This window comes from Rattus norvegicus, chromosome Y (assembly GCF_036323735.1).
Source record: "Rattus norvegicus strain BN/NHsdMcwi chromosome Y, GRCr8, whole genome shotgun sequence".
In the NCBI taxonomy this organism is placed as follows: domain Eukaryota; kingdom Metazoa; phylum Chordata; class Mammalia; order Rodentia; family Muridae; genus Rattus; species Rattus norvegicus.
In genome coordinates, this window is record NC_086040.1 from 13,159,846 (window position 1) to 13,222,568 (window position 62,723).

General features: G+C 37.8%; 1 long non-coding RNA gene and 1 pseudogene across 1 annotated transcript; one reads left to right on the forward strand and one right to left on the reverse strand.

The window, feature by feature from the left end:
- The first annotated feature begins 34,694 nt into the window (after nt 1–34,694).
- Nucleotides 34,695–44,268, forward strand: LOC134484491 (uncharacterized). Its single transcript, XR_010061959.1, has 2 exons — nt 34,695–34,803; nt 44,122–44,268. It is a non-coding gene; the product is annotated as an uncharacterized LOC134484491 (long non-coding RNA).
- A 617-nt stretch (nt 44,269–44,885) lies between these two features.
- On the reverse strand, nt 44,886–47,448 carry Glrx-ps10 (glutaredoxin, pseudogene 10; annotated as a pseudogene).
- Nucleotides 47,449–62,723: the final 15,275 nt, after the last annotated feature.

Consider the following 62,723-nt stretch of genomic DNA (forward strand, 5'->3'; position numbering starts at 1 on the left):
ATGCTACATTGTTTCTAAGAAGGGAGAACAAAATATTCATGGGAGGAAATACAATGATAAAGAGTTAAGCAGGGACTGAAGAAAGGGTCAGCCAGACACTGCCCCACGTGGGGATCCATCCAATATGCAGCCACCCAATCCAGACTTTATTGCTGATCCCCACAAACCCTTGCTGATAGAAGTCAGATGTGGATGTCTCCTGAGAGGCTCTAACAGATCCCTACTGATATAAAAGAGGATGGTTGCAGCTAAACATTGGATTAAACAAGGGGGTTTCAATGGAGGTTTTAGAGAATATACTTAATGAACTGAAGGGATTTGCAAAACCCCAGAAGAACAAAAATTTCAACCAACAAGATTCCACCAGAAATTCGGGGGATTAAACAACCCACTAGTGAGTACAGATTGAGGAACCCATGATACCAGCCACATGTGTGGTAGAAAAATGCACTGTCCAGCATGATTGGAAGGAAAAGCCCTTAATCCTGTGAAGACTTGTTTTTCCCCAGTTTAGTTTAATGCTAGGGCATTGAGGTTGAAGTGGGTGGGTGGGAATGGGAACATCCTCAAAGAAACTGGAGGGGGATTTATGGGAGAGGGAGAAAAGGAGATAACATTTGAACTGAAAATACAAAAAATACTCAAGAAAAATTATTAAATAAAAATGACATTTTGTCTCATTAAATTAATAGTAAAATATCATTTCCCATTTCTGATATTGGCACAAATATTAGAGTTTGGCATTAATTTCCTTTGGTCTCTTTTGCTGTCTATAGCCAATATGTCCCTTTTTATTATGACCTATTTAAACAAAACTGTATTTTACAATTTAAAGGAAAATGAATTGAAAAAATACTGACTTCATTTGTGATTCAATTTTACTATATTTCCCTTTACTAAAAGTTAAAAAAACTCCTTGAAGAAACACTGATGGATAATATCAAAATATGTTCATAGGAATGGTACTTCAAATGATTTTTGTTAATCGTGTCAATCAGGAAATGGTTCTATTATTTATGCATTATGGTAGTTGTTTATGGAAGAAACTGAATGTTCTTAGATTTTGTAATAATGTATATAAATCATTAATTCTTAATGTTTGTTGACAGAAGGAAGTTATCAATGAATACATATATATAAATATATATATATTTATACATATGTATATATATATATAATGTGGCACACGTTTTTAATATAAATAGACGAAATTAAATATATAATTTATGAATTAAAGCTGAGCAAAAGAATGATATATCATTAAGTCTACCTACAGTTGGTATTAAGGTATGATTCATGCATCCATGAATTTCTTTCTAGACATCTAATGAGATAAAATTAGTGTGGAAAAACCTAAAACTGCAATTAGCAGGTTTGATCTAGTATACATATATAAAAATTGCTCTTAAAAAATACACAGAAAATACTTTCAAGGTTATTTATACAGCATATACAAAAATTCACTACATCCATAAATTATCAATAACACTCAAGCATCTTTCTCTGGTCTTATTAGATTTGAATTATCAAATATACATATATGTATGTATGTATACACACACAGGCACACTCACACACACACACACAACATTTCTAAAAATTTAATACAAATTAGTAAATAATAGTCATTCAGAGAAAACTAATGAAAATGAATGACCTAATTTCAAGTATAATGTTCTCCCAAATGTATACTATCTAGCATATAAAACTTTGCCTTATAATTTTTACAAAAATACGTATGGGGTCAATATATATAATCAGATCCCACTTGGACTCATCACTCAGAATTTAAGTAGAAAATGAAAAGGCATGGGAAAAATATTAAATAACAAGATTTAGCTATACTTTTTCAAGTATACAAAAAAATCTGAGAAACAGTGAAATGACACAACATGTAAAATTGCTTTCGATTAAGCATTGATACCTAAGTTTAGTCTTCATAGTCTATATAATAGAGAGAATTAAATCTCACAAGTTGTTTCCTGGCTTAAATACAATTTTCTTGGCTTATGAATATACACATAACCAATCAATAAAATGAAAATGGATAGATGTTGTGTTACAAAAAGTAAAAGACATTTTGTTTATTTATTTGGTATAAATTTATTTTTGTAGCATTTCTTCCCATGTATCTTTTGGATATTTTATAAATCCTGACTTTGGTGTGGTTGTTGCTTAAATTTAACTGAACATGGCTGAATATGTCAATATAGTAGAAATGGATTCTTGGGGCAGAGAATACCTTTGTGTTAAACCTGGTTAAAATGAAATGGTGGTCACAGTGTGCACAAACAAATAGAAGGTAAGAAACTATGGCTTCAGGTAGAGGAGTCATTATAAGATTTCACTTTGTAGTATTGGAAGAATTGTTCTGTGATATCATGAGATTGTGCAGTCAGAAGGCCTTTTCTTTATTCCTCTAATGAAAGCAAACTTTTGTTGTTTTCAGTTCCCTCAGAGAGCTTGCTAGGTGACTAGATCAATCAGGAACTCGGGAAGAGGGACTTATATATGTAAAATACATTTTTGTTATTGGATTTCTTCTAGGTTCTTTAGCGAACTAACTTCATAAGATTTGGAATAAAATCAGACAAGAGCTTGTTAAAGATGTAGAAAATCAAAGGGTGTGGTGGCACAGGCCTTTAAACTTAGCACTGGAGAGCAGAAGCAGGCAGAACTCTATGTTCGAGGCAAGCTTTGTCTACAGAGAGAGAAAGAGAGAAAGAGAGAGAGAGAGAGAGAGAGAGAGAGAGAGAGAGAGAGAGAGAGACAGAGACAGAGAGACAGAGAGACAGAGAGAGACAGAGAGAGACAGAGAGAGACAGAGAGAGACAGAGAGAGACAGAGAGAGACAGAGAGAGAGAGAGTTTCTGGTACTGCCAGGGATATAAAAGAAACACTGTCTCAAAAATGTTCAATGATACGTTCTGTACTATACAAAGAAAAAAATTCTCATTTTAACTTAGTAAGATGTTAATAATTTGATCTTGGTTCTATTGCAGTGTGTTAGCTATAAAATAATGTGAAGGTACCGAAAATATATGAAAAGATGTTTTCCATCACTATTCCCCTTAAACTATAAGCTGAATTTGTGTTAAATAAACCTATGTAAATACAATTTGAAGGCTTTTCTGTGATTAGCTAGAGGGCTATTACATTGTGAATTAAAAATGGTGGATTTCAGGCCAATCTTGAATGGTCATCACTAAGGTGTAGAAGCATATTAAGCATACAAAACCAAATATAAATTTTGCACAATAAAGAACGAGAACCTTTAATTTGTTTTTCTCTAATGTAAACAGCTTCTTTTTGTTGGAGTGAAGATCAGATGATTTGAACTAATTTTTTGAGAAATACCACTTGCTCTCAGAACATAAGAAACAGAGAAACATACGCAATAACATATGCTAAGGAATAAAGAACTGGGAGAGAGTATTCTATGCAATATATAGAACAATAAATTTGACCTGTCTGTTACTGGTTAGCTGGGGACTTCGTTACGCATATCTATGTACTTAAAAATGTTTTCTTTTCCTTCTTAAGTTTGTATGGTTGCTCTGAAAACCCTTGGTTTGGTGTTAAGATCTTTGCATATTTAATCATAGTTTTGAAATATTAGTGTTATATTCAAAAGCCGTGCTTTGTACATACTTTTTAAGCAACAAAATAGAGAAGTGTCTTCTTGGGTTTTATGAAGAAAGTTACTATGTTAAATATGAATTCATTTTTCAGACATATAACTTCTCTTCCTGTACCATGCTAGTTGATGAAACCTAGGACATAGGAATGCATAGTAATCATCTTAGTAGAGCTTCAGGATTTTATTGTATTTTGATTGACATGTGCATTTCTGTTAAAATACTATCTCTTTTATAAGTCTCTTTATTTAACTGGAGATGTTTTCAATAACTCCTAGTCTGTTGTTTATTCATATAACCAGTCATTGGTGTTGTTATTGAATTTTATGACAGTAACTTCTTAATGTTCTTTATTTTGAAGGTAAAATATTTATATGTAACCAAAATATTTTGTAAAAAGATTAAATTTTTAGTGGAAATATCACTTAGTGATGTCCAATTTTATAAGCATTCTCTAAAGTATTGAATATTCTACATTTTTAATTACTATAAAAATAGTATGAATACCACATCCTTTTTAACTTTAACATTCACTGCTCTGGTTGATATAACCAAAAATATGTTAGTTATTTTTCTCTTTGAAAATTTGTCAGTAATTAATTTTGGCTTTTTTATCTGAGCTTTTTTTTTTTTTTTTTTTTTTTTTTTTTTTTTTTTTTTTGAGCTGGGGATAGAACCCAGGGCCTACCGCTGAGCTAAATCCCCAAGCCCTATCTGAGCTTTCACATCATTATTCACAAAGAAATCTATTGCTTTTTTATTGAGAAGAGTAAGGAATGTTTATTGATTCGTAGATACATAAGAATGTGAAAATATACACAATGGTATTTCATTCAGCCCTAGGAAAATTAAACTATGATGATTTCAGGAAAATAGATGTAAATAGAAAATATACCGAGTAAGATAAGAAAGACTCAGAATGGCAAATACCATGTGTTCTTTCTCATATATATCAAAGAATCTCTTTTTAATATACTTGTATTTATGTGAAGCTGCGGGTGGATTGAGTTCATTTAACTGGTATAGGTTGCAGAGATTAGAAAGTAGGGTTTTAAACAGTATGGTATGGAAGATATTCAACATATGGGATACGAGTGTAGAATCAAGAATAATGAAGAGAGACTAGTATAACTGGTGAGGGACATAGGGCAGGCGGAAAAAAGAACTGAGGAAGCGAGGATGTGGTTGAATGTCTACAAACATAACATAAGGCATCCTATTACTTTATGGGTTAGGTTAAAATAAATATTAAAATTTAAATCTAATACCATAATGTTTAATGCTATATACATGATGTTTGAGGAAAAATGCCAGCAAGTGATATCAAAATGAAAACAATATATTTATCTTATTTGATCTTAGTCCTATTGTCCATAATTATTTGGTAAAAACATCATTTGTCTGCCAAATTTATGTTATCACTTAAAAAATTGCCTGTGATATAATAATTCCTTACTATAGTAGAGAATTTTTATTATTAGATCAATTTTTATAATCTGTGATTTGATCTATATTTTAAGTTTCTTTTTACTTAAATTTGCTCCTCCTGACATTCACTCATACTAAATTATAATGTTCAATGTTAACATACTACTATAAAAATATGATTCAGCAAGGTTGTTGAAATTGCTCAATTAAAAGTTCATATTATCCATAAACTACAGGACATCCTCCACAAAGGTCATAGATACAAAGATGATAAACAAGAAGAATGACCCGAGTGCATATGATTGACTCTCATTTAGAATGGAGAATAAAATAGTCTAGGAGGCAGATTGAGGGAAGGAACTAGATAGGAGATGGAAGGAAGAGGAGAATGGATGTTGTGTGGGAAGGGACAAAAGATATGACACGATAGTCATGAGAATGAAAGGAAATCTAGAACTTTTAGAGATGAGGAGGTAGGGGAAATCTCCCGGATGAGAAAGAGACCTGGGATAAGGGAGGTACCCACGAATCAATGGGGGTAACCTAAGCTGTGACTTACATTGGTGTTATGGAACATTAAGAGGCCAACTCCTGTAGCCCTGATGGAGCACCAGTGGAGGGATAAAGACAAACATACACCCACAAAACTTTCTAGGCAAAATTTTTCAACCCTAAAGGAAATTCAAAACTGCATTTTCGGGTCCATGTTGTCCTTTGCTTTATTGATGGCTGGTAAATTTGTATAAAATAAGGTTTTGGGAGATTATAATTTGAAGTAGATATACAATATTTATATTGTTATATTAATGCTTTAGTTGGGGCCACTCTGTTCCCAATATCATTGCAAAAAATAAAATTGGAAAACAGAATTTTTGAGTACACATTCAGGAATATATATAAATTCCCCTTTCAAAAAATGTACGATAAGAAAATGTAATACAATATTCATTCAACTGAACGTATGGGGGGAAAATATTGGACTTTGGGAAAGGAGAATACCTAGGAACTTGAACTTTATGTCACAGAAATGGACCTGGGAATGGAATTATTATCCAGAAGAATCTCCTCCAGCCCATGTTCCTAGATCATTTTTACCGATGCCAAGCTCCTGAACAACATTCTCTATTCGGAACATGTAAGTACTAATGAAGCAAAGAGAAGTCTCTAGCTTTAGAGATATATAGTAAGTAAAGGTTTCCAGTATGTCACAGGAGACACTCTTGGAAAGGGCCCCCTCAAATCTGTTCATTGTAAGGAAAGCTGTTCAACAGTTAGACCATGGCAATTCTCGATGAAATCTTCATTAGTCCCTCCCTGAAAATTCTCTTGTATCCTGGAGAGCCCTACCTTTTCTGTGATGTCACAAGTGTCATGGTGACAGCAACTGCCTATTGGATATTCTTTGAGGACCTCTAGGTTTAACTCATTGACCCCTTATTCTGGCTAAACAGCCATTTGGGAGGGAGATAAAAGAGAAGGAAGCTGGCCTTCTGTCTTTGTATATAAAAAGGAAGAAATAAATGTTCCATGGGAAAGTTCAGTGAGACTTGGGTAGGGTTTGAGTTGGATTGCTGAACAGATAGCCTTGATCTGAGCCTTCCACACATGGGAATCAGGAGTTGAAATCCTCTCAGAATCATCTGGACTTCACTGCTTGCTGTGGTTCCTGGAAGTCACAGAGTTTATATAATCAATTTCTTCATTCCAAAAGCCAGTTGTTGGGAAAGTTGTTCTACTGAGAGCTCATGGCTTTTACTCTTTTTGTCCTGAAGAAAACGGTCTGAAGAAACAAAGGAAAGACAAGTATTGTCTCTTCAGCTAAGTGTAAATGCCTCCATGCTTTGGATATCTATAATGGAGTTTGTGTCTGACACTGATAATTGGGAGAGAAGAACTTCTAGTTGAGACTTCATCATCTCAGACTTTCCACTAGTATTACTCTGAATACCATTCCCTGAGAGTGACTCTTCAGATTTCTCTGTCAATGGGTTTGATTAGCTGGTAGGTTTCTTTTCTTTCTTTCATTTTTTTAATTTTTTATAAAATTGTATTGCTTTTTTAATTGGATATTTCTACATTTCCATTTCAAATATTAATTCCTTTCCCAGTTTCTTTTTCATAATTCTCCTATTCGATTTCGCTTTCCATCTTCTATAACCCACTTTACTGCCCCCTGACATTGCCTTGAACCTGGAGTCAAACCCAGGGAGTACCAAGGACTTCTCCTTCCATTGGTGACCAACAAGGCTATCCTTTGCCACATATGCAGTTGGAGCCATAGTTCTGCCCATGTACAGTCTTTAAATATTAGTTTAGTACCAGAAATCTCTGGTTCATTTGCATTGTTGTTCCTACGTGTTTCAAAGCACCTTCAGCTCTTCTAATCCTTTCTCAAAATCTACCAACAGGATGTCCGTTTTCAGTTCACTGGCAGCATAGACTCCTTGGCTTCATCACTCTTATCTACATTTGGTTGCTGAGTGTGTGTGTGTGTGTGTGTGTGTGTGTGTGTGTTTGTGTGTAGAGCTAAACAATGAATTCTCAACTGTGGAATATCAACATCCTTAGCTATCAGGTAAATGGAAATAAAAAAAAAATCCTGAGATTCCACAGCACACCAATCAGAATGACTAAGATATATTTTGAGCCTCATTCAGTTATGGTGTTTGGTGAATTTTTAACATGGACTTTGTGCAACTAGGTCAAGAATTTAGAATCCACAAATGACGAAGCCAAATAAACTACATCCTATCCTTATGATCCTATTGAAGTGGAAGATTCACTGTACCTCAAGCCACTTTGCTCCCGTCCCATGTCCTGAACCTTATGTTTGGACTGAAGAAAGAATCATGGTAAAACATCCAAAACCCTCAAGTCTGGCCCTGGAAACACAGGAAGGTAGATATTAGAGAACTGCTACCTAATGCAACTGCAGAAGTGCATTATATAGTCAATGTTGTTCTTTGCTTTCTTAATGTCTGGTAATTTTTGGATAAAATAAGGATTTGGGAGTTTATCATTTAAGTAAATACAAAATATTTACACTGTTCTATTCACTTTAGAGCTGGGCCTCCTTTGTTTCAAAATCATACCAAAAAAAAAAAAGTAATCGGATAATAGAATATTTGATTACACATTCAGCTATATATATATATATATATATATATATGCCACCAAACTAGATAAGACTGTTGAAGCTAAGAAGTGCATGCCTCCAGGAACAGGATATAGATCTTTCCTGAGAGACACAGCTAGAGCAGATCCAATACAGAAATGAAAGCTAGTGGCAAGCCAGTGAACTGAGAACGGACCTCTTGCTGGTAGATTTTGAGAAATGATTACAAGAGCTGAAGGGGCATTCAACACCACAAGAACAACAATGCCAAGGAACCAGAGATATCAGGTACTAAACCAATATTCAAACAATGTATATGGACAGACCTAAGGCTCCAACTGAATATGTAGCAGAGGATGGCCTTTTTGGGCACCAAAGGAAGGAGAAGCCCTTTGGTTTCCTCACTACGTTTAGCTCCCAGTTTATGGGAATATCAAGGGGCGGTAAGGGTGGTTTTAGAGGAATTGGATGGGGACTGCTTAGAGATCTTATGGACAGGAAACTGGAAAAGATAATATAGAAGTATCCAATTAAAGAAGCAAAAAATATGTTCAAAATAAATCAAATTATAGAAAAGAAAACTGCCTGCTAATCACCCCTAATAACTCAGAAATATAAAGAGTCACTGTCAATGAGTGGTAGACAGGGTAATACTAGTTGAAAGACTGAGATGATGAATTCTCAACTAGAAGCATTTTCTCGCCCATATATCAGTGTCAGACACAACATGCACACTGTAGGAATCCACAGCATGGAGGAGTTTACACTGAGCTGAAAATGCAATAATGACCTTTCCCTTCTTCCTTAGGATGTTTTTCTACTGGGCAAAAAGAATAAAATTGATGAGCTCTCAGGAAAACAGAGCCCTTCCCAACATCTGGCTTTTGGGATAAAGAAATTAGTGATATAAACTCTCAGATTCCCAGAACCATAACAAGCAGGGAAGACCAGATAATTCTGAGAGAATCCCAGCTCCAGATTTGCATATGTGGAAGACTAAGATCCAGGCTGTCTCTTCAGCTAACCCACACAGCCCCTACCCAGGACTCATGTATATTTCCCATGGACCAAGTATTTCTTCCTTTTTTATATACCAAGACAGAAGGCCAGCTTCCTTATCCCCATCTCTGACCTCTTCATCCTGTTTGGTCACCTTCCCAAAGGCTGTTTACTCTGAACTATAGGCCAATTAGTAAACCCTAGAGGTACTGAAGGAATATCAGAGAGGCAGATGCATACACAACAGCACTTGTGACATCACAGAAGAAACTATGGCTCTCCAGGATACAAGAGATTTTTTCAGGGAGGCACAAATGATAATGTCACTGAGAACTGCAATGACTTACCTGCTAAAAAGCAATCCTTACATTGACCAGATTTGGCGATGCTCTTTCAAGGATAGTCTCCTGTAATGCTGTGGAAACCTTTCCTTACTACATCACTCTAAAATTAGAGAGTTCTTTGTGCTTCATTAGTGGTTGCCTGCTCTGAATGGAGAAAGTTACTCAGGGGCTTGCAATTGGTAGAAAAGATCTAGGAACATGGAGTGGAGGAGATTCATCTGCATAATAAATATATTTCCAGGTCCATTCCTGTGACATAAAGTTCAATTTCTCAGGTTTTCTCTGTGTCCCAATGGCCAGTATTTTCCATACAGTCATTTAGTTAAGTGAATATTCTATTACATTTACAACTTTTTCTTTTTTTTCTTCTTTTTGGAGCTGGGGACTGAAAGCAGGGCCTTGAGCTTGCTAGGCAAGCGCTCTACCACTGACCTAAATCCCCAACACTGTATTTCACTTTCTTATTGTACATTCCTTGATAGGGGACTTTATGTATATTCCTGAGTGTATACTCAAAAATTCTGTTAATGAATTCAATTTTTTGCAATGATTTTGGAAGCAAAGGGGACCCACCTATAGAGTGAATATAACAGTGTATATATTGTGTACCTACTTCAAATGATAAACTCAAAAATCCTTATTTTATCCAAAAATTACCAGATATCAGTATAGCAAAGGACAACATGGAGTATAGAATGCGGTTGTCAAGTCCGATTAAGTTTCAGTTCTGGAATATCTAACTTTTTGTTTTCCCAGTGCTAGACTTGGAGGTTTTGGATGTTTGGATTCTTTCCTCAAGGAAAACAAAATTCCGGAGGAAGGGCAAGAGAGGAATGGCTTTAGGTCTAGGGAAACCTCAACCTCAATAGATTCATAAGAACAGGAGGAAGTCTATTTGGCATTTGTGAATTCTACATTCTTGACCTAGTTGTTCAAATCCATATCTAACATCATTGCTGAAGGAGATATATATATATATATATATATATATATATAGAGAGAGAGAGAGAGAGAGAGAGAGAGATAGATATAGATATAGACATAGACATAGATAGACAGATAGATATAGATATAGATAGATAGATAGATATACATATAGATATAGATAGATATAGATGGATAGATATAGATACAGATACAGATACATATACAGATACAGATACAGATACAGATAGATCAACATATCTGCCACCAAAACTAGAAAGATTGTTGAAGCTAAGAAGTGCATGCTGCCAGGAACCATATATATATAGATATAGTATATATAGATATAGTATATATAGATATAGTATATATAGATATAGTATATATAGATATAGTATATATAGATATAGTATATATAGATATAATATATATATCTATATATACTGACAAACACAGCTAGAGCATGGTAAATACAGAAGTGAATGTTAGTGGTAAACCAGTGATCTGAAAACGGACCAATTGTTGGTAGATTTTTAGAAAGGATTACAAGGGCTAATGGGGCTTTTAGCCCCATAAGAACAACAATGGCAATGAACCAGAGCATTCCAGTTATACACTCATATTAAAGGACTGTACATGGAGAGAACTATGGTTGAAAATACACAGGAGGAAGAGGATGGCCTTTTTGGGCACCAATGGATGCAGAAGCCCTTGGTCCTCCTTAGGTTTGACTGCCATTTCAAGAGAATGTCAAGGTGCAGTAAGAAGAATTATAGAAAAATGGGAGGGGAACCGGTTAGGGATCTAACCGACAGGAAATTGGGATTGGAAACAATATTTGAAATGTAAATATAGAAATATCCCATGAAAAAAGCAATAAAATATGGTATAAAATTAAAAAAATAAAGAAATAAAAGAAAAGAGAATTGCCAGTTAATCACATTTCTTCACTCAGAAATCTAAAGCATCTCTCTCAGAAGAGTAATACTAGTGGAAAGACTGAGATGGGGAAGACTCCCAGATATCAGTGTCAAACACAAACTGCACTACAGTTATCCAAAACATGGTGGAGTTTACTGTGAGCTGGGCACAATCATTGTCCTTCCCTTCATCCTTATGTGAGTGTCAGACACAAGCTGCACTAAAGGAAACCAAATCATGAAGGAGGTTACTGTGAGCTGAGGACATAATACTTGTCTTTCCTTTCTTACTTAGGAACTTTTTCTTCTGTGAAAAACAGAATAAGAGCAATGAGCTCTCGGGTAAACAACTATTCCCTTCCTAACACTTGGATTTAGGGATAAAGAAATTAATGATATATACTCTCTGATATCCAGGAACCATAGCAAGCAGGGAAGTCCAGATGATTCTCAGAGGCTCCCAGCTCCATATTCCCATATGAGGAAGGCTCAGCACAAGGCTATCTCTTCAGCCAACCCACTCAATCCCTACCCAGAACTCAATGAGCTTTCCCATAGACTACATATTTCTTCCTTTTTTATTACCACGACAGAAGTCCAGCTTCCTTCTCCTCATCTCTAATCAATTCTTGCTCTTTTATCTCCTCCCACCCAAATGGCTGTGTACTTTGAGTTAGAGGCCAATTAGTTAACCCTAGAGGTTCTGAAGGAATATCTGAGATTAAATTGCTGTCACAACAACACTTGTGACATCACAGAAGAAGCTAGGGCTCTGCAGGATACAGGAGATTTTTTTCAGGGAGGGCCTAATGATGATATCACTGAGAATTGCCATGGACTACCTGCTGAACTGCATTGCTAACATTGACTAGATTCAAGGGTGCACTTTACAGGCGTGTCTCCTGTGACACAGTGGAAATCTTTACATACTATATCTCTCTAAAGCTAGGGAATTCTCCTGGCTTCATTATTGGTTACATGCTCTGAATGGAGAGTCATAGTAAGGGGCTTTGCATGGGTGGAAAAGATTTAGGAACCTGGAGTGGAGGAGATTCTTCTGGATAATAATTTTTCCCAGGTCCATTCCTATGGCCTACAGTTCAATTTTCTCAGATATCTCTGTTTCCCAAACACTAGGATTTTTCTTATAGTCCTTTAGTTGAATGAATATTATATTATGTTTTTTTATTGTACATTCAATGATAGGGGACTTTATAATATTCCTGAAAGTGTACTCAAAAATTCTGTTTTCCAATCCATTTTCTGCAATGATTTTGGCAACAAAGTGGGCCCAACAATAGAGTAAGTATACCAGTGTAAATACTGTGTACATACTTCAAATGACACATTCCCAAATAATTATTGTATCCTAATATTACCAGACATAAATAAAGGAAAGTACCACATGGACTATAGGATTTGCTTCTCTAGTCTCATTTGATATCAGTTCTGCAATATCTACCTTCCTGTGTTTCATTGCCATACTTGAGGGTTTTGGATATTTTTCCATGATTTGTTATTAAGGCCAAACATAAGATATAGGAGGCTGGGTAGGGAGAGGAATGACTTGAGGACCAGTGAAGCCTCAATTTCAGTAGATTCAAAAGAACAGTATGGAGTCTATTTAGCGTTGCCATTTGTGGATTCTAGAGTCTCGACCTAGATGCGCAGAATCCATGTTAAAATTCCAGCTAAACTGAAAGCTATAGGAGCCACCAAAAGTACTTATGTATACATCAGCCACCAAAACTAGACAAAATTGATGAAGATAAGAAGTGCATTCTGGGAAGAATCATATATAGATATTTCCTGAGACACACAGCTAGATTATGCCAAATACAGAAGTGAATGCTAGTGACAAACCAGTGAACTGAAAATGGACTTCTTGGTGGTAGATTTTGAGGAAAGATACAAGAGCTGAAGGGGCTTTAACACCATAAGAACAACAACGACAATGAACCACAGCTTTCTGAAACTAGACCAATATTCAAAGAATGTACACGGACAGAGCTATGTATACAACTGCATATGTGGATGAGGATGGACTTGGTGAGCACCAATGGAAGGATAAGTCCTTGGTCCTCCCTAGGTTTGACTCCAAGTTCAAGGTAATGTCAAGGGGTAGTAAAGAGTGATATAGAAGAAGGGGAGGGGGATTAGTTAGGGATGTTATGGGCAGGTAACTGAGAAAGGAAATAACATTTTAAATGTAAATATAGAAACATCCAGTTTAGAAAAGAAATAAAATTTGCTAAACAATGAACGATATAAAAGAAAACTGCAAAATAATCATACCTATTGACTTGGATATCTAAAATAATAGTCAGAGTAATACTAGAGGAAAGACTGAGATGATGAGGTCTGAACTAGAGCACTTTCATCTTCCAGATAGAATTGTCATACAGAAACTGCAATATAGGAATCCAAAACATAGAAGAGTTTACTCTGAGATGAGGACACAATACTTGTCCATTCCATCTTCCTTAGTAACATTCTCTTTCTGACAAAAAGTATAAAGTCCGTGACCTGTCAAGGATACAACTGTGCCCTTCACAACACTTGACTTTTGGAATAAAGAAATGAATGATATAAATTCTCAGACTTCCAGGAAGCATAAGAACAGGGAAGTCCTGATGCTTTTGAGAGGCTCCCAGCTACTGATTCCCTTATGTGGAAGGCACAGATAATGCCTATATCTTCAGAGATACCACTAAACACCTAACAAGGACACACTAAGCTTTCCAAAGGAACACATATTTTGTCCTTGTTTTTATACCAAGACAGAAGGTCAGCTTCCTTCTCCCCATATCATATCTCTTCAACCTCTTTGTTCTCACTCCCAAATTCTACTGAATTAGAGGCCAATTAGTAAACTCTAGAGGTAGTGAAGGAAAATCTGAGGCATTTGCAGTCATGACAACAGAAGGAGCTATGTCTCACCAGGTTATAAGAGAGTTTTCAGGGAGGTCCTAATGATAATGTCACTGAGAACTGCCATGGTCTACCTGCTGAACAGTTTTCCTTACATTGACCAGATTCGAGCGTGCCCTTAACAGGTATGTCTCCCTTAACACAGTGGAAACCTGTACTTACTACATCACTCTAAAGTAGAGTCTTTTCTCTGCTTCACTAGTGGTTACATGCTCTGAATGCAGAAAGTTAGACAGGGGTTTGGCATGTGTAGAAAAGATTTAGGAACATGGAGTGTAGGAGATTCTTCTAGATAGTATTTTTATTCCCAGGTTGATTCCTGATACATACAGTTCAATTTTCTGGGTTTTCACACTTTCCCAAAGGCCAGTATTTTCTCTAGAGACCTTTAATTGAATGAATATTGTATTTCAATTTCTTACTGTAAATTCCTTGATAGGGGACTTTGTAAATGTTCCTCAATGTGTAATCAAAAAATCTCTTTTCCAATTAAATTTTCTGAAATGATTTTGGTCACAAAGGGGGCCCAGGTATAGAGTGAGTATAACAGTGTAAATAATGTGTACCTATTTCAAATGATGAATGATGAATTCCCAAATCCTTATTTTATCGAAAAATTACCAGACATCAGGAAAGCAAAGGACAACATGGACTATTGAATTTGCTTCTCTATTCCCATTTGATGTCAGTACTACCCGATCTATCTTCCAGTGTTCCCATGGCCAGACTTGAGTGTTTAGGATGTTTTACCATGATTCTTTCTTAAGACCAAACGTAATCTAACAGATGATGGGCAGGGAAGAGGATTGGCTTGAGGACCAGTTAAACGTAGACTTCAATAGGTTCATAAAAAGAGGAGGGAGTCTATTTGAATTGTCATTTGTGAATTCTACATTCTTGACATTGTTGGGGAGAATCCATGTTAACTTTCCACTTAACAACATAAGTGTAGAAGCCACCAAATTATATATAAACATCAGCAACCAAAACTAGATAAGATTGATAAAGCTAAGAAGTGCATTCTTCCAGGAACTGGATATAGATATTTACTGAGAGACACAAATACAGCATGTCAAATAAAGAAGTGAATGCTAATAGCAAACCATTGAACTGAAAACGGAACTCTTGTAGGTAAATATTGAAAAATATTAGAAGAGCTGAAGGTGCTTTCAACCCCATAAGAACAACAATGATAATGAACCAGAGCCTTCACATACCAGACCAATAAACAAAGAATTTACATGGACTGTCCTATGGCTCCAAATGCATATGTGGGAGAGGATGAGCTTTTTGGACAAAAATGGAGATGATGCCCTTAGACATCCCTAGTCTGTCTCCCAGTTTAAGGGAAGGTCATGCAGCAGAAAGGCTGTTTAGAGAAGGAAGAAATGGAATGGTTAGAGATCTTATGGGCAGGAAGCTGGGAAAGGAAATAATATTTTAAATGTAAATATAGAGATCCAATTTTAAAAAATCAATATATTTCGCTAAAAAATAAAAAATGATATAAAAGAAAAGAAAGTGACATTTAATCACACATATTGACTCAGAAATCTTAAGTGGTAGTCAGAGTAATACTAGTAGAAAATCTGAGATGATGAAGTCTCAACTAGAAGCACTTCTTTCTTCCAATTATCAGTGTCAGACACATACTGCACTATAGGTATCCAAAGCATGCAGTTTACTCGGACCTAAGCACCCAATGCTTGTTTTTCCATTCATCCTTAGGACCTTTTCTTCTTGACAAAGGGTAAAGGTCATGATTTTTCAGGAAAACAAATATGCCCTTCACATCACTTGACTTTTGGAATAAAGGAATGAATGATATTAACACACTGTCTTCCAGGAACCATAAGAACAGGAAAGTCCAGTGTGTAGGAAGTTCTTTTAGACAATATGTTTATTCACATGTCATTCCTGTATACTCTATCCAATTTCCAGTGTTTGCATGACCAGACTTGAGGGTAGGATGATTTACCATGTTTCTTTCTTAAGGCTAAACGTAAGATAATGGACGAGGGGCAGGGAGAAATATGTCTTGAGGACCAGTTAAATGTCTACTTCAATAGGTTCATAATAACAGAAGAGAGTCTATTTGAAATTGTCATTTGTGAATTCTACATTCTTGACATAGTTCGGCAGAATCCATGTTAACTTTCCACTTAACCACTTAGGTGTAGGATTCACCAAATATATATATATATATGTATGTATGTATACATCAGCCAACATGTATGTATACATCAGCCAACAAAGCTAGATAAAACTGATGAAGGTAAGAAATGCATTCTGCCAGGAACTGGATATAAATATTTAGGGGGAGACACAGATATATCATGTCAAATACAGAAGTGAATGCTGGTAGCAAACCAGTGACCTGAAAATGTACCTCTTGTTGTTAAATTTTGAAAAAGGATTAGAAGAGCTGAGCGTGCTTTCAACCCCATAAGAACAACTATGACAGTGAATCAGAGCTTTTGCTTAATAGACCAACATACAAAAAAAGTACATGGACTGACCTATGGCTCCAAATGCATATGTTGCTGAGGATGGCCTTTTTGGGCAACATTGGAAAAAGAGGCACGTTTCTTCCATATTTTATCTCCCAGTTGGAAGGAATGTCATGAGGCAAAAAGGATGGATAGAGAAGAAAGGAAATGGAATGGGTTCAGGAACTTATGGTCAAGAAATTGGGAAAGGAAAACGTATATATATATATATATATATATATATATATATATATATATATATATATATATATATATAGTATTATATTATATATATATATATATATATAAACATCTAGTTAAAAAGGAATTAATTTTGCTAAAATATAAAAAATGAAGATATAGAGGAAAATAAAGCTGCAAAGTCATCACAATTATTGACTCGGAAAGTTGAAGTCGTAGTCATAGTAATAGTAGTGGAAAGACTGAGATGATGAAGTCTCAACGAGAAGCAGGTCTCTCTCCCAAATATCAGTGTCAGACACAAAATGCACTATAGGTTTCCAAAGCACGGTGGAGATTACCTTGAGTTAGGGACACAATACTTGTTTTATCCTTCTTCCTTAGAACCTTTTCTTCTTGACAAAAAGAGTAAAGTTCATGAGCTCTCAGGAAAAAAAACTGTGCCTTCCACAACACTTGGCTTTTGGAATAAAGTGATGAAGGATATAATCCCTCAGAAACTATAAGAACAGGGAAGTACAGATGCTTCTGAGATTCCCCCAGCTCCTGATTCCCTTATATAGAAGACTCAGATCAAGGCTATCTCTTCAGCGATACCACTCACCACATACCAAGGACTCACTGAGCTTTCCAAATGACCACATATTTCTTTATTATTGTTTATACCAAGACAGAAAGCCAGCTTCCTTCTCCCCATTTATAATCTCTTCAATCTGTTTGTTATCACTCCCCAATTTGCTCTGAATTATAGGATATTAGTAAACCCTAGAGGTACTGCAGGAATATCTGAGAGGCAGTTGCTGTCACTACAATAGTTGTGATATCACAGAAGAAGCTAGGACTCACCAGGTTACAAGAGAGTTTCCAGGGTGGTCCTAATGATGATGTCATTGAGAACTGTCGTGGCCTACCTGCTGAACACCTTTCATTAATTGACCAGATACAAGTTTTCAGTTTCCAGGTATGTCTCCTGTGACAGAGTGGAAACATATACTCTAACCCATCACTCTAAAGGTAGAGACTTCTCTCTGTTTCACTAGTGGTTACATGTTCTCAATGGAGAAAGTTTGACAGGGAATTGGCATGGGTAGAAAAGATTTAGGAACATGGTGTGCAGGAGATAATTCTAGATAATGGTTTTATTCCCAGGTTCATTACTGTGACATACAGTTCAATTTTCTGAGATTTCTCTGTTTCCCAAAGGCCAGTATTTTCTCTACAGACCTGTAGTTGAATGAATATTGTATTTCAATTTCTTATTGTAAATTCCTTGATAGGGGATTTTGTAAATATTCCTCAATGTGTACTCAATAATTCTGTTTTCCAATTCCAATTTCTGCAATGATTTTGGTCACAACATGGGCCCAGCTATAGAGTGAGTATAACAGTGTAAATACTGTATACCTGCTTAAAATGATAAACTACCAAATCCTTATTTTAACGAAAAATTACTAGACATCAGGAAAGCAAAGGACAACATGGACTATTGAATTCGGTTATCAAGTCCCATTTGATGTCAGTACTACACTATCTAGCTTCAAGTGTTCCCATGGCCAGAATTTATGGTTTAGGATGTTTTGCCATGACTCTTTGTTCAGGCCAATCCTAAGATACTGGATGAAGTGCAGGAGAAAATATGTCTTGAGGACCAGATAAATGTCTACTTCAATAGGTTCATAAAAACAGGAGAGACTCTATTTGAATTGCCATTTCTTAATTTTACATTCTTGACATAGTTGGGCAGAATCCATGTGAACATTCCCCTTGACAAAATAGGTATAAGAGCCACCAAAACTATATTTGTATCCATCAGCCAAGAAAACTAGGTAAGATTGATGAAAGAAGTGCATTCTGCAAGGACCTGGATTTAGATACTTCCTGAGAGAAACAGGTACAGCATGTGAAATACAGAAGTGAATGCATGTAGCAAACCAATGAACTGAAAACAGACCTCTTGTTGGCAAAGTTTGAGACAGTATTAGAAGAGCTGAAGGTGCTTTCAACCCAAGAAGAACAATGCCAGTGAACCAGAGCTTTCTCATAAAAGACAGATATACAAGGAAATTACATGGAATAACCTATGGCTCCAAATGCATATGTGGCAGAAGATTGCCTTTTTAGGCAACATTGGAAAGAGAAGTCCTTGTATTCCCTACTTTGTCTCCCAGTTCAAGTGAATGCATTGTGGGCAGGAAACTGGGAAATGAAATAATATTTTAAAAGTAAATATAGAAACATCCTGATAAAAAATCAATAAATTTTGCTAAAAAATAAAAAAAGAGTGATATAAAAGAAAGAGAGCTGCCTAGTAAATTTCAAGCTGACGCAGAAATCTGAAGTGTTATTCAGAGTAACACTAGTGGAAAGACTGAGATGATGATGTCTCAACTACAAGTACTTCTCTATTCCAGATATCAGTGTCAGACACAAATTGCACTATAGGTATCCAAAGCATGGAGGAGTTTACTCAGAGCTAGGGATACAATACTTGTTTTTCCCTTCTTCCTTAAGACATTTTCTCCTTGACAAAAAGACTAAAGGTCATTGTATCTCAGGAAAATAACTATGTACTTCACAACACTTGGCTTTTGGTATAAAGAAATTAATGATATAAACTCTCTGACTTCAAGGAACCATAAGAAAAGAGAAGTCCATATAAGAACAGAGAAGTACAGATGCTTCAGAGAGTCTCCCAGTTCCTCATTCCCTTATGTGGAAGACTCAGATCAAGGCTATGTCTTCAGCAAAAGCACTTAACACCTACAAAAGACTCACTGAGCTTTCCAAAGCACCACATATTTCTTCCTTCTTTTTTATACCAAGCCAGAAGTCCAACTTCTTCTAACTATTCCTGTTCTCTTCATTTTCTTTGTTATCACTCCCAAATTTGCTCTGAAGTATAGGCCTATTAGTAAATCCTAAAGTTACTGAAAGAATATCTCAGAGGCAGTTGCAGTCACAACACTTGTGAGATCACAGAAGAAGCTAGTGTTCTCTAAGTAACATGAGAGTTTTCAGGGTGGGCCTAATGATGATGTCACTGAAAACTGTCATGGCCTATGTGCTGAACACTTTCCTTACATTGAAAAGATTCAAGTTTGCACTTTCCAGGTATGTCTCCTGTGACACAGTGGAAACCTTTACATGCTCCTTCTCTCTAAACCTAGAGACTTCTCTCTGATTCACTAGTGGTTACATGCTGTGGGGCTTGGCATGGGTGAAAAAGATTTAGGAACATGGAGTGTAGGAGATTCTTCTAGATAATATTTTTCTTCCCAGGTACATTCCTGTGACATACAGTTCAATTTTCTAGGTTTTCTCAGTTTCCCAATGGCCAGTATTTTCCCTACAGTCATATAATTGACTGAGTATTGTATTTCAATTACTTATTGATAATTCCTTGATACGGGACTTTATAAATATTTCTCAGTGTACTCAAAAATTCTGTTTCGAATACCATTTTCTGGAATGATATGGTCACAAATGTTGCCCAGCTACAGAGTAAGTATATTAGTGTAAATTCTGTGTACCTACTTCAAATGGTAATCTCGCAAATTCTTATTTTATCAAAAAAAAAAAAAACCAGACATCAGGAGAGCAAAGGAAAACATGGACTATTGAATTCTGTTTCTTGTCCCATTTGATATCAGTACTGCACTATCTAGCTTCCAGTGTTCCCATGGCCAGACTTCAGGGTTTAGGATGATTTACCATGATTCTTTCTTCAGGTAAACGTAAGATACTGGATGATGTGCAGGGAAAAGATTGACTTAAGGACCAGTTAAACGTCTACTTCAGGTTTGGGGATTTAGCTCAATGGAGAATGCTTGCCTAGCAAGAACAAGTCCCTGGGTTCGGTCCCCAACTCCGAATAAAAGAGAAAATATAAAGTCTACTTCTATAGGTTCATAAAAACAGTGGGTGTCTCTTTGAAATTGTCATTTTTGAATTCTATATTCTTGACATAGTTGGTCAGAATCCATGTTAACATTCCATTAACTTCATAGGTGTAAAAGCCACCAAAAGTATATATGTATACATCAGAAAAAAAAAAAAGAAAAAAAATAAACTAGATAAGATTAATGAAAGTAGGAAGTGCATTCTGCAAGGAACTGGATATAGATATTTACTGAGAGACACAGGTACAGCACATTAAATACAGAAGTGAATGCTGGTAGCACACCAGTGACCTGAAATCAGACCTCTTGTTAAATTTTGAAAAAGGATTAGAAGAGCTGAAGTTGCTTTAAACCCCATAAGAACAATGATGTTAGTGAACCAGAGCTTTTTATTACTAGACCAATATACAGAGAAAGTACATGGACTGACCTATGACTACAAATCCATATGTTTCAGAGGTTGGCCTTTTTGGTCAACATAGTAAAGAGAAGCCCTTGTCCTCCCTAGTTTGTCTCCCAGTTCAAAGGAATGTCATGCAGCAGAAAGGCTTGTTAGGGAAGAAGAAATGGAACTTGTAGGGAACTGGGAAAGGAAATAATATTTTAAATGTTTACATAGAAACATCTAGTTAAAAAGCAATAAATTTTGCTTAAATATAAAAAAATGAATGATATAATAGAAAAGAAACCTGCAAAGTGATCAAAAATATTGATTCGGAAATCTGAAGTGGTAGAGTAATACTAGTGGAAAGACTGAGTTATTGAAGTCTCAACTAGAAGCACTTCACTCTAGCAAATATCAGTGTCAGACAAACTGCACTATATTTATCCAAAGCATGGAGGAGTTTACCTTGAGTTAGGGACACAATACTTGTTTTTCTTTCTTCTTTAGTACCTTTTCTTCTTGAGAAAAAGAGTAAAAGTCATGACCTCTCAGGAAAAAAACTGTGCCCTTCCCAACATTTGGCTTTTGGAATTTAGAAATGAATGATATAAACCTTTTGATAAGAACAGGTAAGTCCAGATGCTTATGAGAGACTCACAGTTCCTTATTCCCTTATTTACAAGGATCATATCAAGGTTACTCTTCAGCGATAACACTCAACTCCTACCAAAGAATCACTGAGCTTTTCAAAGGTCCACATATTTCTTGTTTTTTATTCCAAGATAGAAGGCCAGCATCCTCCCCATTTCCAATCTCTTCATCCTCTTTGTTATCACTCCCCAATTTCTCTGAATTAGTTGCCAAATAGTAAACACTTTCTAAGTATGTCTCCTGTGACACAGTGGAAACCTTTATGTACTCCATCTCTCTAAAGCAAGAGACTTCTCTCTGCTTCACTATTTGTTTCATGCTCTGAATGGTGAAAGTTGTTCAGGGGTTTGGCATGGGTAGTAAAGTTATAGGAACATGGAGTGTAGGAGATTCTTCTAGAGAATATTTTTATTATGTATGTCATAGGTTTTTTCCTGTGACATACAGTTCAATTTTCTAGGTTTTCTCTGTTTCACAATGTCAAGTATTTTTCCTACAGACCTTTAATTGAATGAATATTGTCTTTCCATTTCTTATTGTAAATTCCCTGAAACGTGACTGTAGGCAGCTGCAACTTGCCAGGCCTCAAAGATAGCGCTGGTTTCTGCCTTCAACCTTCCCAACAGTGAGCTCTCCTTTTAGTACATTAGTCTTTATTTGGCTACACCTGCCTGGCCTCCTAGCTTCCGCATAGTGATAGCCTATCTTCATGATGCATGTGGCTTGATAGGATTGGCCAGTGCTAGCTATTTAAGTGTGGTTCGAGGGTTCCCTGGGGTCAGAAGATTGTATCAAGTTTCCTGAGTGTCCTGCTCAGCCTCGCCAGCAAGAAAACATGCAGGGACATACGGATCCTTGCTACAGCTAAACGTTTATTGAATCTTAAGGAGAGGCACCACGTGCCGGCATGGCACGGCTTATATACACCCTAGCATGGCGCATCCACACCTGATTGGTTGTTTACCCATGATCTTACTAGGCACAGCCCGTAGTCAGCAAAGACCTGGCACGAAGGACTCTTGCACATGCGCACACAGTTAACTTCCTGAAAGGAAGTCGGCTGGCGCGGTGGAGGCCAGCGCCATCTTGTAATGGCGAAAGCTATCCTGGCCTTCCATGAGAGGCGCAGTGGAAACCAGCGCCTTCTAGTGGTGGCAAATGTTAAAGCGGCCCTCTACATCTCCCCCTTATTATTTTATTTATAAAGATCATGATCACCCTATCACGTGTAATGAGGAAACCTCAGCAATGTGGAAGGGCTGATAAAAGAATCATTGAGTCTCTCTCATCCCAGTGTAATGGATCCACAGATCCATGGAGTGCAAGAGCTGAGAATTCAGATACCGACTAATTTTTGAAGATAGATGACCAAATTTTAAGGGAGGCCCCTTGTTCAATGGCCACAAGTGCCTGAGTGATAACGGCCTTGTCACTTTTCTGTTGAGATCTGACTTTGTAAACCAACCATAGCATGGACACTAATTCACAGCATAGGGCTGCATCAAACAGAGCCACTCCCGATAAGTAGTGGGCACCTCATTTGGTCCTCCTCAGATGTTACCACCAAGGGCCATAGTCAAGCCGCTCCTATAATAAAATTTAGAATTCCCAATTGTTAGCAACAACTCCAGAAAGTTCACCCACTGTGCTTGTCTAACAATAGATTGGGGGAAGATAACTCCAGACACTGCAGACACAATGTTTGTAGTAGTAAATGGCTGCTACAATAGCAGCGAACATGTCAAGGTTTTTTCCAGGTCAGTTCAGGATTTTTGGAACAACCAGCAGGCAATGGAACCATTTCTGAGATCTGTACAACCAGGGCAGAGTTCCCCAGTCCAAAGCAGCTTTACGCAGGTGGCAATCCTGTGAAGCCACAGTCTGCCACCTGGGGAGGAGGGGGGCAGCAATGGCTGGAGTCCAGTCTTCTCCAGAAAGCAGCAGTTCACAGAGGGTCAGAGAACAGGCCATAGTGGGACGGGACACACGCAGCGGTAACACTGACTGTAGCAACGGCAAAATCTCTGTGATGACAAAAGATGAGGGGGGAATCTTCCATCTTCTTAAGGGCACAGGAATGACTTCAGGGACCCAAACCAGGAGAGCTGAATCTTCATGCTCCCAGGATCAGCAATTCTCACCATCCACTCAGGCAGCTGGCACACTCTTGTAGCATACTGTAGAAAAAACACAAAGATTCCCTCTTCCCCATATAAAATATCTGGATAGGATCATGTCAATACGTGGATCTTTCTATTTCACCTAGGAAGAAATATGCCTAGTTGTAGGGTGCCATAAACTTTGGCATCCAAATTTTAAAATTGAAATAAAAGGAGCATTATTTAGCATACAGGGATAACTCCTCCTCTTTAATTATTAAGATATAGTAAAGATATTATTTATTAAAATATGTCCTTGAGGATTAAATTGAGGACACTGAGCACTTGTATTTATAAATTGACTTGTATACCAAATTATTGTCTCTAGCATTATTGTTTTGGATATATAAAGAATGAGATTTTTTTGACTAATTGTTCCTTTGTAAGGCCTATAATCTGTCTGGTATCATTGCCCTCCCTTGCTAAAAGGTCCAGGCAATACAGTTTGAGTTTTTAAATGGTCTATTAAGGAACAGTACTTAGTGCTCTTAACCACTAAGCCATTTCTCTAGCACCTCACAAACTTTATTTACCTAAACCTAAGCATTACTTAGAAATGTCAAATCCTGTAAATATTGTCTAGATTTAGTCATACTAGAAATCCCTGAGCTGGCAGGGCAAGGCTGGGAATTTAAAGTAAGCAAATGAAGGCTTTTTCTTTTCATATCAACTCTATTACCATTTTCAAAGAGCTGGGTCTATGGTTTTGTTTAGTTGTCTGAGCCAGAGCACTGAAAGGACAGTGAGTTGTCAGACATTCACACTGAAATCTTCACTCACTGATTTTATGTAGAAAACTTGTCTATAGTAAAGCATTAAGTAATTGAAATCAATTGTAAACCACAAGCCGCACATTGGCTATCAGTATGTGAATTGAAAGCTTGATTTTAAAAACAGTGGCTAAACCACGGAATTTAATAATCTGTGTTGAAGCAATAGAAACTCTCAAAAGAATAAACAAGTGATCCAATCATGCATGTAGCCTTTTCATAAGATGAACCACCTATAAATATAGTAAGTGCATTTTCTATGGGTTGCATGTACAAATTTACAGTAAGTACAAAAGCATGTAAAGAGTAAAATTATCAATTTTGGCTGAAAAATTTGTATATGTAATAGGCCAAATATCAGTATTTTGTAATAACCTATCAACTGTTGTTTGGAATAAGATATGTTTTTCCAGGTTTCCTTTTGAAATACTTCCAGGACTCTAGCCTACAATTCTGTATTAACACAACTTAAGCTTTATATCCAATGTGGATAACAAAGACCTAAGTCCTATGGCAAGGTGAGGTACTTAGCCAATTAACATATCCCTAGAAGCTTAAAATTAGTTTCAAATATTCTTTTTTGGAGTAGTGCAACAGCTAATCCCCAAATATTAAAGCTCATTTTGAAAGCAGAAGTTTGTAGTAAAAATTTCCATATACACTGAAAGATTTAAAGTTCTAACTTCTTACATTGAAGAAGCAACAAAATTTTATAATATAAGTCTCTTAGCTATTCCTAATGATATCACTTTATGGGCTCTCTAAAATTATAAGCAAGCTCTCGAAATGAAGACTCACAATCGCCAGGACGTAAAAAATTGCATAAAAACAATCCTCTAAATCTGTCTTGAAATGGCATTTGGAATAAGGAAACTAGCTGTAATGCTCTCACAAGTTCTAAAACCTCTTCAATCCTTTGTAAATCCTGTAACAATCTCTACCTGTTTGATTTTTCCTCAATTATAAATAAGTTTGAGTTAGTCAATGTAACACTGGCAATGCTTAATCAAATCCTTAAGTTCTATTTGTATCACCAGAGCACAGCCACAATTTTGGAAAGTCACCTGAGTTCTGAGTACTGACTAGGCAGCTGTTCTTGGGACAGGGGAATTAGCATCAAAATACAGGGAGATTCAGGGCAAACCACAACTTTGGAAAGCAAAACTCGACCTCTAACAATCTAGTACAAAGTTTGACTGCCAATTCTTAAATATGAACACACGATGGTGTAGTCTCTAATACCTCAACAAGGAGACATTGTCCTAAATTTTTTTAGAAGACTGGTTTCTCGAATAAGAATCCAATAAAAATATCTCATTTTAGATATGTTTCCCGAGGTTGGCTCATGCCGCATGTTGTCAAGAATGACTCCATACAAATTACCAGCTTAATGTCAACTTTTTGTTACCAATATTGTACCTTTTTTAACCATATCCAATAACTTAAAAGCCAATAGTCCATAACTATTGCAAGTAGACCATGTTTATACATTGAAAACAAATCAGAAGCAAATTGACGTGGCTATACATATCTTTAGTATTTAGAACAAACACCATATTCACCTTTTTAGCTATTATTTTAGAAAAGCACCTTGTCACGTGTTGCGTCTAATGATCACAGTCAAAGATTTTTCAAAGATTAACAGACATCAGTTTTGTACCAAAGAAGCTGAGGAGCTGTTGACACCTTTAAGATCAGCTAGTATAAACATTTAGCCACCTTCTGGGGAGCATGCTTCAGAGGACTTAGGCTTCTAGCTACAGACCTAGGCTCTAAAACCTAATTGAAACTGCTTTTAATTTTTTGTTCTCTTTTTGAAGAGAGTTAAAAACAAGTCAAGGTGTGAACGACCAGCAGATAAAGTTTTTACCATTTTTTCTTTTGAACATGAAACATAAAACATTTAAACAACGAGAAGCAAGAACCACAGACGTAAACTGACAGACATGGGGATAGCTTGGTGCACCAATGGCAGACAATAGACACAGAGGGAAAAAAAAACAGATGGTGTCAGCAGAGAGGTAGGATTTTCTCTTTCCCACCACTTTCACGCTGACTATCCATTCAAGTGTAGTTGATATGGTCGATGGATTGTCTCAATTCCTGGACTAGTCCATCAACGTGTTAAACCCAATTCCTGTAAGAAACTGAGATATATTATCTGTGCAGCACGACTGACATTCGCCAATTGTATGGAAGTGAAAAACAGTCCTGAATATTTTTACTCACAACCCAATTACATTAACTCCATCAAGCTGAGTATGGGCATTGAGATGTCCTTTTGTTTGATTCTCTGAATAAATTTTCATGTGGTCTAACTCTATCAAATCTGATCAGTATGACTCTGTGAATCTCTTCTTCATAGCGAGGTGTCTCATCTTCTAAATCCTCTTCCTCAGAGGAGCTAAGCTCGTCTGTCTATGAGCTATCAAGCTCTGAAGTCTTTAAATCCTTTACCGGATAAAGACTTCTCCTTTTCAAGACCTTTTTCTCCCTTCTCTGTTTTATCTCTCCTGGGGCATTTTCCCCACTCTCTCACCTCCGCAGAGGGGACTGTCTGGTTGTGTTTCTTTGAGCTCTTTAATTTTTCTTCCCATCCGGTTTCTGTCATGCCGCCTTGCCCCTCACCCAACGCTCTCCACTTTGCTGTTACAGCTGGGCGGCTCCCACGCGACCTCTTATGCCATCTGGCAGTAACTAGAAACTCAAAGGCCAATAGAGAAAGCCCGAGAGCTGCCAAAATAATAATAGAGGCTTCTGCCGCAACTAGCAAAGGAGTGAGGTGGAATAGATCACGGCTAAACATTGTCTTTCAGGTCCTATCCGCGTCCTGTAGCTTCTGGACCCTTTCTGTGAATGGAGGCTCTCCTCGGCGCCAGCGATGGTGAGGTGTTTGTCCCGGGTTTCAGCAGCAAATATCCCACGTGCCCTTGCCAGCAACAAAACTCGCAGGGACATACGGATCCTTGCTACACCTAAACATTTTTTGAATCTTACGGAGAGGCGCCGTGCACCAGCATGGCACAGCTTATATACACCCTAGCATGGCGCATCCACACCTGATTGGTTGCTTACCTACGATCTCACTAGGCATGCCCCAGAGTGGGCAAAGACCTGGCACGAAGGCACTCTTGCACATGCGCACACAGTTAACTTCCTGAAAGGAAGTCGGCTGGCGCAATGGAGGCCAGTGCCATCTTGTAATGGCGAAAGCTATCCTGGCCTTCCACATGGGTCTCAGTGGAAGCCAGCGCCATCTAGTGGTGGCGATTATTATAGCGGTCCTCTACTCCTGAGTAAAACTGCTTGAAGAAGATCTTCACTATTCGTGTCTTCCTTGTTAGTCGAGGTTGGCCGCAGCAAGTTGTGGTCCTTACAGGGACCTCCTGAAATCAGAACTTCTTGCAGTCAGGGCAGCGCTGGAAAGTTCCCAAGGTAATGTGGGACCATAAGGACTGTGGGAAATAAGTGGCTATAAATTCTCAGGGTAGTTAACAAGAAAGTTCTCGGTAGCAGCGAACCGAAATTAGGAAGTTGCTTGGAGAATTTAGCCAGCATAGAAAGTTTTTGTCATGGGGACCTCACAGTCTCATGCAATTTTTCTGGCTCTTCAAGAGCTATTTGAGCATAAGAAACTAAAAATAAAAAGGAGCGCCATAGGGAGATTTTTAAATGAATGTGAAGTCATTGCCCCTGGTTCATAGTCTCTGGTAATCTTACTGTGGCAAGTTGGGAAAAAGTAGGGAAAGACCTTGATTTTGCCTGGGAACAGGGGACTCTCAGACCTGGGATCCATCCACTTTGGTGCTTAGCAAGTAGTTGCCTTGAATATCAAAAAGGTTGTCAGACAACTATAGAGAAGGGGCAAGGTGCCCTAGAAATGCTTCAAATGAAGAGGTCAGAAAAGCAGGGAAGCACAAAGGAGACAGACTCAGTAAAGACAGATACAGAGGAAGAAACAGACAAAACAGATTCAGAAGAAGAGTTACAAGAGTTGACAGATCAAATGTGGAAACAGTCTCTAAGGAATAGAGAGAAGAAGAAAAGAAAAAAGCCTAAAATGGCGGAGTAACTTCCTGGGCAGTTCTCCTCCGCTTCTCCTCCCTAAAATGTTGTAGAAGGAGGAAGTAGAGTTTTGGGTAGTCATTCTGCCCAGAAGTCTGGAAGCCAGTCCACACAGAACTGCATCTATCCTATCCTGTTTATGCCGATGCTAGTCAACCAAGGTATCATGAGCCTTTAGACTTTAAGGTGATCAAGACCCTGATGGAATCAGTCAGGACATATGGCATTATGGCCTCATTTACCATAGCTCAGGTTGAGGTCTTACACAGATTTTGCGTGACTCCTAGTCATTAGACTAACCTTGCTTGGGCCTGTCTTTGTCTGGGACAGTATTTGGACTGGAGAGCTTTTCTTATTGAGTTTGTCAAAGAACAGGCTGCCGCTAACTTGGAAGTGGGTGGTGGCCAAGCTGCCTGGGATAGATATATGCTGCTGGGTTAGAAATGCTTTGCCAATTCTCAGACAGTGTATCCAGGACAGGTTTACCAGCAGATTAATGAAGTTGAAACTAGTAAGGGAGAAGTGAATGGAAACCTCATCAAGATCCTTCAAGGATATATGGAGCCATTATCTGACTTTGTAGCCTAATTAATGGTAGCAGCAGGGAGAGTCTTTGGCGACCCCAATATGATTATGCCCTTAATTAAACACTTGGCCTATGAGCTTTGCACAAAGGAATGTCGAGCTGCTATCATTCCTTACAAGAATAAGGGACTTGGAGCTTTGATAAACGTCTGTAGAGAAATAGGGGGACCTTTGATTAATGCTGGACTTGCGACTGCTGTTATGCAGATGAAGCAGAGAAAAGGAGGAAGCTCAGGAGCATATGTTATGTGTGATCAACAGGGGCACCTAAAAAGGCAATGTACAGAAAGGAGAAGTCTATTCAGTACAGTAAGTGGCCAATGCCCAAGGCAACAAGGGCTGTGTCCCAATTGCAAAAATGGGAACTATTGGGCTCTTGTGTGCCACTCGGTAAAAGAAATCAATGGGCAGCCTCTTAGCTTGGGTTTTGGTGGAGCATGTCCAAAAAATGGACAGTGGTGCCCATTACCCCAGGTCCCACAAATATATGGGACAGTTGAGAATGAGGATATAGAATAGAGTCACAAGAGATGGCCGTCCCTTCGAAATCTGAGAGGCCAAGGAGAGCCACTAAGGGCTCCATAGGACTGGACATCTGCTGCACCACCAGACCCGTACTAACTCCTTAGATGGGGTTCCAGTTGATAGAAAATGATTTTAAAGGACCCCTTGAACATGGCACTGTAGGGTTACTTATAGGGAGACATCTTCAAATTTAAAAGGACTACACGTCCATCCAGGAGTTATTGTCCCAGATTATACCGGGGCAGTCAAGATCATGGTAGAATCACCAAAAGGGATTACTGCCATTTCCCCTGGGGACAGAATAGCCCAAATATTACTTTTTCCTAGCCTTCATGAAAGATTTGTAGCCCAGTCCAGAGGGAGAGGAGAGAATGGTTTCAGTTCCACAGGCTCCAACCTTACATTTTTAGCCCTGGGTTTAAACCAACGCCCAGTAATGGAGCTAAGGTTAGATGGTAAAAGGATCCTAGGACTATTGGATACAGGGGCCGATAGAAGTATAACAGCTAAGAAAGATTGGCCCTCTGGATGACCAGTACAGTCCTCATCTCAAACTTTACAAGGTCTCGTTTATGCAACAGATCCTGATATAAGTGCAAGAAAACTGAGTTGGAGAGATCAGGAAGGGCATTCAGGAGTTACGCAACCCTGTGTGTTGCATTTGCCCATTTCCCATTGGGGGAGAGATTTGCTGAAAAATATGGGTTTCAAATTGACCACTGAGTATTCTCAAATTTCACTAAAGATTATGAAACATACGGGCTATTTTCCCAGTAAGGAATAGGGAAATACCTGCAGGGTAGGACTAGCCATATAACTGCCCAAAAGAGAGAAAGGAATCAGGACCTGGGTTTTTCCTTGGGGCCACTTGGGAAGGGTTCCCATTACCTGGAAAACAGTGGAGCCAGTGTGGGTTCCTCAGTGGCTGCTTTCTTCTGAGAAGCTTGCCACAGGTAAAGCTGACTACGAAGCATATAGAACAATCAGTATCACCTTGGAATACCCCAATGTTTGTGATTAAAAAGAAGTCAGGGAAATGGAGACTGTTGCATCATTTACAAGTTATTAGTCAACAGATGCAAATCATGGGCCCAGTGCAATGCGGGCTTCCTCTTTTATCCTCTGTACCACCCTGTTGGCCTGTTGTAGTGATTTATATGAAAGATTTCTTTTCCTCCATACCTCTTTGTCCTAGGGAGAGTGAAATATTTGCTTTTACTGTTCCATCATGCAATCATGAAACCTGAGCAACGATATGGATGTGTAGTTTTACCACAGGGCATGGCCAATAGCCCTTCTATGTGTCAACTTTTGTGGGCAACGCCATGACCTCAATAAGACAGAAGTTTCCTGCACCTGATTTAAATATTTCCTGAGAGACACAGATACAGCATGTCAAATACATAAGTGAATGCTAGTAGTAAACCAGTGAACTGAAAACCGACCTTTTGTTCATAAAATTTGGAAAAGGAGAAAGGAGCTGAGACTGCTTTCAAACCCATATGAACAACAATGCCAATGAACCAGAGCTTTCTCATACTATACCAACATACAAATAAAGTACGTGGACAGACCTATGGCTCCAAATGCATATGTGGCACAGCATTGCCTTTTTGGGCAACATTGGAAAGAGAGGCCTTGTCCTCCACAGTTTGTCTCCCAGTTCAAGGGAATGTCATGGGGCAGAAAAGCTGGTTAGAGAAGAAGGAAATGGAACAGGTAGGGATCTTATGGGCAGGAAACTGGGAAAGGAAATAATATTTTAAATGTATATATAAAAACATGTAGTTTAAAAAGAAAAAAAATTGTTAAAAAATATAAAAAAACCATGAATGATGTAAAAGAGAAGAAAGCTGTCAAATAATCTCACATATTGACTCAGAAATCTGAAGTGGTAGTCAGGTTAATACTGTATAAAGACTGAGATGATGAGGTCTCAAAGAGAAGCACTTCTCTCTCACAGATATCAGTGTCAGACACAAAGTGCACTATAGGTTTCCAAAGCATTGAGGAGTTTAACTTGAGTTAGGGACACAATACTTGTTTTTCCCTTCTTCCTTATGACCTTTTCTTTATGACAAAAATAGTATATTCATGAGCTCTCAGGAAATCAACAGTGCCCTTCATAACACTTGGTTTTGGAATAAAGAAATGTATGATATAAACCCTCTGACATCTACGAACCATAAGAACAGGGAAGACCAGTGCTTCTGTGAAGTTTCCAGCTCTTGATTCCCATATGTGGAAGGCTCAGATCAAGTCTATCTCTTCAGCGATACCACTCAAACCCTACAAAGGGCTCTCTGAGCTTTCCCAAGTACCACTTATTTCTTCTTTTTTTTTAATACTAAGACAGAAGGCTAGATTCCTTCTCCCCATCTCTGATCTCTTCATCCTGTTTGTTCCCACTCCCAAATGGGTGTTTACTCTGAATAAGTGGCCAATTAATAAACTGGAGAGTTACTGAAGGAATAACCCAGAGGCTGTTCCTGTCAGGGCAATACTTGTTACATCACAGATGAAGCTAGGGCTCTCCAGTTACAACAGATTTTTCATGGAGGGCCTAATGATAATGTCACTGAGAAATGCCATGGCCTACCTGCTGAACAGGTTTCCTTACATTGACCCGATTTGAGGGTGTCCTTTCCAGGAGTATCTCCTGATGCACAGTTGAAACATTTACGTACTTCATCTCTCTAAAGCTAGAGACTTCTCTCTGCTTCACTAGTGATTAGATGCTCTGAATGGGGAAAGTTAGTCAAGGTCTTGGCGTGGGTAGAAAAGATTTAGGAACATGGTGTGTAAGAGATTCTTATATTCCCAGGTTCATTCCTGTGACTCAGTTCAGTATTCTAGGTTTTCTCTGTTTCCCAAAGGCCAGTATTTTCCCTACAGACATTTAGTTGAATGAGTATTGTATTTCAATTTCTTATTGATAATTCGTTGATAGGTGACTTTGTAAATATTCCTCAATGTATACTCAAAAATTCTGTTTTCCAATTCCATTTTCTGCAATGGTTTTGGTCACAAAAGGGGCCCAGCTAAAGAGTGAGTATAAAAGTGTAAATACTGTGTCCCTACTTCAAATGGTAAACTCTGAAATCTTTATTTTATAGAAAAGCTACAGGACATCAGTAAGGTAAAGAACAACATGTACTATCGAGTTAGGTTTCTTGTCCAATTTGATATCAATATTCCACTATCTAGCTTCCAGTGTTGCAAAGGACAAAAGTAAGATACCAGATGATGTGCAGGAAGAAGAATTGCTTGAGGACCAGTTAAAGGCCTAGTTCAATAGATTTATAAAAAACAGGAGGGGGTCTTTTAGAAATTGTCATTTGTGAATTCTACACTCTTGAAATAGTGGGGCAGAATCCATGTTAACATTCCTCTTAACTACATAGGTGTAGGATCCACCAAAAGTATATATGTATATATCAGCCAACAGTACTAGATAAGATTGCTGAAGGTAAGAAGTGCATTCTACCAGAAACTGGATATGAATATTTCATGAGAGACACAGATACAGCATATCAAGTACAGAAGTGAATCCTAGTAGCAAATTAGTGAACTGAAAACAGACCTGTTCTTGGTAAATTTTGAAATAGGATTAGAAGAGCTGAAGGTGCTTTCAACCCCATAGGTACAACAATGCCAATGAACCACCACTTTCTCATACTCGATCAAAATACAAAGAAAGTACATTGAACCTATGGCTCCAAATGCATATGTGGAAGAAGATGAGTTTTTGAGCAACATAGGAAAGAGAAGTCCTTGTCCTCCCTAGTTTGTCTCCCAGTTTAAGGGAATGTCATGCAGCAGAAAGGCTGGTTAGAGAAGAAAGAAATAGAATGGTTAGGGATCTTATGGGCAGGGAACTGGGAAAGGAAATAATATTTTAAATGTAAATATAGAGACCTCCAATTAAAAAATCAATAAATTTCGCTAAAACATTTAAAAAAATGAATGATATAAAAGAAAAGAAAGCTGCCAATAATCACACATATTGACTCAGAAATCAGAAGTGATAGTCAGAGTCATACTAGTGGGAAGTCTGAGATGATGAAGTCTCAACTAGAAGCACTTCTTTCTTCCAAATATCAATGTCAGACACAAACTGCACTATAGGTATCCAAAGCATGGGGGAGTTTATTCAGAGCTAGGGACCCAATATTTGTTTTTCACTTCTTCCTTAGGACCTTTTCTTCTTGACAAAAAGAGTAAAGGTCATGAACTCTCAGGAAAACAACTGTGCCCTTCACAACACTTGGCTTTTGGAAGTAAGAAATGAATGATATAAACTTTCCAGGAACCATAAGAACAGGGAAGTCCAGATGCTTCTGAGGGTCCCCCAACTCCTGATTCCTTTATGTTGGAGGCTCAGATCAAGGGTATCTCTTCAGCGAATCCACTAAAACCCTATAAATGTCTCACTGAGCTTTCCATAGGACCATATATTTATTCCTTGTTTTTTATACCAAGACAGAGGGTCAGCTTCTTTCTCCCTATTTCTGATCTCTTCATCCTCTTTGTTATCACTCCACAATTTGCTCTGAATTAGAGGCCAATTAGAAAAACCTAGAGTTACTGAAGTAATATCTGAGAGGCAGTTGCAGTCATGACAACACTTGTGACGTCATAAAAGAAGCTAATGCTCTCCAGGTTACAAGAGTGTTTTCAGGGAGGGCCTAATGATAATGTCAGTGAGAAATCCCATTTCCTACCTGCTGAAGACCTTTCCTTATATTGACCAGATTTGAGCTGGCACTTTCCAGGTATGTTTCCTGTGACACAGTGGAAACCCTTATGTACTCCACCTCTCTAAAGGTAGAGACTTCTCTCTGTTTCACTAGTGGCTACATGCTCGGATTGCAGAAAGTTATTAAGGGGCATTGCATGGGTAAAAAAGATTTAGGAACATGGAGTGTAGGAGATTATTCTAGATAATATTTTTATTCTATATATCATAGGTTCATTCTTGTGACATACGGTTCAATTTTCTAGGGTTTCTCCGTTTCTCAAAGGTCAGTATTTTCCCTACAGACCTTGAATAGAATGAATATTGTATTTCAATTTCTTATTGTAAATTCCTTGATAAGGAACTTTGTAAATTTTCCTCAATGTGTACTCAAAATTTTTTTTCCCAATTCCAATTTCTTCAATGATTTTGGTCACAAGTGGGTCCAGCTATATAGTGAGTATAAAACTCTAAATAATGTGTAGCTACTTCAAATGATAAACTCCCAAATCCTTATTTTTTCAAAAAATTACCAGACATCAGGAAAGCAAATGACAACCAAACAATATAAGATTGATGAAGGTAAGAAGTGCATTCTGCCATGAAACGGAAAAAAGATATTTCCTGAGAGACACAGATACAGCATGTCAAATACAGAAGTGAATGCTAGTAGCAGACTAGTGAACTGAAAATGGACCTGTTCTTGGTAAACTTTGAAAAAGGATTAGAAGAGCTGAAGGTGCCTTCAACCCCATAAGAACAATGCCAATGAACCAGAGCTTTCTCATACTATACCAATATATAAAGAAAGTACAGGGACTGAGCTATGGCTCCAAATGCATATGTGGCAAAGGATTGCATTTGTGGGCAACATTGGAAAGATAAGCCCTTGTCCTCCCTGTACATCTTTCAGTTCAAGGGAATGTCATGTGGGAGAAAGTCTGGTTAGAGAAGAAGGAAATGGGAATGTTTAGGGATCTTATGGGCAGAACACTGTGAAAGGAAATAATATTTGAAATTTAAATATAGAAACATCCAGTTAAAAAAAGCAATAAAATTTGCTAAAAAATAAAAAAAAAGAAAGGAAAAGCTGCCAAGAAATCACACATAATGACTCGTAAATCTGAAGTGGTAGTCAGAGTAATACTAGTGGAAAGACTGAGATGATGAAGTCTCAACTAGAAGCACTTCTGTCTCCATAATATTAGTGTCAGACACAAACTACACTATAGGTGTCCAAAGCATGGTGTTTACTCTGAGCTAGCAACACAATATTTGCACTTCCCTTCTTCATTAGTACCTTTCTTCTTGACAAAAAGAGTAAAGGTCATGAGCTCAGGAAAACAACTGTGCTCTTCACAATACTTGGCTTTTGTAATAAAGAAATGAATGATATAAACTCTCTGAATTTTAGGAACCATAAGAACAGGGAAGTTCAGATGCTTCTGAGAGGCTTGTAGCTCATGATTCCCATATGTGGAAGGCTCAAATCAAGGCTATCTCTTTAGCGATCCCGCACAAATCCTATCTTGTCCTCATTGAGCTTTCCAAGGACCACATATGTCTTCCTTTTTTTATACCAAGACAGAAAGCCAGCTTAATCCCCTTCTCATATCTCTTCATCTTCTTTTTTCTCACTCCTAAATGACTGTTTATTCTAAATTAGAGGACATTTAGTAAACCCTAGAGGTAATTAAGGAACATCTAAAGATCAGTTGCAGTCAGAGCAACACTTGTAACATTATAGAATAAGCTATGGCTCTCCAGGATAATAAAGATTTTTCATGAATGAACTAATGATGATGTCTCTAAGACCTGCCATGGCCTCTCGGTAAAAGAGCTTTCCTTACATTGTGCAGATTTGAGGGTGCTCTTTTCAAGTATGACACAGTGGAACTGCTTACATACTCCATCTCTCTAAAGCTAGTGACTTCTCTTTGCTTCATTAGTGGCTATATGCTCTGAATGGATAAAGAAAGTCAGAGGTTTGGCTTGGGTCCCAAAAATCTAGGAATATGGAGTGTAGGAGTTTCTACTGGATAATATTTTTATTCCCAGTTCCATTCCTCTGGCCTATGGTTCAATTTCCTCAGATATCTCTCTTTTCCAAAGGCCAGTACTTTCCCTAAAGACCTTTAATTGAGTGATTATTTTATTACATTTTCTTTCTGTACATTCCGTGATAGTGGACTTTATATAAATTGCTGAATGTGTACTCAAATGTTCTATTATCCTATTACATTTTTTCTATGATTTTGAAACAAAGGGGGCCCAGTTCTAACGTGAATATAACAGAGTAAAATTTTTATATTTACTTAAATTATAAACTCCCACATCCTTATTTTATCTAAAAAATTACCACACATTAGTAAAACAAAGGACAACATAGACTATACAAGTCGGCTCTGCAGTCGCATTAGATAGCAGTTCTCTAATATCTACCTTCCTGTGTTTCCAGGGCCAAACTTGAGGGTTTTGGATGTTTTAACATGATTCTTTACTCAATCCAAACATAAGGTTCATGACATGGGCTGGGACAGGACTGGCTTGAGGTCCACAGAATCTTCTTCTTCAGTACGTTCATAAGAATACGATGGAGTCTATTTGGCTTCATCATTTGTGGATTCTAAATTCTTAACCTAGTTGCCAAGAATCCATGTTAAAAATCCACCAAACACCATAGCTGTACAAGGGACCAAATATATCCTAGCCATTCTGATAGGTGTGCTATGAAATCTCAGGATTTATTTTTTATTTCCATTTACCTGATGGGTAAGGAAGTTGATATTCCATTTGAGAATTCATTGTTTAGCTCTACACACACACACACACACACACACACACACACACACACAAACACACACACACAAACACACACACACACACATACTCAGCAAAAATGTAGATATGAGTGATGAAGCTAAGGAGTCTATGGTGCCAGTGAACTGCAAACGGACATCTTGTTGGTTGTGTTTGAGAAAGGATTAGAAGAGCTGAAGGTGCTTTCAACCCCTTAAGAAAAACATTGCAACTGAACCAGAGATTTCTGGTCCTAAGCCAATATTCAAAGACTGTACATGGACAGAACTATGGCTCCAACTGTGTATGTGGCAAAGGACGCCCTTGTTGGTCACCAATGGAAGGAGAAGTCCTTGGTACTCACTGGGTTTGACTCCAAGTTCAAGGCAATGTCAGGGGGCAGTAAGGTGGGTTATAGAAGGAGGAGAGCAGAATCGGATAGGGAAATTATGGAAAAGAAACTGGGAAAGGAATTAACATCTGAAATGCAAATGTAGAAATATCCAATTAAAAAAGCAATAAAATTTTATGAAAAATTAAAAAAAAATATGAAAGAAAGAAAAGAATCCTGCCAGCTAATCAAACCTATTGACTCAGAAATCTAAAGAGTCACTGTCATGGAATGGTATTCAGAGTAATACTAGTGGAAAGACTGAGATTAAGAAGTCTCAACTAGAAGCTCTTCTCTCCCAGATATCAGTGTCAGACACAAAGTGCACTATAGGTATCCAAAGCATGGAGGCATTTACACTGAGCCCCAACAAGGCTATTCACTGCTACATATGCAGTTGGAACCCAGGGTCAGATCATGTATAGTCTTTGGGTTGTGGTTTAGTACCTGGAGGATCTGGTTGACTGGCAGTTTTTCTTTTGAGGTTGCAAGTTCCTTCAGCTTCTTCAGTCCTTCCTTTAATTCCTCCAAAGGAGTTCCTATGCTTAGTTCAGTGATCAGGCATTCGTCTCTCTGTTTCACATGCTCTGGCTGTCTCTCTCAGGAGGGATCTATATACAGTTCCTGCCAGCATGCACTTCTTAGCATCATCAATCTTATCAAGTTTTGGAATATATATATATATATATATATATATATATATATATATATATATATATATATATATATGTGTGTGTGTGTGTGTGTGTGTGTGTGTGGGTGTGTGTGTGTGTGTGTGTGTGTGTGTGTGTGTGCGCCACATGAGCTGTAGACTCTGAATGGCCATTCCTTCTGTCTCCTAAAAGCAATGCCACCCTACACCTATTATGGATATTTTAAGGAAGGAGTGAATTATCTTTATTTTGGCCCTCCTTCTTGAGTTTAATGTGGTCTGTGCATTGTATGTTAGGTAATTTGAGCATTTGGGCGAATATCGACCTATCAATGAGTGCATACTTTTTGTGTATTTCTGTGATTGGGAAACATCATTCAGGATGATATTTTCTAGGTCCATCCATTTGACTATGAATTTCATGTACTCATTGTTTATGATAGCTAAGTAGTATTACTTTGTGTAAATATATGTCATTTTCTGTATCCATTCCTCTGGTGAAGGGCATCTGGGTTCTTTCCAGCTTCTGAATATTATGAATATTATGAATAAGGCTAATATGAACATAGTGTAACATGTGTGTTTGTTGTACGTTGAAGCATCGTTTGGGTATATACCCAGGGGAGGTACATCTTTGTCCTCAGGCAGTGCAATGTCCAGTTTTAGAGGAAATTCATGACAGATTTTCAGAGAGTTTGTACCAGTTTGCCATCCCAACAACAATGGAGGAGTGTTCCTCTTTCTCCACATCCTCCCCAGCATCTGCTATAATCTGAGTTTTTGATCTTAGCAATTCTGACAGAAGTGAGGTGGAATCCCAGGGTTGTTTTGATTTGCATTTACCTGATGACTAAGTATGTTGTACATAACAGAAAGTATTTTAAGAAATGATGCTACCCTAACGGTTGGTCTGGATATAGCTGAGTGCCAATTCATCCATTTCTAACTCTTTCTTAAAAGTTCAAGTCCAAGTGCATTAAGGAAATCTATATAAAACCATATACACTGAAACCAACAGAAGGGAAAGTGTCAGAAAGTGCCTAAAACACATTTGAACAGGAGAAAATTTTTAGAACCAAATACCAAAGGTTCAGGCTCTAAGATCACCAGTCAATATATGAAAACTCATCAATGTCAAAATTTTCTTTAAAGCAAAGTAAACTGACAATAGGACAAAACAGAAATCTACACATTTGGAAAAGACTTTAAACAACCCTATATCTGGTAGAGTGCCATAATAAAAAATATAGAAATAATTCAGAAAGGTAAATTCCCACACAACCAAGTAACCCAACTTTTAAACTGGTTTAGAAAGCTATACCAAGTATTCTCAACTGAGGAATCTCAGTTGCTGAGAGACACATCAAGAAATAATCAACATCCTTAGTTATCAGAAAAATGCAAACTGAAATGTACTTTGAGTCTACATTACACCAGTGTGACTAACACAAAAATCTAATGCAGTAGCAGAGTATGCTAGGATGTAGAGGAAGTGGAACACTCCTCCACTGCTGGTGGGATTGGTATCTTTATAGCCACTTTGGATATCAAAGTGGAGGTTCAGAGAATGTTGCAAATACCATTGCCTGAAGACCCAGCTTTACCACTCACTTCAAAGCAAATAATCAAAGACGATCCACATATAACAGTGACATGTGGTTGAACATGTTCATGGCAGCCTTACTTACATTAGTCAAATGCTGGCGACAATCGTGACATACATCAACTCAACTTAGGAATATATACAGAAATTGTGCTATATTTAAACAAAGAAATACTACTCAGGTTTTTAAAATGAGGAAACCAAGAACTCTGTAGGCAAAGAGATGGACCTGGAAATTAGTGAATTACAGAGATCAAAAGGACATAACATGGGATGTACTTAGTGAGAAGTGGATGATAGCCCCAAAGATCAGTATACCCAATACCCAAATCATTTATCACATGGAGGGTAACATGTTAGAAGGCCAAACTGTGGATTCTTGCAACCCACTTATAAGTGAGAACAAAAGGATAATGGAAGACAGAGGAATGGAGGGACCTTGCTAGAAGTAGAGAAGGATGGACAAAATAAGGAGAGTAGAAACAATATAAAGAGAAAAGAGAGAAATCTAGAGGAAAATTGGGATAAATAAAAATAAGCATTAGTGGTGGGTGTTGAACTTGGGTATCCCAAGAAAAGTCACAGATGCCAGGGATGCAATAGGGTCCCATAAATTTAGTGGGATGGTGGTAATTGAAATACTAAGCACCAAAGAGATAGAACCACAAGAGTCTGCCTCCTGTAGCTAGACATACCCACCCGTGAAGAGCAGGTGATGCCCACACAGTTCAAAATCTTTAACCTATAAATGTCCAAAGTCTAAAAAAATGCAAAGACAAAAAAAGGAGCAGAGACTGAAGGAAAGGCAATCCCGAGACCACCCGACCAGAAGAACAATTTCATCCACAGACTCCAAATCCTCAGACTTTTCCTGATGTCAAGTTGTGCTTGCAGATAAGACCCTAATATATCTGTCTTCTGAGGGACTCTGTCATCACCTGGTGGTGACAGATTCACATACAGATAACCACTTAACAGAAACTGAGAGCCAGAAAAGTATGGTTAGGGCATTGCCTGAGGATCTGAAGGGGATTGGAACCTAATAAGAAGAACAACACTATCAATTACATTTACCCTCCAGAGGCTCAGGAAATTTACCACAAACTAGTGTATTCTTGGGCCAGTCCATGGCTTCTGCTACATAGATAATAGAGCATATGGAGAAGACAACTGCCTCTTCTTCCATCTCTAGGAAGGGAGTCAATTGGTCCTGTGGAGACGTCATATCCCAGAGAAGAGGGATGGTAAAGGACTAAAGTGGAAGTGGGCCTATAGATGGGGGAGCACCATCTTAGAGTGAAAGAGGTTCTGAATGGATTGGGTGATACAAGGAAGAAAGACAAATTGGGGAAATGACATTTGAAATGTAAACAAATGAATAGATTATTGTAACAAACGAATAATATAATACATTTATGTTTCCAACAAAGACATTCACATCTCACCACTTAATGACTATATAGTCATTATCTGTACTACAGGTTTACTGAAAGCTGAAATCTATAATTTTTGAGATGTACTTATTATTGAAAATTTACATAGATAAACCCAATCAATATTTTATCTTCTGTCCCTGTACCTATTGTTATTAACTTTGAAAAAAAAATTTAAAAAAAGTGTTTCTACTCCATTAGGTTTCCATTCTATGACTCAAATTTCTCTCACTTTTAGCTGTACATCTCTATATTTCCTCCATTGTGGCCCTCTTCCCTGTCTCTTCACATTTGACATTCCTGTTCCTGACAGTGTCACTCAGTAATTCATAATTGCACTTGTACTTCCCAAAATGAGGACAACAGACACTAAACTGATCCTACAGATACACAGTTTGCTGAATTACCATACAGATTAAAGTGAATAAGTATCCCATTTTCCCTTTTTCATCTGGGTTAAGTCATCTATGATGACTTTCACAAGACCCATTCACGGTCCTGTAAATTACATGCTTTCCTTTTCTAGTCGGTCAATGCACCGTATTTTCCTTATTCATTCATTTCTTAAAGAACAACATGAATAGCTCCAAATTATCAAGGGTCTCTATACTAGAATAAATCATCATTTGGATATATATCCTCGAGTTATATCTTTAGGTGTATCCATTTCTACATTCATGAAGAAACATCGTACTGATTCTAAAGTTGCTGTAGAAGTTTGCATTTCCAATAGGAGAATAGCAATATTCTCCTCTCTCAATAACACAGTAAAGATAAGTTGGCTCATGTGTTATTAAACTAAGGTTTCTGAAAGGGATGAAAAAAATTCAGAATAATTTTGATTTGCATTTCTGTAATGTATAAGGATTCAATTCAATTGTGAATATTTTGTTTAGATATGTACACAATTACTTATTTTTTTCTGGATGTAGAGTGTCTTTACATTATGATTTATAGAAGCCCATTGTTGAACGTGTACATGGAAACAACGCTTACTATTTTTGAAAATAGGCACTTTAAATTTACTAAGGTCAAATCATATAATGTGCTCTCACTAAACTCACAGAATTGGCAGATCTGTTGTAACTAACAGAATTCATTAAGGTCACTTTATGAAACATCCCTCTATAATGAAACATTCTCTATGTACATAATATTGAGTAATATATTTAATTTTTTTATTTTTTGAGAATATCCACCAAAGTACTTTGATGATAATTTTCCCATTTATTTTACCCACATCACTATATTTCTTTGAATCCTACCTTTGTATTCCTTCTACATTAAAATACTGTTTAATATCCCCATGATGATCCCTTACAAAAATTGTTCAACCCTCCAACAGAAGACACTAACTGTCCACAGTGTGTCAGTTACGAGTAACAGCTTTCAGGCATTTACACTGCATTCTGCACTGTTGATTGTCTTGAAGCTGTGCAGAGAACCACAGCTGCAATGTTTCATGAGGTCAGCACTCTGTGTATCCTGAAGACACGATTTCACTGTGATCACCCCCACATTTTGGGCAGCTAAACTCTCTTTACACCTTGTTTCAGGGTGGGCTTTGAGCCTTGTGGAAGGGGTATAGCATTTATATCCAACTCATCATGGCTGAAATCAATAAAATGAGGACAACAATATAGTGAATGAAAGGAAGAGTTCATTGGTGGAATGTATTAACAAGATTGTCATTACCTCTGGCCAAGTTAGTTAAAGAAAGGGTAGAATTAACAAACTTAAAGAGAAGAGAGGAGAGGTGGAGAAAAAACTTTTTATATTTATAGTCCCAAATCTTGAATAATTTTAAACCATTAATGATTTACTAGATGTATTGCATATACAAGTATTAAATCACCTCAATATGCATAATTTAAACAGCGCCATACTGAACAATGACACAGAGTCGGGCCTTAATATCTCCCTCCTAAAATATCATAGGACCACATGTATTCAGTTTAAAAATTTGATTATACATTTAAAGAGCATTGAATTTCTTAGACGATTCCATAAAGTAGACAAAAGGATTCAATACATTAAATTTCTATTTTGAATCTGGTATTATCCAACAGTTGACAGAGAAAAAAAGAGAGAGAGTGAGTCAGGGGGAAAATGAGGTAAACAGAAAGGTACAGAGAGAGGGAGAAAGAATTACAGATGACCCATACAAAGAGAGGAAGACTGAGTTTTACAGACTTATTTACACCGATACACACATATTCTCAATAAAATCCTTGTGAACAGATTCAAAACGACATTAAAAATAATCTTCAAGCTTTCCTAAAATAACAGACATACAAGTCTGACATTTAACACACACACACACACACACACACACACACACACACACACACACACACACACATATATATATATATATATATATATATATATATATATATATATATATATGTGGTAGGATGTTGCATCTTTATCCCAGAACTTTAATCAAGATCTATTCTTTATTTTTATTTTTTTAGTCATCTGCAGATACATCTTTTTTCACAATGAATCCTTCTCACTGGAGACCAGAGAAGAGACGTGCAGTTCCATGGTTAATTCAGATCATTGGAAGACGTCAAATCTAAATGTAAAAGTTTGAATGGAACAAATATTTTTGGACAGTGTTCTGCATGCAACTTCTTTCATAGAAAGTCTTTGAAAGAGAGCTCTGTAATTTTGCATTTCATATTTGAGTTTTTTGGGACTCTGACTAGAATGTACTCACAACTGTTTGGGATTTTCTTGGCAATTAACCAGTTCGTGAACAGAGCTGAATTCTTCATATGGTCTGCTGTCTCTGTTAATATTGCTACAGTGAGGAAAATCTCTGCTAAAGCTCTTCATCTGTTTTCAGACAGCATCCTCATACAAGTGTGGACTTCTGTGGGTTGTGTTAGGGAAAGTTTGAGAGCTGTAAATGCAGAAGTACATGTATGAGGAGGGAAAGGCCAGTGTGTTGATCATAAACAACTTCACAACATTCATTGTTTTAATAATCATTAGGAAGTGGACGTCTGCAAAATCACCTCAGCAGATTAGCATGTTAGAAAAACAGTAACTGATTCACAGGAGATTTAGATCCACTGGATTGTTAAATATGGGCTTAGAGGTAGAGACATATCAGCACATGAAGAATGGATAGTCAATCCTGTGTGATCTGTTAAGCTTCCCTACCCAAAGGTTGCAGGCAAACAGCATCAGACTTTAGCACTGAGTAATAGAATAAAACCAATTTATTGAGAATCCCAATCATAAGAAAATAGTGACATCCTCCATGATGCACATCATCTCTCAGGTTCACTGGCATCAGCGTGATGGAATGTTTGCTGTCAGCATGGGTTTTTCCTGCCACCCCTTTCATAACTGCAGAGCTCCAATCTGCTTCAGTTAAGTCATCAGCCTCCCATTCTGTTGGAGGGAGATTAGATCACTGCATCTGTCTATGCAGCTTTTCTTTACCTATGAAGGCCCAAGGAACTATTCTCACTCCAGTGAGCTGTTGTACGTAATCTTGAATCGCATTGGTGTTGTTAGTGGCTGTGATGTCTACAAATTCCAGAAGACCATGTTTCAAAGGGAGTTGATTGAGGATTTCTTTAGTATTTTTGCATCACTAAATGTGGGCTCGATGTACAGGAACATCTTCCCGGATTGGGTCTTGCAGTTCCCATACTCTTGAACCGTGCGGTGAATTGCATGTATGTGTTATATAGCACTTACATCAAGTGAAACACTTATTTATAAAGAAATAATAGCAATAATAATGGCAAAGATAATAATCTGAAGCAAACAACTATCCCCAATAGGCACCAAATACAGAATCAAGGCCAACAACATAAAAACTAAGTATAAAAAATGTTTTTAAAATAATGGAATTCATTATCTCTTCTATGTGGTTTCCACTGAGATGATATTTCATGAAACCAGAGAAAGATTACGTCTCATTTTTCTGATTTTCATTTCTAATCCATTGGTGAGTGTTTTCATTTCCTGAAAATCATTAGAGCAATACTGTTGATTTTCTCATTAATTTTTTCTATGTGATCAATCTTAAACTACTATACTTTAGGAATAGCTAAATATATGACCAAAAGGATACAGTATGGATACCTTTTCCATGATGAAATTGGTATACAGAGTAGGCCACACTGGACACATCGAAAGGCCATTTCACATGTGAACCTCTGGCTTGCTGGGAACAATTGTGAATCTCAAGACCCTGCAAATTTCAGTGATCTATATCTGCATATGGTTTCCGGGACTACAGGATGCAACACTACACAAGAAAAAACTTGTTTCTTATGAGTTGAAAAACACATTTTATTCTGAAAAATATATATTAATTTTTTTCAAAAAGGGCTTAAATGATACAATCATAATGTAAAGTGCATGACATTAACAGAACTGCAAATTCACCAAAAGAACAAAAATTTATAAAGAATGAATAACAAAACTTCCAACCAAACCAATATTACTAATACTTGAAGCAAACAAAACTCAAAACAGAAACAAAACACACTAATTAAGTTAAGCAGAATTCTCTTGCTGAAGGTTTAGCACCACAGTCACACCCTGTGGCAGGCCTTGGGAACAGAGTGGAAAGGCAGTAAGTCAACTATTGTAATACATTTTAAAAGGTGAATCTGGCTATGCCTTTTTGGAGCCTTTACAGGTCACGGTCTTCTAAAGCTAATATTCTAAAGCAACTTTTACAAAATTTGGTTTCTAGATTTTGAATTTCTCTTTGCTGATTTCCAATAATAAACTTGAAAATCCCCCATAACAAGAACAAATTAATCCTCTGAGACTCCTACTGGATGCTCCGAAGCTCTTGATGTGCTTCATCATTTCTTTGAAACCCTCCCATGTTCATGTTCGGCACGAAGGGAATTCCAATGTCTGAATGGAAAATCACTTCCCTTTCCTACCTAGGTTACATCATTTACTTAGCTCAAATGTTTACACTCCTAAGGAGATAAACATTCCAAAAATTCATCCTCTCATATGTACCACTAAATTTATAGCATATAATTTCAACCATTCAAAGTCATCCTCATGCATATTTCCTGAAGCCCTTAGCTTTCTTCATTTTATTAACAGGTTCTGTCCCCAGTAGTCCTTGTTTACATGCAATGTTTGTCTTTTGCTTTGAACCAGCTGCTCAGTCTTAGGTACAGGAACTTACCCAAGCACAAGTTTTTCCCTTTTGAATTAAGCTGTTGCCAATATGCTTTCTTAGGTTTTCAAACTTTAAGAATTTTCCAAGATCTTAGTGTCTCTACAGAGTTATATCTAGTAATGACCTGGTTCAATACTACAATCATGAGACCTGAGCAACTGCAGTTTCATAAAATCAAAATTGAATCACTACACATCCCTGAAATGCTGTTATCAAAGTGGGATTCCGTTGTTACTGTTTTCAAGTCATCCCACTTAAACTTTAAATGTAAGCATTACTCATGCACAGAATGCTTTCTCAAGAAAGGAGGAGGAATTCTAAATTTTTCATTGAGTTTGAGTTTAACTTACTTGAGGAGAATACACTTCATATCTTGTATAAATCCAGCATGCCCCACACAGCACAAAGGAAGTCAATTGTTTGTGGGTTTTGTGTGTGTGTGTGTGAGTGTGTGTGTGTGTGTGTTTGTGTGTGTGTTTGTGTGTGTGTCTGTATGTGTGTGTGTATCTCTCTCTCTGTGTGTGTGTGTGTGTGTGTGTGTGTGTGTGTGTGTGTCTAGTGTCTAGGTCACTCCACAGTAAAACGTACTACGTTTTGGAGAAGCACAGTTGTTCAATGATACCATGGCCTCCTTTGTTTTGCATGCCTCTTTAGCATATCTAATCACTTCAAATTGCACCACTTACCTATACCTCAGGGGCACAGACTAAATTCATAATATCCACCAATCTCAAAAGTGGTTAAGAGCTGATTGATAAATAATTTTTGGAGTCTTTAGATTCAAATTTTGTCCCAAAACTCATTAAGTATTTATTGTCCTCAAAACTAAAATCTAAGTGGTATTTTGGACTTTCGAGTTTCAAGCCCAAACATCATCCACTACATGCACTCCCTCAACTGTTGACAAGTTCCAGGTATGCTTCCCGAATGTCATGTTTGCTGTGACTACCTAGTTATTCAGACATGTGATATGCAAGTGAGTTCTAATATAGATCTCTTATTAATCAATGTTTCTGATCAGAATCTGTGAAGTGGGGAATCAATCTCTTTGTGCTAAATGTAGGTTGCAAACTGCCTCTGAATAATTTTTGAATAGCATCTGGTATATATGCATGTGCTTTTTAGGTGGTTTTTCTTTATCTATTAACACTCCACATAACCATAGCATCAGATTATTTTAAGTTTCCACGTGAAGTGATTTCTTGTCCATCCTGGCTTAGTATTGTGTGGGGATATTTAGACAATGTGTGTAGCCCTACAGAATTCTTCTTGATATATTATCTTCTATAGATGGTGTAATATCTACAACCTTTGATACACAGCCTTTGATACACCTTCCTTCACTTGTGTAAAAAAAAATATTTACAGCAGACGGATCCTGTAATGTTTTGGATACTACATGATTCCCTTACCTGAAATAAGTATATGCATGCTTATAAAGGCCCAAACAGATCCATTGGGAGATGCCTCGAATTAAAATGTTAACTACTTCTCAGATGTCATCTATGTATACAGTCTGAGAAACAGTCACTGCAGTTCAGGTGTGGACTTGATGAATAGTCAGCCATTTTCCCAATTAAAAAAAAGAAAACAAAACAAAACAAATTACTAAGGCAAGGATTGAGAGAATTCTTTTATCTATGTAGAACATTAAATTCAGCCTCACATACAAATGTGTGAGGCGAATAAATTTCAATCCAGTACTTCAGAAGGAATAATATACTTTTTTTGTATGGTATCTCTGGATTAGAGTATGATGTCAATACAGTCTTCCGTGACAGATTTTTAAGCATATATGAATATTTGAAGACTCCAGGAGAGTAACTCTTGCTCAACAAAATAACCTTAATGTTATTTGTGACACTGCCTGGGACCACTTCTTGCTGTGTATCAGATATCTGACTCATTTTTAAGTCTTTTTTGTATCTCATGCTAATTTTTATGCTGCATGATCAGAGGTTGGTATTAATTTGCCTCCCTGCTGAATTCACAGCTACAAGAAAGTGTTATTTATGAGAAGGGCTTGATATTCTAGAATGTAGAATGTTATTGGCTGTGGCTTTCCTTGGCTCCCTCCATTCTCTCAAGGTTCATATCAGTGAAGAAACAGCATTCAGAATAGGAAACACTATTGTTCTGACACAGGACAGAAAAAATCCACCAAATTTTCCTTGTATGGGATTAGAACACAGTGGACAGGAGATACAGTCAGCATAGTCAATGAAATGCTCCCCGTGTATTTCCAATGGACAAATGTTTACCCATCTGGTTTGGCTTGTTAGCCATGCTTGCTTAGCCTGCTCACCCAGTTCCCAAGCTGTCAAGAGGAGACTTTTTTCTCAGCAAGGGATAAGGTGGTGGATCAACATCTTATTTTTACTCACTATTTCCAGTTCCTCCAAGGTAAGCAGATTCCTCCAAAAGGAGCTCCCATTTCCCTAGTCTCCCTGCTTCAGATATGAAGCTATGAGCCCAGACAACAAGAAAATCTCCGTAAACAAGACAAAGTAAAACTTTTCTTTGTCTAGTGCTGGGGAGGATGGGCAGGTCTGTTGGTGTCTTCCTTACTGTAGGTTCTTCTTGAGACAGGAGAGGAGGAAGAGCTTTGGAGGAGGGTAAATCTTGATCCATTTAGAGTTGCACTATAATAATCATCTTCTTCTTCATCATCTTCATCTTCATCTTCATCACCATCACCATCACCATCACCATCACCATCACCATCACCATCACCATCACCATCAAAAGTAGTTTAGGCTGGTGAGATGATTCAGGTTTTAAGAGCACTAACTGTTTTTCCATAGGTCCTGAAGTTCAATTCCCAGCAAAATCATCGTGACAGACAACCATGTATAATGGCTTCAAACTCCCACTTCTCTTGAGTCTGACATTTACAGAATACTCATACAAAACAAATAAAATAAATATTTATAATAAAAAATAAAACATTATTAACTAAGTTTTAGTTAATGTGCTTCTGTAGCTGACCGGATTTCTGTGTTCCTCTGAGGACAGAAAATGCATTCTCTGTCTATAAAATCCATGATGAGTGCTTACACATTACATGTTGTATCCCAAGACAGTTATTCAAACCACAGCTTCTGCTTTTCTGAGAAATTAAATAGCTTCCTATCACACTCCTATCCATTCTTCATGTCCTGCCTCTGAGACGCATAAGAAAATGAGTTTGTACATGAGGACATTACAGTTGCATTTTCCTGTGGTGTGAGAAAACTGAGGTTAACACGGAGGTCATAATGACTAACTTCTCTGAAAATGCTGTTGGTTCAATGGTTCAGCATTCCTGGGAGTTTTCCAACTTCTTCTGGAGCTCATTAGTCAATTTCAACAACTTCTTAATCTGTTGTAGTTGCTCACTGATGGTGGACGGTTGGGATGATACCTACCCAGCAGACCCTCTAGAGAAACACAAGGGAACATGCATAGTAATGCCCCAGACACAAGAGAGAAAATGCTAGTCCCTCAATGAAGCATGAGGAAAGGGGAAGTCTACAGACACTTGGAAGCACTGAAATAGGAGGAAAGCTCTCTTCAAGCTGGATCTATTAGCAATTTTCTTTCTCCCAACTGTGATCTCTAGATATATGCCTCACACCATTCTGCAGTCCCCATGGCCCTTAACAAAAAAAATGGCCAAGACATGAAGAAATCTAGGACATTGTCAATTCATATCTGATCGGATGCAAGTAAGTCCTGGAGTCCGTATTGTTTAGGACCACCAAGCCTTTATCATGTAAGTTCAAGACAAAGAAAAGAGACCTTGATGCATGTCCAGTGGAGTAGCCCTGTCTCCATTCTGATCATAAAATGCCAATGGCATGTCCAGGGATCCACTGAAGATAAAATTCAATACTCTACCCTGAGAGTCAAAGCTTTTATCACTGTGGCACGTTTAGTAATTTCTCCTCATTCCAAATGAAATTAAGGAACACATAGTAAACCAGATGCATGCTTGAAAATTCCTGGCTCTCTGCCAAAAAAATTATCAGATATTCCTGAAACTGGTTCTCTTCTTTAGGAATCCAGAGCCTTCAGTACGTAAGTCCTACTCCTAGAAGGCCTGAACCAAGACCACTCCTCTTGGATGCTCCTCAGGACCAGCACACAGCTCTCACTGACCCTTTTCCACCAGATAATTTATGTTTCTCCTTCTATAATAAGAAAGTATCTTAATTTCTTCTTCCTCTCTCTTTTGTCTCTCCATGCTCTACGTTTTCTCTGTAAATAGCTTGATCATCCTGAAAAACATTTCTGTTGGTAAACCAATAAGCACTAACTAAATTCCACGGGGAAGTTTCTGTTTCCATAATACTAGTGACATCACAGAATATACCATGGAAATTCCAGCATACATTAGAGTATCCAGGAGAGTCCCCTTCAACAGCACATAACTACCCATTAAGTAGATCTTATCCAAATAAACAAGCCAAGTTGCCCTTTCCCAGATCTTTGCCTGAGACACAATTGAAGACTTTCTATCACTATCCCTTCTAACCCAGAGATATCACTGATCCATTGTATTTTTTTACCACCTTCATGCATGAATAGTGAAGACTCAATTTTCAAACACAACCCACAAATGGTCCTCCCCACCTTAGGTAGCACAGTCAGAATGACAAAGAAGAAAATAAACTGATCCTAATTCAGAATACTTGTCTGTGATGCATTGATTCGACACATTTAATCCATCCTGGGGACATATTCTGTAGCTAAATGTCCAATTTTTCCAAATTCTTCATCTATTCCTCCTGATTAGTAATATTGGAGGGTTGGGATGATGTCTTCCCAGTAGGCCAGGCACATAGATAAATACAATTAAGCAAACACTTGGGGAAGATCCAAAGACTACAACAGTTCGGATAGGGGAGTGAAAAATACAGAAAACATATAAATTCTGATAAAAAAAACTTCCCTCAGAGACTCAAAAATTACTTATTTTAGCCATGAGGCTGGTTGTGATGTGATCAGTGTACACAGATCTGGCTAAAGGTGCATTGATTAACACAGGTGTAATTTGAGTCATCAAAACAAACACTCAGGGAAAGCATGATGGGTCAATCTTGGAATGAGCAATTAAGAAGCCAAACTGAAGTATAGAGAGGTATCATGTGGAAGAAAGGGACAGACAGAGACAAAGACAAAGACAGACAGACAGATACAAACACACACACACACACACACACACACACACACACACACACACAAAACAAAGCAGCAGTCATAGGGAAAACGATGTTGTAGATCATTGGTAAGGAGCTTCTGCCAGGGAAGAAAAATCAAATTCTTCCTTAGGGTGCCACATGTGACAACTTCTATACTCCTGAAAGGCAGGCACTACTACATTTAAGTACAACATCCACTAGGAAAATACAGACAGGGAAATGTAAAATAAGGGAAGAGACTAGGAATTATTAAATGATGCATGTTTATCAGAGCCCCATGTTACCTTTCTCCTGATGCTTGCAGCCCCTGTAAAGAGAAGCCAGTCCATGGTCATCCTGGCATGCATTTCTTTGATCTCTGAAAATTTTCCTTCCATATATGGTCCTTGGACTCTAGGCTTGTTGGGAGTTTATGAATATTCTAGGTCTTCTCATTTGTTAAATTCTAGTCTAGTAGATCAGGACATCAATTCTATTTTTAATTGTGGTTCTCTAGTAGACAGCAAGTTCAGATCACACTTGGGTTTATGAGAGAAGCAAGTGCATAAACTGACATGAAATATGTTATCATTAGTAAATATTGTTGTAGGAAAGCTGAAAAATAGGTGAGAGAGGAAGACGGACAGAGAAAAGAGATGAGACAGAGAAATATAGAAAGACACATACAGAGAGCGAGAGTGAAAGAATACTATACCTTGTGTATATGAAGTCAGAAAATAATTTGTGAATCTAGAAGACAAGGTATAAATGACTATCTGTAAATCCAGTAACTAAGAAAGAATCCTGGAGTCTGTTGTTCTATTCAGATTTCATACAGATTGGCGTATGCCAATGGGAGACACTAAACTTCCATTAGCAAATACTTAGCCTGGATAATGCAGTTATGGTGGTCCAGAAAAAAAGCACAGATTTGTCCCCTCTGTCTGCCTCTCATTACTCTGATCTCACATGTCACAGGAGGCTGAATGGTCTTCCACATACCCTGAGATGCAGATCACAAGGGACAGAATCTATCTTCAACGGTGCTTCATCTGAGCCTACCCTTTGATTGTGGATGGTACTCAAGAAGCTAACTGACAGGTTACACTTTGCCTACCTGGGTGTCAAAGTTCATACATGAGACTCCCACTCTGTGATTCTCAAAACTTCCATGTTACCATTGGATGGGCAGTGTCACAAATGGCCTGATACTGTCTTGTCAAACCTCTCATATGCTTCATGTGACCAAGTTGATAGCCTCTATCAGCTTATTCACAGATCAACAGGATGCAACTTTGCTTCAGAGCCTTCATGTCTGGCCACAGAAGCTGAGAGAAAAATGTCACAGTTAACAGTGATAATGTAGCCATGTCAGGGCTTTTCCTCCATGTTTCACTTTCAAGTGTATTATTTTATTGTAGATTATGCTACTCTTTCTAGAGGTCATGTTGTGGGAGAACATTTGGATGTTTCCCCATCCACAGTTCATAGATTTCTTACATAGACTCCTTTCAGTGACAAGGTTTCTGTAAACTTGTATACAAACTAACCATGTAAGCACACAAGCATTGATTACTAAGGCTCAATTATCTCCTCAGAATGATGTCCATTAAAAGGCTATCTAAAATAATTTTGTTTCATTTAAATATTAGGTACTGGACTTTACCAAAGCACAAGTTTCTCCATTTTGAATTTAGCTGTTGCCAAAATGGTTTCTTGGTTTTTTCAACTTGAAGAATTGTTGAACCTCTGATTGTCCCTACAGAGTTATGTCCTTCAATCATGAGAACTGAGTAACTGCAGGCCCATAAAATCAAATTGATTCACTAGACATCTCTAAAATGCTTGTTTAAAGTCAGATTCAGTTTTTTTAAGTCATCCTTCTTAAACATTAGAATGTAACCATTACTCATGTACAGAATGCTTTCTCAAGAAAGGAAGAGGAATTCTGAATTTTTCATTGACTTTGGGAGTAACTTACTTGTGGAGCACACACCTGATATCTTGGATAAATTCAGCGTGCCACACACAGAACAAAGCGAGTCAATGATTTATAGTTTGTGTGTGTGTGCGTGTGTGTGTGTGTGTGTAGGTCACTCCACATTAACTCGTGCTACATGTTTGAGAAGCACACTTGTTCAAAGATAGCATGAACCTCTTTTTTTGTATGCCTCTTTAACATATCTAATCACTTCAAATTATACCAGTTACTGATATCTCTGGGGTACAGATTAAGTTCAAAATATCCACCATTAATCTCTCCTTAGGGACTCAGAGCTGAATGATAAATATTTTTTGGAGTATTTAGATTCGAATTTTGCCCAAAAATCATCAAGATTTACTGTTCTGTAAATGCTAATCCTCCTGTATTTTGGACATTTGAGATTCATGCCCAGACTTCATCAGCTAAATGCACTCCCTTTATTCTTGGCAAGTTCAGGATATGCTTCCTGAATGTCATGTTTGCTGTGACTACCTAGTTATACAGTCATGTGATACACAAGTGAGTTCTAATATAGTTTTCCTAATACTCAATGCTTCTGATCAGAATATGTGAATTGGGGAATCAATCCCTCTGTGCTAAATATAGGTTGTGAAAAGCCTCTGGATAAATTTTGAATAGCATCTTGTATATATGCATGTGCTTTTTAGGTGGTTTTTAATTATGAATTAACAGTCCACATACAATAACATCAGATTATTGTAAGTTTCAACGTTAAGTGATTTCTTGTCCCTCCTGGCTGAGAATTGTTTGGGGATACTTAGATCAATCTGTGTAGCCATAAGGAATTCTTCTTGATATATTATCATCTAGTGATGGTGTAATATCTATAACCCATGATACACAGCCATCGATACACAGTCCTTGACCTGTGTAAAAGAAAAATATTTACAGAAGTCTGAATCTGTAATGTTTTGGCTACTACATGATTCCCTTAGCAACAATATGTCTATGCATGCTTATTCAGGCCCAAGAGATCCATAGGGAGACAAACCTTGCTAAAAATGTCAACTACAACTCAGATGTCTTCTACATATACAGTCTCAGGTACAGTCACTGCAGTTCAGGTGTGAAACTGCAGAATACTCAGCCATTTTCCAAATTAAAAAAAAAAACAACAAATTGCTGAGACAAGGATTGAGGGAATGCTTTCATCTATGTAGAACATTAATTTCAGCCTCACGTACAAATGTGTGATGTGAAGAAGATTCAACACTGTACTGCAGAAGGAATACTATACTTTTGGGTATGGTCTCTCTGGACTAGTGTATGATATCAATACAGTCTTCTGTGACAGATTTTCAATCACATCTGTACATCTGAGGAATCCAAAAGAGTATCTGTGGCTCAAGCAAATACACTTCATGTCATTTGTGACCCTCACTGGGACCACTTAGTATTAGGAAACAGAGTTCCGACTCATTTTTAAGTCTTTTTTTTTGTATCTCATGATAATTTTTGATGCTTTCTTTCCATCATTGAATAGTTAGTCAAAAGGCCTGTGTACCTGATATCAGCTTAATTATCAGATGTTGGTTGCAATTTTCCTTCCTGCTAAATTTACAGCTACAAAGAAGTGTTTCTTATTAGAAGGCCTTGATTTCTACAATGTAGCATTTTGTTGTCCATTGTTTTCTCTAGCACCCTCAGTTCCCTCAAGGGTCCTATCAGTGAAGAAATGCATTGAGAATGAGAATGTTTGTGGGACCCAGGTAGACAAAATGAATCAAAGTTTCCTTGAATGTGATAAGAACTTAGTGGACAAGGGATATATTCATCTTAGTCAATGAAATTCTCCCCCTATATACCCAATGGACAAACATTTACCCACATGTATTGGCTTGTTAGACATGCCAGCTTAGCCTGCTTACCAAGTTACCAGGCTGTGAAGAGTAGACTTTGTTCTCAGCAAGAGATTAGGTTGTGGATCAATCCTTGGTCACTGTTTCCAACTCCTCCAAGGTAAGCAAATTCCTCCAAAAGCAGATCCACTTTGCGTAGTCTACCAGATTTCAAGTATCAAGCTATGAGCCCAGTCAACAGAAAATCTACATAGTTCAGAAAAAGTAAAATATTTCTTCATTTAGTGCTGGGGTCAAGGGGCAGCTATAATTGTGTCTTTCTCTTTTGTAGGTTCTTCTTGAGACAGGGTAGTGGGAAGAGCATTGGAGGAGGGTAAGTCTTGATCTGTTTATAGTTGCAGAATAATAATAATAATATTAATAATAATAATCAAATGTAGTTTATGCTGGTTAGGTTATTCAGCATTTAAGAGCAGTGACTGTTTTTCAAAGGTCCTGAGTTCAATTCCCATTAAACAGATCATGGCATGCAACCATCTAAGATGGCATCTGATGCCCTCTTCTGGTGAGTCTGACCGCTAAAGTATATTTACAAAAATCAAATAATTTAAATCTCTTAAATAAATGAATAAACAAATAAATAAATAAATAAATAAATAAATAAATAAATAAATAAATAAAAGTTCACTTATCTAAGTCTAAGTTACTGTGCTACTGTAGCTGCCCAGGTTTCCCTGTTCCTCTGAGGACATTCTCTAGCTATTCAAATCCTGGAAGAGAGATCACGAATTACTTGCTGAAACCCAGGAATGTTATTCAAACTATAGCTTCTGTTGTTCTGAGAAATGAAATAGCTTCCCATCACACTCCTATCCTGACTTCATTTCTTCCACTGAGAGTCACATAAGAAATTTAGTTTGTGCATGAGGAGGTTGGAGTTCCAGTTTCTTTGTATGTGAGAAAACTGGGGTTAACACAGAGAGGTCAAGAGAGTCAAAAAAGAAGTGGGCATAATGGCTATCATTTACTCAAATCATGTTGGTTCAATGAGTCAGTGTCTCTGCGAGTTTACCCAACTCACAGGTCTTCTTCTGGAGCTCAATAGTCAGGTTTCTCCAACTTCTTAATCTGCTCTGCTTGCTCATTGATGATAGGAGGTTGGGATGTTGCCTTTCTAGCAGACCCTGTAGTAAAACACAAGGGAACCACAAGAGCAACAGCCCAGGCATAGGATAAAACATGCTGAGTCCACAAAAAGAAGCATGAGGAAAGGGGAAATCTACAGATACTTTGAAGCACTGAAAGATGAGGAAAGCTCTCTTCAAGATCTATTAGCTACTCTCCTGTTCCCAGCCATGATTGTTAGATATATACAGGTAAATCCTGGACTCCATAGTGCTTTGTATCACCAAGCCCTAATCATGTATTTTCAAAACAAATGATTCTGATATCTTTAAACATATCCAGGGGGAGTATCACACTCTCTGTTCTTGTCATAACATGTCAATGACATGTACAGGAAGCCTCTGAAGATTAAGTCCAATACTCTTCCCTGAGAGTCAAAGTTTTTATCCCTGTGGCTCCTATTGACTTTCTTTCTCACTGAGAGTGAAACTTAGGAACTCATAACAGACCCACTGCATGGTTGTCAATTGCTGGCTGTCTGCCAAACATTCATCAGATATTCTTGACTCTGGGTCCCTTCTTTAAGAATCCAGAGGTTTCAGATCATTAGTCCTAATCCTAGAAGGCGTGTACCAAGCCCAACTTCTCCAGGAAGCTCCTGAGCACCAGTCCAGAGCTTACTCTCTCTGGTTTACACCTGATCATTTAATGTTTTCACTTTTATAACAAGAAATATGTCCTAATTTCATCTTCGTCTCTCTCTTGTGCTCAATGCTCTCTGTTTTCTTTCTAAATAGCTTGATCATCCTGAAAAACATGTCTCTGGGTAAACCAATAAGTACTAAATAAATGCACGAGGGCAGCTTCTGTTTCCATAACACTAGTGACATCACAGAGAATACCATGGTAATTCCAGCATACAATAATGTATCCAGAGGAGGGTCCCCTTCAAGAGCACATAACAACCCATTAACTATATCTTCTCCAAATCAAAAAGCCAAGCTGCCCTCTCCAGGAGCTTCATCTAAGACACAAGGGAAGACTTTTAATCAGTCTCCCTTCTAAAGACAGAGATGTCACTGATTTATTGAATTCTTTCCCACCTTCATGTGTGGTTATTAAATACTCAATTTTCAAACAAAGCCCCAAAATGGTTCTTTCCCACCTTAGGTAGCACACTCAAAATGATAAGGAAGAAAGGAAGTTGAGAACTTAGGTCAGGATGACTGGCAATGAAGCAATGATCCACACAGTTAATCCCTCTAAGGGTACATCTTCTGTAACTAAATGATCACTTTCTTCAATTTCCTCATCCATTGCTCCTAATAAGTAATGATGGAGAGTTGGGATGATGCCTTCATAGTAGACCAGATACATAGATAAACACAAGTAAGCAAAGACATGGGGAAGATCCAGAGTAGTACAGTTTGGGTGGGGGAGTGAAATGTAAGGAAAAATTAAATAAATTCAGATATAAACTTTGCTCAGAGCCTTAAAAATAAAATATTTTAGCAATGTGGCTGTTTGTGATGTGACCCGCTGTTCACAGGTATGGCTACAGATGCATTGGTTAATGCAGGTGCAATTTGAGAGAGCAAAAGCAAACACTCACAGAACGCATGATGGTTCAACATTGGAATGAACAAGTAAGAAGCCAAACTGAACTATGGAGAGGTATCATGTGTAAGAAACAGACAGACAGAGACAAAGACAGGCAGGCAGGCAGGCACACAGGCAGACAGACAGACAGACACACACACACACACACACACTCACATACACACACACACACACACACAAACAAAACATCAGTCATGGGGAAAAAGATGTTGTAGATCACTGATAAGGATCTTCAACCAGGGAAGAAAAGTCAAATTCTTTTGTTGGGTGCCACATGTGACAACTTCTATATGCTTGAAAGGGTGTCACTACTACATTTATGTACAACATCCATTAGGAACATCCAGACAGGGAAGGGTAAAGTAAGGGAAGAGACTAGGTATTCTTAAAATATACAAGTTTATTAAAGCCCCATGTTACCTTTCTCCTCATGCTGGCAGTCCCAGCAAAGAGAAGCCAGCCCGTGGGCAGCCTGGCATGCATTTCTTGGATCTCTGTAAATTTTCCTTCCATACATGCTCCTTGGGCCCTAGGACTGTGGGAAGTTGTTGAATATTTTGCATATTCCCATCTGTTTAAGTTATAGTCCAGTAAGTTGGATATCAACTGTGTTTGTACTTGTACTTCTCCAGAGGACACCAAGTTCAGATGACAATGGGGTTTATGAGAGAAGCAAGTGCATAAACTGGCATGAAGTATGTTATCATTAGTAAAGACTGTTGTAGGAAGGAGGAAAAATTGGACAGAGATGCAGACAGAGAGAAAGAGATGAGACAGAGAGACAGAGAAAGACACATACAGAGGGAGAGAATGAAAGAATATGCCTTGTCAATATGAAGCCATAAAATAATTTGTGAATCTAGAAGACAAATTATGAAGGACTGCCTGTAAATTCTAGTAACTAAGAAAGAAGCCTGGGATCAGTTGTGTTATTGAGACTTCATACAGATTGGCCTATACCAATGTGAGACACAAGACTTCCATGAGCAAATCCTTACCATGGAAAATGCAGTTATGGTGGCCCAGAAAAAGAAACACTGATTTGTCCCCTCTGTCTGCCTCTCATTACTCTGATCTCTCTTGTCGCAAGAGGCTGAATGGTCTTCCACATACCCTGAGATGCAGCTCACAATGAAAAGCATCTATCTTCAATGGTGCTTCATCTAATCATACCCTTGGATTTTGGATGGTACTCAGGACTGAAGTAACAGGTTACACCTTGCCTAGCTGGGTGTCAAAGTTCAGACATGAGACTCAGACTCTGTGATTGTCAACAATTCCATGTATCCATTGGGATGGCAGTGTCACAATGGCCTGCTACTGTCTTCTCACTCCTTTCACATTCTTCATGTGACCAAATTGACAGCCACCTTGAGTTTATTCTCAGATCCTCAGGAGGCAAATTGGCCTCAGAGCCCTCATGTCTGGCCACACAACAAAGAGTAAAATATCACAGTTCACAATGATAATGCAGACATTCCAAGGTATTTCCTCCATGTTTTACTTTCAAGTTTATTCTCTTATTTTTGATTATACTACTCTTTCTAGAAAGTCATGATGTGGGAGAGCATTTGGTTTCTCCCCAATCCGCAATTTACAGTTTTCTTACATAGACTTTTTTCAGTGACACACATACATACATACACACACACACACACACACACACACACACACACACTCACACACACACACACACACACACACACACACACACACACACACACACCCATACACACAAACACACAGAATGTAATAATAGAGATGTGAATGTTGAAGAAATTTAGGACAGTCGATTTATAATATAAGATGTGGAGGGTTGCACTAAAATCTAAGCCCATAGGATGAAGGATGGGGAACAATTGTGAGTGGTGCTTTCCCTCCATTTGGACATATGAACAATGAAGTATGAGACAGTAGATCTGTGTGGTCAAAGCCAAAGACCAGAAACATACACAGTCAATTGAATGTGAATAGCTCATCTCTCTGATCTCTAGTGGAAGAGTTCATGTGTTTCACACACCTCTCCTGAATCATACTTCATTGCACTCCAATGCTAGCACACTGAAGGTTTTTCAAGAACATACCTGACAGGTGATCTTTTGACCTAGCTTCATATTGATATGAAGCAAGAATGTCAGCATTCCCAGAACTCTGTTGAGCAGGGGGTGCAGATTTCTTCTGGATCCCTTAGCAATGCTTCAGAAATCAAAGGAGTCAGTCTCCTCAGGCCTACTCACAGCTGCACATGGTGTATTTTGGCTTCACAACACCACAGCCTGTAGTTACAGAAGCCTGCATGAAAACAGTACATCACCATACAGTTGCTGGGAAGATCACCAGAATCACTGATAGGTCTCTCTAGGAACATGACTGTAGATAGGCATGCCTTGCATGGATAGAACATGGTTGTTTAGTTCCCCCGATTACTCTACAGGACACATAGGGAATTCAGGAAGGAGCCAGTCCCTGTTCTAGTTCACTAACTCACAGTTCTTAGAAAATTGCCTGCCGAAGGACACTGTCATTAGGACAAAACAGCAACCATCAGATAGGGAAAAGCTCTATACCAATCCTACACCTGATAGAGTGCTATAATTCAATAGATACAAAGAATTCAAGAAATTAAACTTCGGAGAGACAAATCACCCTGTTAAAATTGGGTTCCAGAAATGAACAAAGAATTCTCAACTGAGGAAAATCAAATATTTGAGAAGCATCTAAAGAAATATTCATCATATTTAGTCATCAATGAAATGTAAATGAGAACAACCCTAAGATTCCACCTCACACATGTAAGAATGGCTGAAATAAGAATCTCAGGAGACAGCAGATGTAGATTAGGATGTCAAGAAAGAGGAAAGCTTCTTCTTTCTTGGTGGGATTACAAATCACTATGGAAATCAGTCTGGTGGTTCCTCAGAAAATTGGAAATTGCACTACCTGAGGGCCCAGATTTACCTAGCCTGGGCATATAACCAAAAGATGCTCCAACATTCAATAAAGACACATGCTCAACTATGTTCATAGTGTAAGACCCCTTATGGGAGACCCCACTCCAGTCGCAAGATGATACTGCCCCAAGAAACGTGAGAGACCGGCTCTTGATGTAACGTACACGAGGCAGTTTATTATCAGAGTTCTGGGATGGCTCGTATCTCACACAGGAGACAGAGGAGTCGACACCAAGACTCGAAATTTAAGGCTTTTTATACGGGAAGGCAATGGAATTCAGCGTGTTTATACTGGATTGCTTGATTTATATATCAGCAAGGGAAATGGGTTCAAGGTCTCATCAGCAAGCAGTACGTGTGGGCTGGAGTGTTCACAATGTAGGAGAGCATCCTATCTTTATTTGCAGAACAGGGAATTTGGTAACTATTAACTATAGTGGAACAGGGAGTTTGCCCATTCGGATGACCCATGACTCAGCTGAGATGATGGCTGCTAGTTCCTGGAACAATCTCTTGACCTTGTGTTTAGGCTTGGCTGGGCATGTCTCAGGCCAGTTCTGTCCTGTCTTCTTATCGGCTGTTCTTTTGTAGTTTTTATGAAGTTTTTATTTTAACTCCTTCAATAGCAGACTTATCAGTGATACCAGGAGCTTGAAGGAAACCTAATGGCATTCATCAGAGGAATGGATACAGAAAATGTGGTACTTCTGATAAATGTTGTACTATTCGGCTATCAAAAGCGATGATTTCAAGAAATTCATAGACAAATGGATTGAACTAGAAAATATAATACTGACTGAGGAAAAACAATCACAGAAAAGCATACCTGGTATGAAATCACCGAAAGTGGATATTGGCACAAAAGATCAAATTACCCAAGATACAGACCACAGAAAACTGGACGACTAAGAAGGACACCAAAGATGTGCATGCTTTGCTCCTTTTTAAAAGGGGAACAGAAATATCTATGAATTTAGAGTAGAAAGTGAAGGAATCCCATTCAGAGCATTCCATACACATGGAAATTCATATATATATTTATCAGCCACCCAAACTAGATAAGAATGATGAACCTAAGAAGTGAATGCTACCAATATCCGGATACAGATACTTCCTGAGACACACAATTATGGCATGTCAAATACAGAAGTGAGTGCTAGTGGCAAACCAGTGAACTGAAAACGGAGCTCTTGTTGTTAGATTTTGAGAAAGGAATGCAAGATCTGAAGGGGCTTTCA